A 72089-nucleotide genomic window follows, 5' to 3' on the forward strand; every position below is an offset into this window, starting at 1 on the left:
CTATTGCAAACAAAAACAAAATTTGAGTTATTGCTGAATAGCATCTGGAAAAATTTGTTTGATATCCTCCAATCTTTACCCTAGCACAGGGGTGTCAAACTGCCAGCCTGCGGGCCGGATGCATCATGCCAAAATCATGCCCACTCCAGCTCCGGCAAAGGGGAAAAAGTCACGATACGTTGCAACACATCATGTGACATTACAAGTTTGACACCCCTACTTTAACATGATGAAGTAATCACAAGAAGCTTAACCGCACTGCAGTAGTTAAGGAATCACTCCTGCAGTGTACAGCTTGTTTGTGACCTGCATTTATTGAGAGTAGTAGTGGTGGTGGTAAATCAATGAATGTTGAAGCAGATAGATAGTTTGAACACCACTGATAATGGGAGTTATTTTCCTGCAGCAGTGTTTCTCAACTTTGGCAATTTTTAGACGTATGGACTTCAACTCCTAGAATTCCTCATCCAGAATTCTAGAGGGTAAGAGGAACTTGGGAAGTCTGGCTTTAAGAGTTGCCTCGGTGAGAAGTTGGAAGTTTAAACCTAAGAAAATGTTTAGGTTTAATTTTATTTTATTTAGTGTATAGCAAGAAGTAAGACATGTTCTAAAACTAAAGAAACCAGGTGATGACCTCTTTTAACCTAATTAACATAATAAAGTTAATTCAATTCTTTGTTTAAATGTTAATAAAGAGCCTGTACTGGTCTCTATCTTTTACACTCCACATAGGCACATTATTTTTATCAGGGCTTTTTTTGTCATAGAACGCTGAGAACGGAGTTCCGGCACCTTTTTTGGATGGAACCTTGTAGGGTAGGCAAGGTGGGTTGTATGATGTGTGAGTTCCGGCACCTTTTTCTTTTACAAAAAAAAGCAGTGATTTTTATAGTTGTCCTTGCTTTCTATTTCTTCTTCTTTTCCCCCTCAAAATAAAAAAAGAGTACCATAACTCTAACCCATAACAGGTTTTGACATTTTCTTTTAAGAAAATATTCCTATTGGTACCAAAATGATAAAATACAAAATAAAACATAATAATGAACAGAATAAAAATAAAACACAGTGCAGGAATAAAGTAAAATTAAAATATGCATAAAAATTAAAAGGAATTCTGCCTGCTCCTGCCCACTTTGAGCTGGTGGAGGTTATTCCTCACCTATTTATATACTGCTAAACCTCTTGTTTCTGGGCGAAGTGTGCTTTGTAGGGCAACAATTTTTAAACCAAGGTACCCCCCAATGGGCTAAGGTGACCAAAATCCTGAACCTATGGGACTGAAATTTAGCAACTTTTATACAACATTTTATGATACAAAAATTAACATAGAGCATTTTATGACATCATACAAGTGTCATAAAACTTTTCTGAAGGTCGTCTATAGTATAGCTAGATGTGCCATATGCTGTATCAATTGAGGAGGAGCCAAAATAGTGACCCATTAGCAGCTTCTGAAATAAGCTCCTGATTTGCAACAGAGTCTTGACCTCAACGCTTCTGGCTTAACTCAACATCCCCTAAAGGCCACCCAAGAACTCAGAGCAGCCCCAGCAGCTGGTTACTGGAACCCATAAATTTAACAAGGCAGAAAAAAGATGAGGATTGACTCTTATTTTCCCACCGCTACATTAGAAGCTCTGCCATTACTGAAGACATTGAGGAATCTGGTAAGAAAATATCTCTGAAACCATGACCCAAACATCAACATGCAGGACTTTAACCATGCTCCACACTGGTATATGTCATATATGTGTATGTGTATGTGTATATATGTTTGGGTGTGTGTGTGTGTGTGTGTGTGTGTGCCTGTCTAGCTATCTTTAAAACTTTATTGAAAATTTTAAAAACAATACAGACATACAAAATAAAATAGAGCAAAAAAGGAAAAAAAGAAAAACTAAAAGAAAAAAAAAGACTAAAAGTATACAAAAGAGTAGCCGATGCTGTAATTAAGAGAGAGAAAAAGGTATAATTTCAGTCTTCTTTACAGCAGGTATAAATATAATCAAAAATTAGACCCCATTTCTAAAATTACATCTTGACTTTCTTTCTTTCCAACCTCAAATCATAATAATAAGTTTGCAGTTGCTGCCATCTTGATTTTTTCCCCCACTGCCCCTACAGATGCTATGAAAGATTTTTTTTGTCTATTTCACATTAAAAGTAATCAGGAAGACAATCAAAAATATCATTTGAATATACTCTGACTTTATTTAAATTCAGGACTGTTTACTTTTTAAATATACTTGGCCGTTACAGAACAGGAGGACCCTCAGGATGATCTTAGGATCCTTGCAGAGGCATTACCACTGTAATTATTGATCTCATTAACATTTCTATACTGCTTTTTCTCTTAGGGCTGCCCAGCATGATTTACAAGAAAACAATAAAACAAATCTCAAATTAATTCATCATAATAAAACTAAAAGTATTTTAAAACAGGAAGTGCACAACAATTGTTTTTCAAAACTACCAAGAAACAAACTGGCAGGCAATCTAAGAATTGGGACCTGGTGTACTTTTCATCCACAGATGCTTAGGATCAGAGGCATATCTCCCTTTTATATGAACAAATGCAGCATGGGGCCCCAGAAAAGAGTTTCCTAATTGGGACAGAGATGCCCAAAAGGTGGTTACGCAAAGCCACCAGTGGATCCCCTGCAGGCTTCTTCCCAGCTGATCTCCACGTAGGCTTGGAAGTGAATGGCTGAAGGGGGTCTTTCAAAGTCTTCTGCAAAGTGATAGTTCATGATCCCTTTAAAGTGTTCAGAGTGATTTATAATATCCAAATTACATCTGTTTGGAGGTCTAGATTTTTCAATCCATTACAAAAGTCTCAAAGAAAATTTCCCCCCCTCAGGCCACAGCATGAAGTCTAAGGCTACGTTCTCACAAATCACTGAGCAGAAGAAAAGATGAAGCAGTGGAAATCAAAGATGTTTTGTCTCCATCACCCAGCACTTTCCCCCCACCCCACCAGCATTCCATGGGTTTCTTTTTGCTCCTAATGTCATGTGCTAATCATAAGGGTTTTCAAAAGACTAATCCTTTTAATTAGGGTTTACTGACCCCCACGTATAAAACCTTAATTTATGGCCTCTTGGCAAACAACAAAGAGCTAAATTGCTTGCCTATTAACCACATTCAATCCTGGGAATCTTGGATTAAGCAAAGACCCCCGGAGGTTAAACGAATTGCAGTGAGAAGGAAAAATAGTTTCTTGGGTCAGTTCAAATGGGGATTGTTCATCAGCTGTAGACGGCTAATGACAATCTCTTCACCTATCTTGCATTCAGAACCACAGCACAGTTTTGCAGGCTCTGGAAACGAGATCTTGATGGCATTCCTACTGCCAGGTGAGAGGTTGCTTTGCCTGACACTTTTTGCATATCTGAGCCTTGTTGGGCTTCCGGAGACAAAGGCCCAATTTCCGCGGGTGTGCATGACTGTAGAAAAGCTGCAATCCAAGGAGTGCTGCCCAGCTTTGGGGTTGAATCCGAATAATGTGTGCGGTTCACAGCAAGGCAGGGGCACCTGTCAGGAGGTACAGGTAGACAGAAGGCCCTGGAGTGGGCCCTACACTCTCCATAATGTGGATGATCGGGAACAATGGCCCTTGAAGTTCTTCAACAGGACTTGCCAGTGTACAGGTGAGAAATAAAAGGGAAGTTCTCCAGCTGTTTTATGATTAAAGCTCTGATGCTAGCAGGGAAATTTAGAGTTGTAGTTCAGGTACCTCTAAAGTATTGCTAGGCTGGTCACTGTTCTCTGTGAAAAGATCCCTACAGAGAATCTTAATGTCCTCTTTACTTGATGCCACTTACCAGTTTTGAAGCTCGTGTAGGTAAAACTATATACTTTGAGCAATCTAAATACCTCTGATAAGCTTTACTAATTGGCTTGGGTATTATTTTTTTCTGACTGCCCACATTCTAAAAATGTTAGCAAAGCACATCAGGAAAATATTTTGCATTGTCTATTTAATAATGTGATCACTCCTTAGTAGGTATGTCCTTCATTGGATGTCAGCGTTTGAGAGATTTTCCCTTTTAGGCAATTTGGTGTCTATGAGAAGTGTATATTTTGCAAGGGGGGAGGACATTGCCTCAAGTGACACGTACGGGGGCATACTCCAAGGAGAATTGGTGACAAAAACAGAAAATAATTTCATTTACATTTAATTCGTTACATTTAATGTTAATGGGATTACTTTCTAGGTAGGTATTTTAACATTTCCCCTCTTTTGTCAGATTAAAAATTGCAATGCAGTTACATCATTTGAAGTCCCTGTGGGATATGCCCAAGTCTCTGGTGATCAATGTTTAATGCACAGGATAGTAAAAAAGTTTCAAATTGCAACCAGTTGCTTCAGAAAGTCCTACTCACCAAACAGCTAGAACAGTTTCCAGCAAATGTTCTTATTTTTTTATTTTTTTAATGTTTTATTGATTTTCCAATTTAAATTTAAGTATTTAAAAAGCAACGTGGCTGCTGAATTAATCAATATTTCAATGACATACAAGTATCTTTAGTACAAGTCTGAAATACCACATTAAATATTTCCTCTCTTTTCCCCTTAGCATTTACTGTCTCATGTTTAAACTAATACAATTCTTATATCAATTAAATAAAAATAACATTCTTACATTTATCAATAGTTTTTAGCTTATACATATCCTGGTTATTTTAACATTCAGTTTTTATAGACAATCAATGTCCTTATTAGTTTTTCCCAATTTTTAGTTTTGTATTAATATTTAAGTTTAACATTTAATATTTATAATTTCCAAGTGTTAAGTATTTGAATATATTCAATGTCTCACATCATCTAATTAATAATACAGTATAACATTCTTATTTTCTATTAATTTCCAAATGTCTTAAATTTAGTAACCAAAATTTCTTTTGTTTCAACATCAAATACTATCCTGGTTATTTTAACATTCAGTCTTTATAGACAATCAATGTCCTTATTAGTTTTTCCCAATTTTTAGTTTTGTATTAATATTTAAGTTTAACATTTAATATTTATAATTTCCAAGTTTTAAGTATTTGAATATATTCAATGTCTCACCGTCTTACATCATCTAATTAATAATACAGTATAACATTCTTATTTTCTATTAATTTCCAAATGTCTTAAATTTAGTAACCAAAATTTCTTTTGTTTCAACATCAAATACTTCCTCTCTTTTTCTCTTAATGCCTACTATCTCATATTTAAGCTAGTACAGTTCTTATTATATCAGCTAAGTAAAAACATGTTTATTAAATTTATCAATAGATTTTTAGCTTATATATATCTTAATTACTTTTACATTCAACATTTATAAACAAATCAATATTCAAATTTAACTTTTAATATCTATACTTCCAAATTTTAAATGACCAAAGTTTTCTTTATCTCAGTTCATAACAAATATGTAGTATTTGTAGTATTCAAAGTACACATCTTGTCTATTTGAGTATATTCTATTTTAATCCTCACTAATAAGTCAAAATCCCAATTTTCTTCAGCCTTATTGTAGCTTTCTTTCTTTGCCAACTTACCTTCCATATCCGTGCTTTTAAGTCATCAAATAGATCTCCCTCTGTTATTATATAGTTTGAGATAAAAGAGGCCATTGAGTTGCCATTTTTTGGGAAGGGCTAACAAATCATCTCTCTATTCTTCCATCTCAACATAGTTGTCCTGAAATGTTTATCTTCCCTTCGGTCTGTTCTTCTTCTTGATCTTCAGGTTTCTTCTGGTTTATATAGAGTGCCTTTTCCATTTTCAGTGTTGTCCCTTTTCTGGCTTTCCCATTAACTGTGTTTGTTGATCAGTTGAATCTTCTATCATAGTATTTAATTGTTCCACTTCTATTATATTCTGTGTAGTTGATTCTTTAGTTGTAATCAAAGTTTGGGTTTGTATATCTAGGTTGACATCTTGTTCTTTTCTGTAGCTTCTTATTTCATCAGAAGCTATAAGAATAGTTTCATAAATTGCTTTCAACATAAAGGGAATCTGTTTCTAATTTTCATCCATGTTCCCTTAGTGGTATGTTAAATTAAAAGCTTTACAATCAAAGAATGAAAATAGTTTTCTCACTAAGTATAGAACACAGCTGAGCTTCTCACAGCTGATATTTGCCAAGGTTGCAAAAGTCTTACCTATAGTGTGGGCTTCAAGCAAAGCCTCTTTTAGACAATAACAAGTTGTAATATCAGGTGGTGCTGGAGAAGACTCCTGCGAGTTCCTTGGACTGCAAGGCGATCAAACCGGTCAGTCCTAGAGGAGATCAACCCTGACTGCTCTTTAGAAGGCCAGATCCTGAAGCTAAAACTCAAATACTTTGGCCACCTAATGAGAAGGAAGGACTCACTGGAGAAGAGCCTAATGCTGGGAAAGATTGAGGGCAATAGAAGAAGGGGACGACAGAGAATGAGGTGGCTGGATGGAGTCACTGAAGCAGTAGGCGTGAGCCTAGATGGACTCTAGAAGATGGTAGAGGACAGGAAGGCCTGGAGGAACGTTGTCCATAGGATCGCGATGGGTCAGACACGACTTCACAACTAACAACACAACAACAACAATATCAGGTTTAGCCATAAGATGTTGCCCATACTGTTTAAGTTTTATTTTAAGTCCAAAATTTTTATAATCCTTTTTTCCAATTTTACTTCTTTTTTTGTAAGTAAAAACCCAAATCTTCAATAAGAATAAGAAATCTTTTAGTCCTCAAATTTTAGAAAGATAGAAATCCAGTTAGAATCAGGTTATTCTTTCAGCGTTTTAAACTCCCCTGGTTAGTCAGTCCCTGCTGTTTTTAGAGGGTGGGATAGAATTTCCCTTCCCCCTCTCCACAGGGGAAAAAATACTTTGGGTAGCTTATACAGGTGGAAAAAATATTTAGGACTGAAGAGAGGTTCAGATCTCACCCAGTCTCATCCGCGCTGCTTTATAGTGCTTCTACCTTGTTCTTCAACATTTCTCGTGTTTCTATTATTCCTATATTGATCCTGTGATTTCTTTGCTGTGTCCTGTATCCTATATCCTCCATATTACATTTTTATTTTGTTTCCCCCCACCTTTATTCTATGCTTTTCAACATTCTCTACCCTTTCTTCTTCCCTTTGGTCACGCCTAGACAAAGTTATTTCAGTGTCTAGATTGTCTCACTTAGCAGCTGATCTTGATGGTGTCCAGGTTTGGTGCGATGGCTTGGTCTGCTGCTACTTAGAGGGGTGGTGGTGGTGGTGATCCTTATTGCTCCTCTTGCAATTGAACTATCCAGTAATGGTTGGCAGTGCTCTAGGTGTCATTTCACCTTCCTGAATTGGGATGCCAACCTCTCTGATAGGCTGCAATGCCAATGTTTCAGACCTCCTTAAACTTGGTGTTATGTATTGGGCTTGTGGTGTTACACCACGTGCATTGCTGAAGGAGCTAATGGCTTTCCAGCAACCAGAAAGGCTGTCCCCGGTCCTGCAATTGGTCAGCCCCAGGCGGCAAGGGTAGGTTCAAACCTATTGGCTGCCACCTAGGGGCTAGGCTATATATTCTGGTTCCAGCCCAAGCTCCAGTATGGTTTCAGCAAGAATAAAAGAATGAGTTTTCCTGTACTCAGCTTCGTGTCATCATTCCTGCTCACCAGAGCCCACGACTTAACAGTGGCAACGAGGATGGGATCCTGCTTTGCCATTTAAAGGGCTGAAGTCAACGAGGGGTCGGCAGTACATGCTGGAGGAAAGAGGCATTCCCCCTCTCTCTAGGCTGGCTAGTAAGCCATGCTAGTGGCCGCGTGCTCAGAAGACGCATTCCCTGAGCATCGAAGCAAGATCCGAAGAACGCAGGAATCTAAGGAAGATGCCAAAGGTCGGCAAACTAAGAGAGTTTGATGTGAAGTATCCAGAAGAATGGCCGTCTTACCTCTCGCAAGTAGAGAACTACCTAAGAGCAAATCAAATTGCAGAGGAAGGCCTAAAGGCCGCCACATTGCTTTCCGTGTGTGGCCCAGCAACTTTCGACCTAGCAGAGAACCTTTTCGCGCCAACGGCCATCAAAGCAGTATCATATGCAGACCTTAAGAAGAAGCTGACCGTGCACTTCCAGCCCAAGATGTCAGAGATGGTGTGGCATTTCAAATTTGACCAAAGAGTGCAGTTACCCGGGGAGACAGCTTCGGAGTTTATGGCGGGCCTAAGGCAGGCCGCATGCCTTTGCAAGTTCTCAAATTTAGAAGAATGACTAAGAGACCAGCTCGTCTGTGGCCTTCGGGATAGAACCCTTCAGCAGAGACTGTTTGCTAGACCCAATCTCACATTCTCCAAGGCACAGGACGATGTCATGGCCAACGAAGCTGCTGGGGGTGCAGGGCAGACAGTGCAGCCCACCAAACCTTCAAAGGTTGAAGATTCTGTCCATCTTGAGGTCGCCAAATCCGTCAGAGAATCGTCAGAAGATGAAGAACCCAAAATCAACAAGCTCCAAAGGCAACCAAACGGGCAAAACCATGGTAACTACCAGCGAGAGAACGATTACAAGGCAGTTCTCTTACCTAGATGCATGGCGTGCGGAGGCAACCATCTTTGCACCAATTGCAGATTTCACTCGGCCACATGTAGAGATTGCAGAAGGACAGGCCACATCATGGTGGTTTGCAGAGCCTGCCAGAGAGACAGGCCACTCAAACACCAATCGGAGGGACCGACTAGGAGAGGTACTGGGGCCCAGTGTCCAGTTAGTGTGGGGTTCTTCAGAAGCCGGAGAAGTGTTTGCCGCACCGGGGCTTGACGCCCCCTCAAGCCTAAACTTAAGCTCTTGGTAGAGCTACAAGGAGTTCCATGTAAGATGGAGTTGGACTCCGGCTCTGCAGTATCGATCATTTTGCAAGACACATTTGACTTCGTGTGTAGGCGCGGTAACAATTGGGCTAAACTAAGACCCTCAGATATCATTTTAATGGATTTTCAGAATGCTCACATTAAAGTTAAGGGTGAGGCCACATTATTGGTAAAATCTAAAGGGTTTTGGGAGCACCTGGATGTAATAGTAGTACGAGGCCAAAGAACGAGTCTTATTGGACTTGATTGGTTTGATGCTTTAGGTATTCAGATTACTGACATTAACAGGACACAAACTACAGACTTCATGACTGTCTGCGAAGAATACGCAGATGTTTTTGATTCAACCCTGGGGACATACACTCGCCCGCCAATTTCTTTTAAGTTAGATCCTAACGTTGTTCCAATTAGGGTTAAACCTCGCAGGGTCCCCTTTGCCTTAAAGCACAAAATTGATTCCGAAATCGATAAGCTTGTAGAACAGGGTGTGTTACAGCCTGTTGATGGGGGGGGGAGTGGGAAACTGCTATTGTCACCCCACTGAAGTCCAACGGGGAAGTTCACATTTGCGCTGATTATAAATGCACATTAAATAAGGTGTTCAAACAACATGCTTACCTGGTTCCTGTAGTCAGGTTCAAACCTATTGGCTGCCCCCTGGGGGCTAGGCTATATATTGTGGCTGGTTGCAGCCCAAGCTCCAGTACGGTTCCAGCAAGAATAAAAGAATGAGTTTTCCTGTACTCAGCTTCGTGTCATCATTCCTGCTCACCAGAGCCCATGACTTGGCACGCCTCCTGAGAGTATTGGCTACTCTGGGTGGTTATTCACTTCACCAAGGTCATGGCTTTAATGCCAAGTGTTCTTCTAGGATGCCTCAATGCTAGAACTGCCCCTGCCACATTCCTCTCCCACTCACTGGCCATGTTTCTAGCTGCCTTTGTTGCCACAGTACTTCTAAGGTCTCTCTTGGTGTCTTATGGACCTTCTCAGAGCCATCAGTACTTTTTTCCTTTGCAGCCAGACCTTTCCTGAAAGCCCAGTGAGGGAAGGAATCAAGAACAAGACATTGAGATGTCTCATCTGCACTAAGTGTTGTTGTTAGTTGTGAAGTCATGTCCGACCCATCGCAACCCCGTGGACAATGTTCCTCCAGGACTTCCTGTCCTCTACCATTTTCTGGAGTCCATTTAAGCTCACGCCTATTGCTTCAGTGACTCCATCCAACCACCTTATTCTCTGACGTCCCCTTCTTCTATTGCCCTCAATCTTTCCCAGCATTAGGCTCTTCTCCAGTGAGTCCTTCCTGCTCATTAGGTGGCCAAAGTATTTGAGTTTCAACTTCAGGATCTGGCCTTCTAAAGAGCAGTCAGGGTTGATCTCCTCTAGGACTGACTGGTTTGAATGCCTTGCAGTCCAAGGGACTCGCAGCAGTCTTCTCCAGCACCATAGTTCAAAGGCCTCTATTGTTTGGTGCTCAGCCTTTTTATGGTCGAACTTTCACAGCCATATATTGCAACTGGGAAAACCATGGCCTTGACTATACACACTTTTATTGGCAGGGTGATGTTTAGTATGCTGTGTAAATTTGCCACACCTTTCCTCCCCATTTCTTGGCTGCAGTCCCCATCTGCGGTGATCTTGGAGCCCACTAAGTACAGAATCTTCAAAACTGGAAGAGGAATTTCCCAGGCTTATTTATAGTGAGCTCATTAGAGTACCGTATTTTTCGGCGTATAAGACGATTGGGCGTATAAGACGACCCCTGACTTTTGAGAAGATTTTCAAGATTTTTCATCTTATACGCCGGCAAATACTTACATGCCAGTTGCCAAGTGTCCGACACAAGCCCGATTCAGCCCTGTCTGATGCAAATGGTGCAAAGCCACGCGCTCTTCCAGGCCAGACTCTGTAAACAGCATGCCAGAAGCCGCAACCACCGTGGGAACTCTGAGTCCCCGCCTTTCGGCAGCCTGCACAACCAAGTGCGATCCGGCTTTGAGATAGCATTTGCAGACGGAGCAGCTGCTGCATCTGGAGCCAAGCCCCGCCCAGGAGACGGTTGGCCAGGTGGGCCCGGAAGATGCGCTAGAGAGCCAGGCTTGGGGCGGCCATGCCGAGGCCGGCTGGCAAGGGCCGCTGCATGGTCTGCGGGCAAGAGGGGAACCAAGTACCGCTGTTCCGCACTCCGTGACTGGGCAAGCAATTATTCCGGTCGGCGTGGGTCAGGCGGTGCCTCGGCAGGAGCAAAGGTGCTCCCTTCCTACTGTCGAGCAGCACGCCTCTCGGGACCGCCTGCCCCTCCTCTTTTCGGGGACCTGACAGCCAGCATTGGAAGCGCCAGCATGGCCAGTCTTACAGAAAGCAACGGCGGCAGCTGCAGTAGCCGCCCCAGGAGCTGACAAGAGTTTGCCCTCCATCACCCGTTCGCCATCGGCCACTTAACCACGGGTCGCCATCGCCTACCTCTATTCACCCAGCGATCCCGCCGTCCAGCAGAAAAGAGAAAAGATCAGAGAGGTGAATAGTATTTTCCGACGTATAAGACGACTGGGCGTATAAGACGACCCCCAACTTTTGAGAAGATTTTCATGGGTTAAAAAGTCGTCTTATACGCCGGAAAATACGGTAACACCTTTGATGCTTCTTTCCACCTTAATGAAGGTGTCATTTATGAGATAAGCTGTCAATGACTCACCCAATCTCTCCTTTTTTCTATTTCTTATTTTATTATTTTAAAAAGATACACAGAAGAGAATAAGGAAAGGAATTAGACAAAATAAAATTATGACTTGCTACATATGAATTATGAAAAGATATCCAATAAACGTGTCTTCCCCTTCACTTCTGTTTGTGTCCCTAACCATGAACTGCAGATTAGACACTGTACTTTACATTATACATTAAGGTTTGCTGCTGGCTTCTGTTTAAGTCCTAGAAATCATATTCCAAATGCCTAAATATTATGGATATCTACCATTAAATTTTGCCATTGCAACATATTCCCCAATTTTAGTCTGCTAATCTATTATTGTCAGCAAGACACACTCTTTTTTTTCTTTTCCAGCATTGTGTCAAATTTGCTCTTTTGTCTTTCTTTCTTTCTTTCTTTCTTTCTTTCTTTCTTTCTTTCTTTCTTTCTTTCTTTCTTTCTATCCATCTATATTTAAATTATGAAAATTTTCATTCATGCTTTCTGGAATTATATCTAATTAAAATATTTATGAATTTCAGTCCCATTTTCAATACGTTTTGGAATATTTTGATATATTTCTTTCTATTTTGAGGTTTTTTTTAAAAAAATATATATAACTACCTTAAGTGATATGTTTTGATAAGTCTTGACAGATTTATGTTTCATCTATAAAACATTTTATATCAATTTTTCCATAAATTATAACTGGAATAAATTTTATTAACTTTTTCTCATGATTCTTCCCATTGGTCCACTGCAAATGTTTTTTTAAAATTTTGCATTCAGGTTATCATGCAGTTTAATTTAGTCTTTCATTATCCACCATCTCTTGGTGATTTATGTCTGTTCCTTCTTCCATTCCTTTCCAAGAAGCCTCACAATCTCACACAAGGAGCAGCAAAGGAAGTGCAGAGGTATTTTCCTGGTCATGTGTCTTTCTTTCAACACAGGACATCCTTTTTCCCCCCCACTTAGGAGCATCATGTGTCCTCTTTCAAATATTGTTGGACTCCAATACCATCACTCATTGTGACCAATCTTGAAGGATTATGGGAATTGAAATCCAACACTATTTGGAGAACATATTTTGCATTCCCTTGTTTTACCCATCCATCTTATGGCCTAGCAGTCAAACATAGTGTCCCAGTAAGGGGACTCTTGTTGTATTTTGATTAAAGCTTGGAGTTGTAAATTATCAAAATCACAGCAGTAAGAATCTTGATATAATGTGCTACAGGTTACAGAAATCCCAAGAAGAGTTAACTTTTCTTTAACTGCAATCATGAGCAAACATGAACATAATAGTTTTATATGCTTACAACTCTAGTTGTTGCCATTAATTCCATGCTAAAGACTGTGTGTATATGGAAATCTTGAACTGCATTATTGCACATGGTGGACCTTATATTACTTAAGTCTTCCATTTTGTAAATCAGGGATAATTAAATCAGACCGTCTGACCTATTCTGGTTTTCTTCTGCTAATACGTCTTGTAAATGATTATTGTTTGAATGTATTGTAGTAAGTTGACTGGTTTAGAATAGAGGTCAGGGGTGCAATTACAAGCAATTACCAGTCATTATTGCTGTGAGACAGCTAATTCCATAATACATCTTTTCTGAATGCGGGAAGTTCTCATGCATGCAGGCTGTGAAGTACTAATGGGATTCTTCTTCCCAGGGCTATTTCTTTTTTCTGAAAGTAGATTTCTTGAAGGTTCTCATACAGTTAATAAGAAAAACAGTGGAAAGGCCACCAGTGTTATAGTATTTTACAAAACATCTCTATTACTCTTTACTGTATCTTTATGATCAATCTGCCAACATTGCTAATAGCAGAAAAACCAATAAGAATTGTATGTAAATAAGGTCAGACTATCCCATGCTGGGAATTCTGAGGTCTGGAGACCCAACCGTTCTAGATAATGAGAATATAAACCACATTTAAGATGCTCTTGTCCTTTGCTCCTGCTGGCTTGACTCTAAGAAAATCCTGCCTGGTCTCAGACACTGGCAACAGCTAGTAAAATACTTAATCTGGACTGTAGGCTCCCACATACTGTATTTCCTGGGACAACTCTCTTGTTTCTATCACCATCCCAACTTCTGGAAAGCAATGGCCAATCACTTTCCTTTCTGTGAGTAAATGCTATATACACACTTATACATGTGTTTGTGTGTGTTTACTTATACACACCTACCCACACAAGTTGTTAAATTTATAGTTGCAAAATTAAAGCATCAACATGCAAATATGTATTGTCTTCTTTTTTCCATCAAGAACTTCTATATTCTTTCCCTTACTAGCATTAAGGAAATAGTATAGTAGTTAAGGTTAAGGCTTACGTCTTTGCCTAGCACATAGAAGTTTGCTTCTGTAAAACCCAGTAGAAACATTTTGCCTATTTTTAAAGAAATACACATTTTTTGTGGATTACATAGTTTTCTCTCTTCTTTTTTTATATGTCCAGAATTTGATTGCTTTACTATTTTTAAATCACTGGGGTTACAAGAACTCAGTTCCTAAAGTGCCCAGGTTTACTTATAAACCTGGGGGGGGGGCTAACTATGTCCTCAACCTGTATTGTGTTTTTTGAAAGTGTTATCAGTCAGGTTCCAAAGACTTATTTTAACAACTACATTATAACATGAGCTTGGCTTGTTCCCACAGGGTACATCTAGGGGCATGTTTTGTAGGGGCATGTTGTAATCACATGTATTTGTTATTTATGTCATTTTCTTGGCATTTTTATTCATTCATATCCAGCAGTAATATGATGCTCTCTTTCTCTTTAGGATATTTTGCTGGCTATAACTGTGGCGAGTGCAAATTTGGATGGACAGGGTCCAATTGTGATGAAAAGAAGCCTCCAGTTATCCGGAAGAATATCCACTCTTTGACAAATGAAGAGCAAGAGCAGTTTTTAGATGCCCTCAATCTTGCTAAGACTATTATCCATCCTGACTATATGATTGCAACCCAGCATTGGTTGAGTCTACTTGGTCCCAGCAAAAATGACCCACAAGTTGCAAACTGCAGCATTTATAACTACTATGTGTGGCTTCATTATTATTCAGTCAGAGATACTCTATTAGGTTGGTGCTTTCCAGTTTGGTAGGAGATTAAGTAGTGAAAACAGTATTAATAATATGGATGCAATTTATTTGGTTCCCTATTACAGGGATGGTGAACCTTTTAGACACCGTGCCCAACCCCCCCACCTCCGCTCCACCCCCGCCTGCTCTGCCCACCTGCAGGACCACCTACTGCCTCCACGGCCCGCTGCAGATCACTCAGGTGCAGATCACTCAGATCACTGCAGTGCCATAGTGGCCACGCCCTCTGCCTGCACCCTGCAGCATCATCTGTGCACGACAGGGCATGAGGGCAGAGTCTTGTCCCTGCTGCTCAGCTGCCATGTCCTTGGCTGTGCTGCCTGGGGACAACTCTCCTCTGGGGGGGGGGCTGCTGGTGAGGGGGCCACAGGGGGAGGTGGGGCTGGGGTGACAGTGCACGTGCTCACAGAGAGGGCTCTGCATGCCACCTCTGGCACACATGCCATAGATTCACCACCACTGCCCTATTAAAGGGGGTTGATGACCCTTTAGATCAGCTTCCTCCAATATAGGGCTCCAGATTGTTCTTACTGGGAAGATGTAATTTCAACCTGAAAAACCAGACTGGGGAAACTTCTGCATGTTGGAATGCAATCCCATCACCCATAACTATTGGTCATGGTGTTTGAGGCTGATGGAGGCCAGTTGCATCTGACAGGCCAAAGGTTCCTATCTGTGCTATACATTGCATGGTTAACTTGTTCTCACCTTCTCCTGTTTTGGGAATAAAAGAAATAGCTTTTGCAGAATCCAACAGATCAGAACTTATGAGCTAGCCATAATTTAACAGCAACTTGATCCACAGAGAACAGAAGTTGAAGAAGAATTTCCCACATGCTGATTTTTTTCAAATTAAGCTGGAACTAAAGCCACAGAAGAAGGGGACAGGTTTAAAAAAATGACAAATATGAGTTGTCCCTTCTTTGACTGTGTGTTTTCTTGCACAACTGTGATCCCCCAAGTTGAATCCATGAACCAGATCTTCCAATCTCATTTCTTTAGTCCCTACCTTGGACTGAAATAACTTGGAGGCTTTCTAACCTGTGGCAGGCCCAGTTCATAACTAGTGAACAGAATGCAGTGTGTTTTACCAGTTGCTTCTACAAAGCGAGCTTTGTCCTCTTTAGAATATTCTTGCTGCAGTGAAGTTGTTGAGATGTGAGCATCTGGCTGCAGTGCATTTTTACAGTAGCCAGTACAGTATAAGTAATTTAAGGGTTATTTCTGGAGTACTGGAACTGTGCAGAGAACTGAGGAAAGAACTGTGGTAATTCCAAAAGAAGGGAAATCTATGGCTCCAGATTTCTCCAAAAGAGGATAATTGCTAAATTGTAGCCCTGTGCTTTGCTCCTCTTGGCCATTTCCTTCCTGGCCAGTTACATGTGCATAGGATAATCAATTTTCAGTTACATGAATATGTCAGGGATCCTTGTGCAAGTGAAGAAAAAAAAGTTGATGTGGCTGTTAAATAGCGGGTTCTTTGGTGCAGGAATGAAGACGCGAAGCTGAATACAGGATAACTCATTGTTTATTTTGTGCTGGAACTGTACTGGGGAAAAGGCTGCAACTAGCTGCAATATGTAATCTAGCCCCTAGGTGGCAGCCAATGGATTTGAATCAACCATTGCCACCTGGAGATAGCCAATTGCAGCACAGGAGACTTAAAGTCTGGGTTGCTGGAGAGCTGTTAGCTGCTGCAGCAACCCACGTGGTGTTTCACAAGAGCCCAGGACATAACACCCCTTCCCTCTTAGATCAGACTATGACAACACCAATTAGTCTCAACAATTGTCAAGACTCATTATTCAAATACACTAAAGTAAAGTGATAATAATAAAAAAAACAATGTAGGTTACAATGAGATTAAATGACGTCTCAATGATCAGGCTTCCATTTGCAGTAATAGTTACAACATAGCACTAGATTCTGTAGTCTAGTGGCAACAGGTTTTACAACAATATATAGCTCTTTATTTTACAACATAATCTGCAAGATATGAAGGAGGCTTGTGTGCCCTAGAGCAGACATGTCAAACATAAGGCCGAGGGGCCGGATCCGGCCCACAAAGTGGTTTCATGTGGCCCGCGAAGCCATCCTGGAAACAGTGAGGGAATGGCCCCCACTGCCTTGGTCCTGGCCCAGAGACCCTCCATCTGCCAGAGACCCTCAGATCTGTCCCACTCCTGCCCGGGCCCCCATTGGCACCCTTGATGCGAACGATGTAGAGCTGGCCATGCCCACCTAGTAGGCCATACGCACTCTAGCCACGCCCACCCAGTAGGCCACACCCACCCAAGCCATACCCACCCGGCCCCCTGAGGGCAACCACAATGCTGATGCAGCCCTCAATGAAATTGAGTTTGACACCTCTGGTCTAGAGGAACTCTCAGAGTTCCCATCACTTTGTGGTCTACCAGCTTACCCAGTGGGCTGGGTAGACTTGTGTCCCTTTGTGCTCCTGAGTCAAGGGGATTCAATGCACTCTGGCTGGCCTCTCCAGGTTGGCCCACCCCAGAGTCAGACTGATCGGCAGGGTAGGCACAGCGGTTGCTGAAGTTCTGTTGGCTTGCTTGTTCAGGGGTTCCATGTTGCACTCCAGAGCTCCCCAGTTCTCCCTCTGGTTCCACCTCAGTTAAGAAGGAAAAGTCCTGGTAGTCCATGTGAGGGCTGGCTTGGCCTTAGGTTTGAGGACCTTGGGAGGGACTTATGATGCAGTCATTGCTTAGTGACCATTCTGGAAACCATTTCCTGAGCTGATCAGTGTGTCGTCTGACAACTCGTCCTCCCTCCACCCTCACTTCCTAACATAGGGGTCCTGATGCCTTGGTGATTTCACCAGGAACCCACAGATTCCCATGACCATAGTTCCTGGCCCAAACCCAATTGCCCATGTGCAGCCCCCTCGGGGTTTTTGGTCGAGAGGCTTCTGCTGCCACTCTACCTGGATGCAAACTGTCCAGTTTAGTGGTCAAACGCCTCCCCCAACGTAGTTCTGCAGGACTTTTGCCAGTAGCAGTGCAGGGCATAGAATGCTGGCAGAGTAAAAAACTGCCAACCTGTGATGCCAGTCACCTGTAACAATGCGCTTGAGTGCTTCCTTCGTTGTCCTCACCATGCGTTCAGCTTGACCATTAGAAGATGGATTAAAAGGTGAAGACATTGCATGTCTGATATTAGCTCTAAGAAAGGCCTGAAATTCAGCAGCAGTGAATTGGGCCCCATTGTCTGAAACTAAGACATCTGGCAACCCATGTGTGGCAAAGAGTTTTCTCAGCACCTGGATGGTCCTAGCAGTAGTCATGTTAGGAACTGGAATTACTTCCAGCCATTTTGAGTGGCTATCCACTACTATCAGGAAGAGCTGCCCCTGAAAAGGCCAGCATAGTCTATGTGAACCTTAGACCAGGAACTGTGCATTTCCTCCCACCTATGAACTGGGGCCTGTGGCATTTCAGGCCTAGATTGCTGGCATGTATAACAACCATGGACTTGACCCTCAATGGCCTTATCAAGGCCAGGCCACCAGAGGTAGCTGCTAGCTAAAGCTTTCATTCTGACAATGCCTGGATGGCCTTCATGTAATGATTGTAAAACCCTGTCTCTTAGGGAAGTGGGAATTATGACTCTGTTCCCCCATAAAATGCACCCATTATGTGCAGATAGCTCATGCTTCCTGACAAAATAGCTTTGAAATTCAGAGCCTGGACTTTTTTCCAACCAGCCCATGTATACCCATGACAACACTCTACTAAGTATTTTATCTGTGGCAGTTTCAGCAGCAATGTCCCCTGCATGGAGGGGAAACTCAGGTATGTCCTGTATGGACAATATTCTAGCAGCAGGAGCCAGATCTGGATCCATTAGTGGCAGTGGTAGTCTGCTGAGGCCATCAGCATGGCCCATTTCCTTGCCCGGTTTGTGAATTATTATTTTTTTAAAAAATAAATCTTTATTTACATTTCTTGTTAAAAACACACCATACTCCAACAAAGACAAAACATTTACAATATACAGAAAATGAAGAAATCAAAAAATTGAAAACCATTTCAAAAAATTTCAAATTATATCTACTTCTAAACTAACAATTATATTCCACTCATTAAGTCTCTTATAACCATCCAACTCCAAAGCTTATTCATTAACAAAAACTATATCACTTCATTTTTGACCAACCTCCAAGCCACCCTAATTTCTTTAATCTTTTATCCATCCAAATATACCATTTATTCCATAATAGAAATGCTGGTGCCTCTTCTTTACCCTTCAACTTCTTGGTCAATGTGTCTGCTTCTGCACAATCAAGTATTCTCCTAATTATAACTTCATCCGGCGGGGTATAATTTGCCTTCCAAAATTGAGCATACCCCATCCTTGCCACCGTTAAGATATGTAAAACCAAATACCATATTTCCTTCTTAATATTCCTAGGCCTGGAGCCAAGCAGATATGTCTCTGGTTTAAGATCAACTAAGCACCCTGTGATTTCCTCTATCCATTTTTGGATCCTCGTCCAATATCTAACCACTTTCGGACATGTCCACCATAAGTGATAATATGTGCCAATCCCTTTACCACACTTCCAACAATCGGCCGACAATCCGGGGAACATTTTGGAAAGTCTAGCCGGAGGGAGATGCCATCTATAAAACATTTTGTATATGTTCTCCTTATATGACGTGGAAACCACCAGCCTCATATTAATCCACCAAATCTCTTCCCATTTCTCAAGTGGAAGTGCATAACCAAAATTCTTCCCCCAGGCAATCATCGCGTCTTTTACCACCTTCTCCCCTACTACCCTAGTTAGCAACAATTTATAGCACTTAGATATCATACCTTTCTCTGGACCCAGCAGAATCTTATCTAATTCCTGCAGATTCAGATAAATACCCCTTCCTTCCTTATCCTTCTTATAACTTGACTGGATCTGCAGGTAGGCCCACCACTCCAATTGAAACCCTTGCTGAGCCAGATCTTGTCGCGTTTTGAATTCTCCCCTGCTATCTAAAAGTTCTTTGTAAGTTGGTCTTCTTCCCTTCTTGAGTAGGGTCAGATGGGTCAAGGCTTCCAAGGTTGATAACCAACACAGAATTTGCACATAGTACTTGGCCTTTATCTTATCCCAATTCCAAATCAGTATATCCCTTATGTAATGGTGAGTGAACTGTTTGCTTGGAGGAGTACCTTCCCGCCAAAGAGCTACATGCCATCCCTGCAGCAAATCAAATCCTTTCAAACTCAACAATCGATTATTCCTTAAACTTATCCATTCCTTGCCCCAAACTAAGAGGGTAGCCTGATAGTAAAGTTCCCAATTTGGTAGGCCAAGGCCCCCTCTTTCCTTAATTTCTTGCATCATTTTTCCCCAATCCTGGGCCGTTTCCCCTGCCATACAAATCTAGAAACTACCCCCTCTAACTCTTTTAAAAATTTCATCGAAAGTTTAACCGGTGCTGTCTGGAAAAGAAAATTCCATTTCAGCAAAACATAAGATTTCACCGTGGCTACCCTTCCTAATAATGACAACTGTATCCTACCCCATTTTCCCAAGTCCATTTTTGTTTGTATCAGTAATTTAGAATAATTATCCTCCCTAATATTTGAACATCTTCCCGTCAACCAAATTCCTAAATATTTCACCTTCTTCATGATTTTAAACCCTGTAATGTCCTCTAACATCTGTTTACTTCTATTCGAAAGATTTTTTGTCAATATATTCATCTTATCTTTATTTACTTGTAGACCAGCCACGTTTCCAAATTCCTCAATCCTTTTTAGTAATTCCGTGCTGGATTCCAGAGGGTTTTCCAAAATGAAGACCATATCATCTGCAAACGCCTGCAGTTTATAAATTTGGTCTCTTATCTGAAGCCCAGTAATCTCCTCATCTTTCCTTATTATTCTCAACAGGGGTTCTAAGGTTAAAATAAATAAAAGTGGGGAGAGTGGACAACCCAGCCTATTCCCCTTACAGATATCAAATTTGTCAGTTAAATTCCCATTTATTAACAATCTCGCTTCCTGCTTAGTATAGATTGCTTTAATCATATTACGGAATTTAGCCCCAAACTCCATGTGTTCCAACTGACACATTAGGAAATCCCAATTAACCCTATCGAATGCTTTAAGAGCATCGATATATATTAAAGCTAATTGTTTATCTGGTCGGCTTTCATAATACTCCAGAACATTTAATATAATTCTGAGATTATCCTTTATTTGTCTAGTGGGAAGGAAGCCATTCTGGTCTGTATGTATGAATTGGTTTAAGTAAATTTTTAATCTATCAGCAATTATTGTCGCAAATATTTTATAATCTGAATTAAGAAGGGATATTGGCCTATAATTTTTAATATGCTTCGAAGGGAAATGATCCTTAGGAATCAAACTAATATTTGCCTCCAACCAAGTTTGCTGGACTATAGCCTCATCCAAAATTTCATTAAATAGATCTTTCATATGTTTTCCCAACGCTTCCACTAATACCTTATACAATTCTGCAGGAATTCCGTCAGTGCCTGGGGTTTTTTTCACATTTCTGTTGTCTTACCGCTTTTTCAATTTCTGCTATTGTTATCTCCTGATCTAAGGCCTCTTTCTCATTAGGAAGTAACTTAGGAAGGTCTGACTCCGTCAGGTATTGTTTAATCCTCTCCTCAGGAACCTTTTCTTCCTGATATAATTCTGTGAAAAACTCAGTCGCTATCTTTTCTTTCCCTTCTTTATCCCCTATCAATGCCCCCCTCTTTTTTTTTTTGAAGCACGAGTCCGAGATGGCGCTGCCTTGGGAGGGGAGGTGATAGATAGCCGAGCCTCATGTTGTTTTTCAGGCCTCCTACAGTGATATTCTGCCGTTTCCAGCCCTGGAGAGGCTGGGAGAAGCGAAAGGGGCATCTTTGGAGGCGAGGTGTGGTGCAATCACCTCGCTGGAAAAAGGAAAGCACTCCGAGGATCCAGAGGCTTGAAAGAGGGCCGTGGTTTGGCAGCCCCGAAGCCAATGACTCGGCAGTTTGAGAAGAAGCAGGGAAGTGAGAAAGGGTGGAAGAGAGTTTAAAGACTTTCTGAGCGAGCGCGCCGGCAGGGCGCTAAGCAAAAGTGAAAGGAGTGGCAGCCAGTTATTGGGGATGATTTTGGCAACAAATACTTTTCTTTTTTTCTTTTCTTTTTTTGTTTTGTTACCCCTTTTGTCCTCTGCTGCCATGAATGCTGATTAGAGGCTTAAATGGACTTGTCTACGAATATGACATGATTGGTGGAAGCTTCCTTTTCCCTGAAAAAGTTAGTGTACTGATTTGCGGACTTATAGAAATCCTGCTTTAAGCTGACGGATATTGATGTGACTCTTTCTTTCTTTTTTTTCTACCTAAAGAGCAGAAGTGAAAATAATTCACAGAATGGGTTTAGATAAGTTCTGGAAGAAGACTTATTAAAGTAATATTTGCTTCAATTCACATCATTGGCATTTTAGCTTCTAATAAAAGTCCATTACAACATCTTTCAATGGTTCACTTAATATCTCTTGTAAGTTCTTATATAACTCCGCCGGAAGTCCATCTGGACCAGGAGTTTTCCCATTTTTTGTCTCTTTATGGCCTCTGTTATTTCCATCATTGTAACACCTTCATCTAACATATTTTTAAAAGTCTCTGAAATTTTTGGAAGATTACTTTCTTCCAAGTATTGTACAGTTTTCTCTCTTGAAGTCTCCTCTTCATCGTACAGTTCCTTATAGAATTCTTTAAGTATCTTTTTTATTTCTTCATTTTTATATTGTAAATAACCTTTCCCATCAAGTAAATTATATATCATCTTTTTTTCTTTCTGTTTTTTAAGTTTGTAAGCTAGCCATCTTTCCGGCTTATTGGCATTTTCAAAAAAAAATTGTTCCACTCTTTTTATCTGTTCTGTCAGTTTTTCTGAGTCTAACAAATTTAATTTGTGTTTTATTATGTCCATTTCTCTTTTTAAAGTCTTTTTTTTGTGGATTTCTTTGCAGTTCTAACTTTCCAAATTCTTCCTTTAATGATACATATTGCTGTTTTCTCTGTTTGTGTTTTCTTGCCATATATGTTATTGCTATACCTCTGAAATACGCTTTAGCTGTATCCCATAGATTTTGTACAGTAGTATCTTCTTTTCTATTTTCTTTGAAGAAGAATTCCATTTCTTTTTTTGTTAACTCTATAAATTCTTTTTCCTTTAATATGCAACGATTTAAAGTCCTTCTTGGCCCTTTTTGTATTCCTTTCCAGGTCATTTTCAAGGGGTTGTGATCTGCCCATATGCCTGTTTCTATTTCAATGTCCTGAACATTCATTCTCAAATCAGCAGTCATCCAAATCATATCAATCCTTGACCAGGATTTCTGGATATTTGAATAAAAAGTATATTGCAATTTTTGTGGATTCACTTCCCTCCAAACATCTTGAATTCCTATTTCCTCCGCCATGTCAAAAAATGTCTTGGGTAATCTTCCTCTTCCATTTTTCCCTGTTTTGTTACTTTTATAATTAATTTTTCCATCTATTATTGCATTGAAATCTCCTAGTAAGCAAACATTTTGGTACTCCATTTCTATTATTTTTCTATGTAAGTTTTTGTAAAAATTTTCTTGATTATTATTCAGTGCATAAATTGCCACTAATAATATTTGCTTTTGATGCAAATAAATTTCTACCATTAAAATTCTTCCTTCTTCATCTGAATATAACATTTTTGAATCTATTGTCTCTTTAATATATATAAAGCGACTCCTCTTTTTTTCTGTTGTGTTGATGCATAATAAAGTTTCCCAATTTTTGAATATTCCAATAATTTATGATGCTGTACTTTTATGTGTGTTTCTTGCAAACAAATTATATCCAAATTCAATTTCCATAATTTCCTAAAAATCTCATTTCTTTTAATTGGAGAATTCAGTCCATTTATGTTTACTGAGAAGATTCCATTTTCTGTATCCATTTCTATTTATTTATATTTCGGTCTAGTAGATCTAGTAGTCCCTTGTTCTCTAGCAAGCCCTTCATCCTCACCTTTTTGATCATCTTCCTCTTTCTGTTCTTCTGTTTGTGCAGTTGCTCCTTGTGTCCTCTCTTCTGCTTGTTTCTGCTCCTTACTCTCCCCTTGACTTAATTTTACTCCTTTATCTAGAATTGACCTACTCCTCGCTTCAAAGTCTTCTGCTTTCCAAATTGAACCCAGTCTATACCTTGTATTGTTCCAGTTTATTAAGATACCTTCCGGCATCAACCATCTAAAATTTATGCCATTGGCAATCAATTTCGTGGTCAAAAAATGGTACTGTCTTCGTGTATCTCTAACTCTCTTAGGTATCTGCTTTAAAACCACAATCTCTTTATTTTTACATTGTATTGGTTCATCTCTAACTTTCTGTACTACTTCATCTCTTGTTATCTTCTTTGTAAATCATACATGTACTTCTCTTGGCAGTTTATTTCTTCTTGCATAGTTTGAATTGAAGTGAAAAATATCATCTAACTCAAGTTGAATTCCTCCTCGATCCGCTTTCAAAATCTCCTCCAAGATATCAATAATCACCTCCGCTATGTTTTCTTCTCTATCTTCAGGAACGTTTTGAAATCTTAAATAATGTTCTGCTTTTTCCATCTCTAAACTCTTAATAGCATTCTCTAATTTTTCATTTTCTTGTAGTAGCATTTCTATTTTTTATCATTCTCATCTGTTTTTTTTTCAATTTTGTGTATTTTCTGTTGATTTTTTATTATCATTTGATTCTGACTTTCAAATTTTCCGTTTATGTCCAAAATTTCTTTATTTAATTTCTCCAGTTTACTTTGTGTAGATTTATGATTTTCACGCATTTCTAAATGATTCCTTTCCAAAGTCTCTTGATTCTTTAACATAAGATCTTGAAGAAATTTTAATGAAATCTGTGTTTCACTTTGAGCAGAACTTACTTTTTCCTTATGCAACATTGCTTCAATAGATCCCTGTGTTGTAGGACTGGATTGTCCTACTGAGGGTGCAGAAGAAGTTTTCTTCATGAGTCCAGTAATATCCGATGAAGTTATTTTACAGCTTACAATCTAGAGCCAAAGCAACATCTGTTTAAATTTAGCCAAAGTCAAAAAAAGTAGGTTTAAATCTTAGTCTCACAACAAGGCAGTCTTATCATTGCAGGTGTCTTTTGTCAAAGCTAACTTCAATCAACAACAAACAGTATATCAGAAATTCCATTCTTCTTTCACCACTAGATGTCCTCCTTGGCTTATTTATCAATGTCCAATATTTTTAACAAAGAGACTCTCCCCCTGTTATAATTACTTGCCACTTGTAAATCTTCTGGGGGGTCTTTACTTTCCAGCCCTTTCCAATCAGGGGCTCAACATTTATAATCCTCAAAGAAAAGAAAAGAGAAAATCTTGCTCACCCAGCTTCAGCACAAAGTTGAATTTCTGCTGATTTATGGTCCTTTTTGCTTCCTGTTGGAGATGGCTATGGCTGGTAGATTTAAACAGCCTTTTCCTTCGTTCTTCCAGAGGGTCTTACAGTTTGCTCTGATCGTGTGCCCCCTGATCTGAGCTCCTGAAGTATCCCTCCTCCTTCATTGCCCCTCCAGGGCAAACCTCTGACCCTTTAAGGGTCACTAGACGAAGAAAAACCAAGCTGGAAAGCCGAACACCAGCTTTTCCCAGTTGTCCCAACGGCTGCCAAACAGGAAGTCCTATTTTGATGATGTTCTTATTGCTGGGGAATCCCCAGAAGTATTGGCCAGGAGGCTCAGGGCTGTTTTGCAGAGGCTTCGCGAAACAGGCCTCAAATTAAAGAAAAACAAGTGTAGTATTGGGGTCTCATCAACAGAATTCTTGGGGTTCCACATTGACGCTGATTCAAAAGTGAAGGCCATTAAAATGTCTCCTAGGCCCAAATCAAAAGGAGAGCTGCAAGCATTCTTGGGTCTCTTAAACTTTTATCACACATTCCTACCTCATAAGGCAGCAATAGCAGAGCCCCTCCACAGGCTGCTTGACAAAAAAGCCCCTTGGAAATGGACTAACTTACATGAAAAAAGTTTCCAGGATTTGAAAGCTCTTCTATCAGAAAAGTCCACTGTAACTCATTACATAGAGTCTAAACCTGTATGTCTTGCGTGTGATGTATCTCCCTATGGGGTGGGGCCAGTCTTAAGCCACACAGAGAAAAATGGGAAACAGGTTCCTACTGCATTTTACTCTAGGATATTGTCATCTGCTGAGCACAACTATGCACAGATTGATAAAGAGGCCGTGGCCATAGTTGCTGGAGTTAAAAAATTTCATGATTATTTATATGGCAGGGATTTCATGGTCTACACTGACCACAAACCTCTGTTGGGACTGTTCACAACAGACAAACAAACCCCCACATACTATCTCCAAGAATGTTGAGATGGTCTATTTTTTTTGTCTGCATACAATTTTAAGTTAATTCATAAACCAGGAAAGGAAATGGGCCATGCTGATGGCCTCAGCAGACTACCACTGCCACTAATGGATCCTGATTCAGCTCCTGCTGCTAGAATACTGTCCATACAGGATATACCTGAGTTTCTCCTCCATGCAGGGGATATTGCTGCTGAAACTGCCACAGATAAAATTCTGAGTAGAGTGTTGTCTTGGGTATACACGGGCTGGTTGGAAAAAAGTCCAGGCTCTGAATTTCAAAGTTATTTTGTCAGGAGGCATGAGCTGTCTGCACATAAAGGCTGCATTTTATGGGGGAACAGAGTCATAATTACCACTTCCCTAAGGGACAGGGTTTTACACTCCTTACATGAAGACCACCCGGGCATTGTCAGAATGAAAGCTTTAGCTAGAAGCTACCTCTGGTAGCCTGACATTGATAAGGCTATAGAGGATCAAGTCCATGGTTGTTATACATGCCAGCAATCTAGGCCTGAAATGCCTCAGGCCCCAGTTCATAGGTGGGAGGAAATGCATACTCCCTGGTCTAGGATTCACATAGACTACGCTGGGCCTTTGCAGGGGCAACGTTTCCTGATAGTAGTGGATTGCCACTCAAAATGGCTGGAAGTAATTCCAGTTGTTAACATGACTACTTCTAGGACCATCCTGGTGCTGAGAAAACTCTTTGCAACACATGGGTTGCCTGATGTTTTGGTTTCTGATAATGGGGCCCAATTCACTGCTGCTGAATTTCAGGCTTTTCTTAGAGCTAACCTCATCAGACATGCAACGTCTGCACCGTTTCATCCCTCTTCGAATGGACAAGCCGAATGCATGGTGAGGACAACAAAGGAGGCACTCAGGCACATTGTCACAGGTGACTGGTATCACAGATTGGCATTTTTTACTCTGCCAGCATTCTATGCCCTGCACTACTACAGGTAAAAGTCCTGCTGAACTACGTTGGGGGAGAGGTTTGATTACTAAACTGGACAGGTTTCATCCAGATAGAGTGGCAACAGAAGCCTCTGGACCAAAACCCCCGAGGGGGCTACACATGGGTGATTGGGTTTGGGCCAGGAACTATGGTCACGGGAATTTATGGGTTCTTGGTCAATCACATGGGTGATTGGGTTTGGGCCAGGAACTATGGTCACGGGAATTTATGGGTTCTTGGTCAAATAACCAAGGCATCCGGACCCCTATCTTATGAAGTGGGGTTGGAGGGAGGGCGACTGGTCAGAAGACACATCGACCAACTCAGGAAAAGTTTTCCAGAACGGTCACTAAGTGAGGACTTCAGCATAAGTCCCTCCCAATGTCCTCAAACTGGCAGCCAAGACAGCCCTCACTGGAACCACCAGGGTTTTCCCTTCTCAGCAGAGGTGGAATCTGAGGATGAACTGGGAAGCACGGAAGTGCAACATGGAACCCCTGACCAAGCGAGCCAGCCGAACCTCAGCAACCACTGTGCCTACTCTGCAGAACAGACTGACTCTGGGGTGGGCCAACCTGGTGAGGCCAGCCAGAGCGTTTCAATTCCCCTTGACCCTGGAGCACAAGTGGGTCTACCCAGCCTGCTGGGTAAGTTGGTGGACCACAAAGTGATGGGAATCCAAGGCGTTCCTCAAGGCTATACAAGCCTCCTGCGTATCTCACAGATTACATTGTGAAATAAAGAATGTATTGTGTTGTGAAACTTGTAACACTAACTACAGAAACTTGTGCATTGTGAAACTGCCTTTAGTGCAATGTAAGCCCACGACTTAACACCCAGCATTTTTTTGGGTGAAATTTTAACTCACTAATGAGAAGGAAGGACTCACTGGAGAAGAGCCTAATGCTGGGAAAGATTGAGGGCAATAGAAGAAGGGGATGGCAGAGAATGAGGTGGCTGGATGAAGTCACTGAAGAAGTAGGTGTGAGCTTAAAAAGGGACTCCAGAAGATGGTAGAGGAGAGGAAGGCCTGGAGGAACGTTGTCCATAGGGTCGCAATGAGTCGGACACGACTTCGCAGCTAACAACAACAAGATTACTTTTAATTTGTGAAAAATGACAGCTGCTGTGGAAAGTGTACAGGCAGGCGGGCTTTGGGGATTGCAGGTTGTACATCTACATTATGCAGATTTACAAGACAAAGAAAAACTCAGCACAAAAATTAGAAGGAGAAAGAGCAGAAGAAGGAATGGTAGAGAGGAGCAGAAGTGTATACATTTAATCTGTCTTTGCAAATCTAACCTATTGTTCAGAGTGTCTTTTTAACTGTAATTCTTGTTTCTCTCTTTTTACAGGACCAGGCCGTCCTTTTACAGCAATAGATTTCTCCCATCAAGGCCCTGCTTTTGTTACCTGGCATAGGTATCATTTACTACTCTTAGAAAGAGATCTGCAGGTTAGTTGTCATCACTGTCTTCATCATGTATCCGAAAGAAGCTACTCGGGCATCTCCTGCCCTTCATAATGCTCCAGGAAGGGAAAGATTCTTAGTACAGGAAATGAAAAATATGGTTCACTGCCATCTAGTAGCAGAGCCAAGGTCAAGCAAAGTGGAGGCAGAAAAATGATAAGTTGGTGGGATCAAAATGGAACATCATTATTATGGTAACTGACCAGAAAACTATAGTTATGTGAGCTATATACTACTAAACTGTCATGTCTGCAACCATTAACGGGGCAAATGGTGCATCATAGGGCAAAACCTTTTCAAACAAGGTCTCTCACATGGGCTACTTTACAGAATGTTGGGACCCATTACTCCGGAGGGAAGGAAATTTCGGGAAATTGTGGCCGTTTCAGCATTGCTGTCCTGCTGCTCTTTCAGCACCACCGTTATACTGCCACGATCATGTGATCCTGGATTTCAGTGTTGTCCCTGGGAGGGAGGAAAGAAGGAAGGAAGGAAGGAAGGAAGGAAGGAAGGAAGGAAGGAAGGAAGGAAGGAAGGAAGTATGGAACAAGAAAGAAGAGAAGGAAAGAAGGGAGGGGAAAAAGAGAGGTAGAAGGAGGAAGTAGAAAGAGGAAAAAGAGAGGAAGGAAGGAAGGAAGGAAGGAAGGAAGGAAGGAAGGAAGGAAGGAAGGAAGGAAGGAAGGAAGATTTTGTGGGTCACAATATAAATCAGCATATATTAATTTTAAATCACTAATACTATTCTACGGCTTACAAGAATGAATACTGGTATTTACGGGGTTAGGGTTAGGGTTGCTATCCTATCTGAGATAAATGAAGAAGTGTACATTTTCCTTCTAGATAGCTATTTTTTTAAACAGCTGTGTATTTTATAGCTTTTTAAAAAATTGTTCATTCCATGTTTGGATAGATATACATGAACCAATAAAATATGTAATAGTCTGTCTTCTTATTCCCAAACCATGTTGTTGTTAGCTGCAAAGTTGTGTCCAACCCATCGTGACCTCCAGGCCTTCCTGTCCTCTACCATCTTCTGGAGTCCATTTAAGCTCACGCCTACTGCTTCAGTGACTCCATCCAGCCACCTCATTCTCTGTCGTTCACTTCTTCTGTTGCCCTCAATCTTTCCCAGCATTAGGCTCTTCTCCAGTGAGTCCTTCCTTCTCATTAGGTGGCCAAAGTATTTGAGTTTCAACTTCAGGATCTGGCCTTCTAAAGAGCAGTCAGGGTTGATCTCCTCTAGGACTGACCGGTTTGATCGCCTTGCAGTCCAAGGGACTTGCAGGAGTCTTCTCCAGCACCAGCATTCAAAGGCCTCAATTCCTTGGCGCTCAGCCTTTTTTATGGTCCAACTTTCACTGCCATATATTGCAACTGGGAAGACCATAGCCTTGACTATACACACTTTTGTTGACAGGGTGATGTCTCTGCTTTTTAGTGTGCTGTCTAGATTTGTCATGGCTTTCCTCCCCAGGAGCAAGCGTCTTTTAATTTCTTGGCTACAGTGCCCATCTGCAGTGATCTTGGAGCCCAGGAAAATAAAATCTGTCACTACCTCCATTTTTCAAACTTCTTGGTGCACATATGTTTGAAATAGTCTGTTACTAACTGTAAAAACATGTATACATTTTCCCAAGGCTGACTGTCTCTTACCATCCTTTTCCTAATAAAGAAGTGTAAAGCTAAGAAAAATAAATATCCTGGGAATGCATAATGTCTCCAGATATTCTAGACAGACTATTAGAATTCCTCTTGTAGCTTGCAGGTAAAAGAACAATGTATTAGCACTAAGAAGAATCTAATTGTGTTGTCATAGTCATCTTTCAAATACTAGTACTCTGAGTAAACCTATATTGAAATGCATCTGTGCTGCTTATTTTGTTGTTGTTGCAATATTGATTGGATGATGGGGTTCATTAATGAGAGCAGACCAGAAAACAGGGAATATAAACTTATTTTAAAGCACTTTCTGCCTTTCTGCTTAACTATTCCACTGCTGTTGAGTAGCTAGTCAGGATAAGCTTGCATGAATCCTGCATTTAAAAAAAATAGGCACGTGTCAGTTGGAGAATGAAATGGTATGGATCTTATTAATGGAATATATAATTTTCATGGACAAAGAGATATTGCAAGAGATATTGCAAAGGTATGAAAATTTGTTAATGATGTAAGTATCATTGCCAAAGACCAATATAAAGATGTAATTTATTTAATTCTTTTCTCCATATCTTCTCCACATCTATGTTCGTTAGCGACTGATTGGCAATGAGTCCTTTGCATTGCCATTCTGGAATTTTGCTACAGGCAAAAATGAATGTGATGTGTGCACGGATCAACTTTTTGGAGCATCAAGGCCAGATGAGCCAAATCTAATAAGTCGTAATTCAAGATTCTCAGAATGGGAGATAGTTTGCAATAGGTAACGAACATTTTGAGACTGCTTAAACATTGATGTTCAACATGTCCATACTAATTTTCCACTGCCAGTATGGTTAATTATCTGTCTTTCAATTATTAAATCAATACAGAAATTGTATTCAAATAAATATGTATATTACAAATCCCTCAATATTTTTAAACACTGAATGAGTTCTATAATAATTTTCCATTTTACTAAGCAATTCTAAGCCTTAGGGTACTTCGGTGAAGGTAGCCTCGGTGAAGTAACACAAGGAAGGAGACAATATCTAAGGCAACTTCCAATTCTGTGACTGACAAAATTATGATTATGTAACAAAAGCCTTATTTGACACATCCTTGGTTCAGGCACAACTTTAGCTGGTGCCACCACTGAGGTAGCCAAGAACATCTTTCTTGATGCTTATGTTTGAATCAAAGTAACTCCTGTACCTGTGAGGGTGCCTCTGCACCACAAATAAGCTTCATGGGTTTCTTAGAAGAGATCAGTAGGTTGATCTCAGGTAAATTAGGATGGGATGAAAAGGAAAAAAAAGTTTAATAAATTAGCCTTATTTAAGGTTATGTCTCCCATGACATAGGGACACGGTGGCTCAATGGGTTAGGACGCTGAGCTTGTCGATCAGAAGGTCGGCAGTTTGGCAGGTCGAATCCCGAGTGCCGCGTAGCAGAGTGAGTGCCTGTTACTCGTGCCAGCTTCTGCCGACCTAGCAGTTCGAAAGCACGTAAAAATGCAAGTAGAAAAATAGGGACCACTATGGGGGGAAGGTAACAGCGTTCCGTGCGCCTCTGGCATCTAGTCATGCTGGCCACATGACCATGGAGACGTCCTTGGACAAGCGCTGGCTTTTCGGCTTTGAAACGGAGGTGAGAGTCGGAAACGACTAGCACACACGTGCGGGGGAACCTTTACCTTTACCTCCCATGACAGCCACTTTGTGAATGGGCAAAAGAACTCCCTACAAGATATTTTCCAAATATTGTATAAGCCTCCCAAAAGTTTAAAACCATTAAACCACATTGTGTGAATAAACTCCATGGTCATGTCTCCTCTAATGCTCCCCTGTTCCTCTAATGCACAGTTGTTTCCCCTAAATTTTGAGAAGGAGAGCCCTTTCTTCCCTGTGGGTTGCTTTTGCTCGGGGCCTCTAAGCTATTGATGCCAAAACTTTAACAGGATTAAAGTTAACATTGTTAAGGCCCAAACACCTCGTGTTCACTTAATACCAATTATCTGATTTCTTCCCACACCACTTTAGCCATTTTAAGAAGTAACATTACGTTTTGTTTTATCTCAGAATTTCTAAAACTGATATTTTAAAGAAGTTCTTCTTAAAGAATGGTCCAAGGACCCACCCTGGTCCTTCACTGGGGTTCGCAAAATCAGATTGATTTGTCAAATATTGAAGCTATTTGCAAAAATGTAAAACAATGTCACCCTTATCATTATTTTTATTTGTTAAAAAAGATCAGATATTTTCATAAACATATTTTATTTCAATATCTAATCAGTTTAATACTGTTATTTTTATGTGATTCAATAAGTAAACATACTACAAATATGCAATTTTAATGTTTTAATACAGTAAATATTAATAAATATAACACCCACAAAGTATCTTTTGGAGTTCTGCATAATTTTTAAAAGTGAGAAGAGGTCCTACAAGTAAATAGTTTCAGAAGTTGTGTTCTATACAATAGTATCTAGTTTTACCTAAGGTGGCTGCTATCCTGTAACAATCTTAGTTGTAAACCTGACCTTGGATGTGTTTTGTATTTTGGCTTTCATCAGCCTCAACCAGCACACTAGAGCGGTTAGCCGTGCTTATTGAAGATGATGGTAATTTTAATCAAGTAAATGGAAAGTGCCAAATTGATGTAGAGTGATTATTACCAAACATCGTAGAGTATAGATTATCAAAATTCTGCTAACTTTTTAAAAAATCATTGTGATATTAATTGTTCAGGTAACTAATTAAAGATGTAATTCTTTTCTGCTGTATAAGTCAATGAAGCAAAATTGGTCAGATATTACTAACCAGTTCTAACTAACAGATCTAACTATTGCTATCTGTCTTATTTTGAACCTAAGTTTGAATGACTATAACCGTCTGGTCACACTGTGCAATGGAAGCAACGAGGGGCCTCTACAGAGGCACCCTTTTAGCAAAGCTGGTGATAAGCTGCCAACCTTGGAGGACATTCAGAGGTGTCTCTCTCTTCAGGACTTTGATAGCCCTCCTTTCTTTTGGAATTCTAGATTCAGTTTCAGGTGAGTGCTTTGCATTTCAGAAGGGGTTTTGCTGCTTGGCAATGACTTTTACTTCAAGCCGGAGACAGCTAGAAATGACATGCCGCGTTACTTGCCTTTGCCACAGGAACGCATTGGAAGGTTTTGCCGAACCAGATGGTAACCTTGAGCCGCCAATCATGAGTCTCCATAACTTGATTCACTCTGTTTTGAATGGAACAGGTGCTTTCCCCCATTCCGCAGCGAATGATCCCATCTTTGTGGTACATTCTTCTGCTTTTGATTTCCATAAACTTTTACAATTAAATATGACTACATAAGAACTTTTCCCCTCAAGCCCAGCAGAAAATGGATTTATGCACAAAAAGGAAGTAATGTTTTCTACTGATTAGTATATCTGATCTTTATTGACTACCGTGCTTTTAGCTTGGAATAGCACTAAGTGGGGAGCTGCAAATATGGTGAAATATGTTAAGAGGTCAGCTGCAATAGTGTGATAGACTTTTAATTTATTAATGAGTATTGCATGAGCAATACAAATAAAAAAACAGCTGCTATCTTGACATTATTTTACTGTACTCTGTGAATTCCTTTGAGCATACATCAACTTCTTTGAGCATACATCAAAATACAAAATTTACATATTCTATTACGTATCAACATATGGAGATTTAATTTAAATAGACCGTATATATGTTTTGGGTTTTATTTAAATTTATTTGGAAAACAAATCAGGCATTTAATTTATCTTGCAAATCACTCAAAATAAATTATTCAGTTAATTTTCACTTTTTTACACCATATTGTTCTTGTGACTGTTGTTGCTTTTGCTACTATTATATTTCATATATTCTCCGTTGAGGTTTGAAGCACTCAGAAGTTTATAATTAAATCAAGTTATCAGTTACTCCAAATTAGTTGCAGTCAGTTACAATTAGTTTGCAATGGTAGAGAGAAGGTACAAGAAAGAAAAATTAAAAGATCCAGTAGTATTTTTTTCCATCACTTATTTCATGGATTTTGGTGGATTAAAAGCGAGTTTCAAACATTTGAGACACCCCTAATCCCCATATTTGATAGATTAGGAGCTAAGAGTGGATTATATAGGGGATGATATTTGAAATGGTTTTCCAAATCTTCCTCCAGATTTAATCAGTGTTACGAATATTCCAGTTTTTTGCAATGCACAGAATTCCTTACAATGTGATAGTAAAATCTGGTTTGTTATTTTAAAATGGAACATTTATTATGGTGTTCTGAAATCAAGAGTATCCATTAGTTGTCATATTATTAAAAGCAGCCAAAAAGAAACTAATATTTTGCAAAGATAGTATATGGACACATTGTAACCCGCTGTGATTTCAGTACTTCAGTACAGTCCTTTGGATTCTGTGAGCTAAAGACGTAGGACAGTTGTGTCAGTGTGTGGTGAGAAAAAATCAGAAGGGGTCTGGTAGATTTTTTTCCAACCAACAAATATTATTAAAAAGCATGAAGCTGCAGCATATGGAAAATCACACTTTTTAATACAATCTGTTTGTCAGTCAGAAACATGCTTCCAGACTCCTTTTGATTTTCCGTGAGCTCCCTCTGCTGGTTAAATTAAAGTTTGATCCCTGCAGCTATTAGTACAAGTAATCAAAAGAGGAAGGACTTGAACATTCACTCTTAGTAAATTTCAGTAATAGTGCCAAGATTCCTTCTCAGCACGTTTGAAATAGTGGTTTGGTGTCTGAAGCATCCTCTGAGACCAGGATGTAATAAAGAATCTTAACCATCATGAAGAAAAAGCCAATAATATTTGCTTCAAATAGAGAAATTTGTTCTGTACTAATCTCTCTATATGTAGAAAGATTACAAAGAACCTGAGGACAAAACAGCAACAGAAATAGCAATAGAAACCTCTGTTTGTAAACATTTAGACCTTTTTCTTGAATTCTGAATTCCAAACATCTGGGATCTTACCTTGATACTACAGGAAGACCGTGTTTTAAAGACATTTGTGTGACTGCTGACCCTGCATTAAATTTATCAAAAACTCATGGATAGGTTTTTCACACATACTGTAGATTTATTCTTTTGCCAAAAAGTTCCTGAAGTCTGTTAGTTTGTACGAATTTGTTCTTACGTAGAACAAAGCTTACAGCAGGGGGTGAATGATACTGGCTGAGATGCTTTTTCTGAGTTCTACCCCAACACTGATGTTTTAGTTCTGTAGTACACTTCCAGATACTAGGAGAGCAATTTCCTACCAATTTGTAGCAGGAACCTAAAAGGAAATGGATGCGTGAAGCTACAGTTTTTGTTCTGCATCATCTTTCATTCTTCAGGACAGATGTAGCTTTTGAGTATGACCGACGAGGAGGACACATGGTGAATGTAGATAGCCTGAAAGTGGAGATGGGTAGTAGTATCTTTTTGTTATATTTGCATGGCCATATGAGGAATTTAAGATGAATGTCAATTGGAATTATAGGTCCTTCATTCCTTCACTGATGCTATTTTTGATGAGTGGATGAAAAGATTCAACCCATCGGAGAGTGCCTGGCCCCAGGAGCTGGCACCCATTGGTCACAACCAGATGTTTAACATGGTGCCCTTCTTCCCTCCTATCACCAATAAGGAAATATTTCTAACTGCTGAGCAACTTGGCTATAGCTATGACATTGATCTGGCAGGTAATAGCATCTACTTCTATTTGAATTACAGAATTCTTTCTGTCTGAATCACACAACAGCCAGGCACCAAGTATTTTAGTTGATGCAGGATCTTTGTAGTTGATGCCACGGGATTAATATGCAGATTTTAAAGGTCCAGCTATTTTCACAGCAACAAATCAACATGAGCCAAATCCACATGAGGAAGCTTTAAATCCAGGAGACAATCGGAACCCTTCTGACCCTGTTTTTTATATTCCCTACATTAAATCTATAATGGCTGTGCTTTTCCCCATTTCAGTACATCTGGGTTACCTCTCCACTTCAATACATCTCTTTCATTGGATTTTAAATGCAAACATATATTTCTATTTTTAAGAGCTATAGTGGTGGACCTAATGTTTTTATGCTGTTTTTTAAAAAATCTTTGAAGAGAGATGCTAACCTACAATGTTGTTATACCTCACAACGTTTCTCTACTTTTTCAGAATCTGCTGAAGAATCCCAGGCTTGGGCTGTGATGGTAGGATCCAGTATTGTGGGGGCTCTCATAGTTTTAGCTCTGCTGGTCCTTCTGCTTATCTTCTTGCAACACAAGAGACACTGGAAAGACTTTGAGCCACTAATGAATGCACAGTTCAATGTAAAACAGTATATGAATGAGCCATAGCAATGAAGCATTTCTTGGCAATCTCTCTCCCCATTCCCCATTAGACATCCAGTATGTTTATTTACAGCAGTTTTTCTGAACCTTGGTGACTTTAAGATGCATGGACTTCAACTCCCAGAATTCCCTAGTGAGCATGCTGGCTGAGGAATTCTGAGAGTTGAAGTCCACACATCTTAAAGCTGCCAAGGTTAAGAAACATTAATTTAGAGCACACTTGTTTCAACATTATAAAATTAGGTGCTTAGCTGGATAGGAAGGAATCATCTAAGCACATAAGAATCTTTGAGAAAGGCATTTATTCATCATTATATTCTTTTAGAGAAATTATCTCAGCACAAGTTTCCAAAACAGTGCTTTTTTTGAAAAAAAAAAAAAAGGTGTCGGAACTCCGTTCTGGGTGTTCTATGACAAAAAAAGCCCTGCCAAAGACATACATTTGAGAAGGGTGGTCATGTACGAGAGCAATTCAGAAATAAACCTCTGTTTGGTTATCAGTGACAGACACTTGCAAATACAGAACTTTTATTATACACATTAGAAAACTATAACATTACATTACTTTTCGATGTAATCGGCTTTCAAATTCAGGCACTTGACAAAATGTCTTACAAGGTTTGAAATTCCTTCTTATTGTGTAGTGGGTTCTAGAACGCAGGAAAGATGCCAGGCCGATGAGTACAGCATAGGGGTTCTTTATTCGTGGTAGAAACTGTACTGGGGAAATAGGGGTTACCTGTACCTTTATATACCTGGCCAGGTACGCTCTCAGCCAATCAGTTTAAACCTTAGTTTCCAGCTGAAAACTAACCGGCCACAGCAGTTTCGATACAGTGACACCTGGTGGTATTGGCTATGCCGCGGCTTGCTGTATCTCTTAAACCCCCATACATAACACCCCTCCCCACTTTAAGAACAAACAATGGTTTCAATAGAGTGAACAGCAAATAACTACAATACTGTAACAATAGGCTTAACAATGACATGTCGTAATACCATGCCCTTCTGCCTCCCCTCATGTCCGCACATATTTGGCAAGATAGGCGAGTGGTCTATGAGTCCTAGATTACCGTCTTAGGGGTTCCCCCTGTCCTGGACAGCAGAGTCAGTGGCTGATTCCTGGCTGGCCGTTTCTGGTTGACCCACCCCAGAATCTGACCCTGTGGCCGGGTTGTCTTGATGTTCCTGGGCCGGCTGTTGCCTGGGCCAGGCAGGTCTCTCTGGCAACAGTAGCGGGTCTGTGAGGTCCTTCTCGGGCTCGGGTCCAGCTGTTTGTTGGTAGGGTTGATAGTGATGATTTGTGGACAATGGAGGGAGGTCCTCCGGTTGGTTGTTCTGGGACCTTTCAGGAACTTGTTTCCTGACTTGGTCTATGTGTCGTCTTATCTGTCGGCCCCCCTCCAACCCTACAATGTAGGGTAAGGGCCAGTTCTGTCAACCACCACCCCAGGGATCCACGCATGTCCCAGACCATAGTTCCTGGCCCAAATGTGTAGCTCCCTAGGGGGTTTGGGTTGCTCAGTTTCTGCAGCCACTTTGTCAGGGTGGAGCCTGTCCAATTTGGTGATGAGGCGCCTGCCCCAATGAAGTTCCGCTGGGCTCTTGCCCATGGCTGTGCATGGTGTGGTGTGTTGTGCTAACAGGAATTGTGCCAACCTGTGATGCCAGTCACCGCTGATGATGCACCTCAACGCGTCCTTGGTCGTTCGCACCATGCGCTCTGCTTGTCCATTGGTCGACGGGTGGAAGGGCGCAGCTGTGACGTGCCTAATCAAGTTGGCTTTCGTGAATGCCTGGAAATCAGCAGAGGTGAATTGAGGCCTGTTATCCGAGACCAACATGTCAGGGAGGCCGTGAGTGGCAAAGAGCCCCCTGACTGTCTACCACCACTAGGAATAGCTGTCCTTGGAAAGGACCAGCGTAATCAATGTGGACCCTGGACCAGAGGGTGTGTGTTGCCTCCCATTTGTGGACAGGCACATGGGGCAGCTCCGGCCTGGACCTTTGGCAGGCGTAGCAACTGTGTACCAGTTCCTCTATTGTCTTGTCTAGACCTGGCCACCACAGGTAACTCCTAGCTAATACCTTCATCCTAACTATGCCTGGGTGCCCTTCGTGTAACGACTGTATGACTCTGTCCCTCAGTGTCTCCAGAATGATGACCCTACTACCCCACAACAGGCATCCCTTGTGCGCAGACAATTCATGCCTTCTTGTGAAGTAAGCCTGGAATTCCAGGCCTGGACTCTTCTCTTGCCACCCCGTGACTACCCAAGAATGAACCCTGCTCAGGATTCTGTCTGATATTGTCTCAGCAGCTATGTCCTTTGCATGTAGGGGGCATTTGGGTAGGTCCTGGATGGCCAGTATTTGGGCTGCCAGTGCTGGATCGGGTTCTGAGTTTGCTAGGGGTAACCTACTTAACCCATCTGTGTGGCCCATTTCTTTGCCGGGTTTGTGAACCAGTTTATAGGTGTATGCAGATAGGAATATGGACCACCTGAGGATCCTAGGGGATAGAATTTGGGGGGTTTGTTTGTCTGTAGTGAACAACCCCAATAGAGGCTTATGATCAGTGAATATGGTGAACTCCCTGCCATAGAGGTAGTCATGGAATTTTTTGACCCCAGCCACTATTGCCAGGGCTTCCTTGTCAATTTGGGCATAATTCCTTTCTGCCCCTGACAATGTTCTGGAGTAGTATGCGATGGGCACCTGTTCCCCATTCCCTTCGAGGTGACTCAGCACTGTGCCCACTCCATAGGGGGAGGCATCACAAGTGATGCAGATGGGCTTTGACTTAATGAAGTGTGTGACTGTAGATTTGCTGGACAGCAATTCTTTTAAATTTTGAAAACTTTTTTTGTGGACCTTGGTCAAGTTCCATGCAGCCTTTTTGTCTAGGAGCCTGTGCAAAGGCTCGGCTATTGCTGCCTTGTGGGGGAGGAAAGAGTGGTAGAAGTTTAGGAGCCCAAGGAAGGCTTGCAGTTCTGCCTTGTTCTTGGGGGTGGGGGCCATTTTGATTGCCCTCACCTTGGATTCTGCAGGTTGAATCCCTTTGGCATCAATTTTAAACCCTAAAAATTCTGTGGCTTTAACGCCTATGCAGAACTTATCTCTTTTTAATTTAAGACCTGAAGAGCGAAACCTACCTAAAACTGCCTGCAATCTCTCAGCCAACACCTCTTCAGTGTCCCCTGCGATGAAGACATCATCAAAGTAAGGGCATACCACTGGAATGCCCTTTAAAGTCCGCTTCATTACCTCCTGGAATATTCCTGGAGCTACACTGACACTGAACTGCAAACGGTTAACTCTGAAGGCTCCTCTGTGCGTGACTATTGTTTGGGCATCTGCCGTTTCCCTGGTAACCGGCAGTTGCTGGTACACCTGCACGAGATCCAGCTTTGCAAAGACGGCGCCGCCTTGGAGGGAAGCCAGAACGTGGCTGACCGTTGGAACCAGGTAAGCATGCTGATTAAGGGGCTGATTTATCGTGCACTTATAATCAGCACAGATTCTCACTTCCCCGTTGGATTTGAGGGGGGTAACTATGGGAGTTTCCCATTCTCCCCCTTCTCTCCTGCCTGGGAATGAAGCCACCCTGTAACAGCATCGTGAACCATTCACTGTGTTTTGTTCTCCTCAGAAAGGAGTTTTGGTACCCAATGAGCACAGAACCTGCGGTATCCCAAATTTTCTGTCACTACCTCGTACAAAACAGTCCAAGAAATTTGGGGAAAGTGTAAAAAAAGTGCGGATATCGGGAACTGACGGACTTCACTGAACTTTTTGTCAATTTCCTGCATGAGTTCATCGCTGACTACAGATGGGTGGCCACTTCTTGCCTCGTCATACATGTCAGTTCATCCATCTTTAAACATGCGACACCGTTGATGTACGACACCTTCACTCATCACATTTGGTCCATAAACATTACACAGTTTGCGATGAATGGCAGTTGCCGAAAGTCTTTTTGCACACAGAAATCGTATTACTGCACGCACTTCACGTTTGGCGGGATTTTCTACAGCAGCATTCATTTTCAGTAGATCTAGAGGACAAGTCAACAGCAACACAACCCTCTCCTTCCACTCCTCACTGCCTACTGAACTACTGCGCACAGCGCCATATAACGGGCATCACTATCCCGCCTATTTCTCACACATGCTCAAACAGAGGTTTATTTCCGAATTGCCCTTGTATATTTAAGGAGTAAATAAAGATATGAGGTCACAAAGAGGGACATAAGACTGTTTGTACACCCAAGCTCTAAGGATAATGTTTTACATTGCCATCATCTTAAGATCACTAGCTAATCACAGAGCTGCTCAAATCTGACTGCATACCTGCTTAGCTTTTCTGTTATTTTATCATGTATTTACTGCACTGTATTATAAAGAACACACCTATAACCACTTCTCTGAGAAAAAGCATTAGCATTGCTCCCTTAACTATATTCTCTTGAGTCTATGCATTCATTCATTTTAGAAGCTAATTCCAGGAATAAATCCCAGGACAAGCAACCAAAGAATGAGTGCAGAGAAGAGCAACAAAGATGATTGGGGGGCGGGGGTTGGGGAAGGAGGCTAAAACATGAAGAATGGTTGCAGAACTTGGTTATATCTGGTCTAATAAAGAGAAGGACTACATGATAGCAGTCTTTCAATATTTGAGGGACTCTCCCAAAGAAGAGGGGGGGCAACCTATTCTTCAAGGCACCTCAGGGCCTGACAAGAAATAACAGGTGGAAACCTGTCAAAGAGAGATCCAACCTAGAACTAAGGAGAAATTTCCTGACAATGAGGATAATCAGTGAACAGGTTGTCTTCAGAGGTTGTGGGTGCTCCATCACTAGAGGTGTTTCAGAAGAGATTGGATAGCCATTTGTCTGGAATGGAATAAGGTCTCCACTTGAGCAGGAGGTTGGACTAGAAGACCTCTAAGGTCTCTTCCAACTCTGTTATTCTGTTCTGTTCTACTCAATGTCTAAGCAAAAACAGAAAATGTGTGTTTTACTTGTATTGATCTAGAAATAAATTCTGTGGTGCTCGACAAGACTGTGTAATGTTCTTCAGTCACCAGCCTAAGCCAGAGATCCATGTCTCTGTGAAGCTGATGGATGTTGATGCACAAATCCATTAAAAGCTACTCCTATTATCCACCTTGATATATCAATAACCAACTGAAGGTTCTAAGAGAAGCTGGATTTAGCTGCCAATTCAAAGTTACAGCATGTCAGAAGGCTAAAAAATTCTAGGCAAAGGAGAATGCAAGCCTATTTAGCTGGCCTAACTTAAAGAAACTGCAAAAGCATCTTTTGCTGTTTATTTTCAGTGACAGGTGGAATGGAAATTCTGAATTGTTCCCCCACCCCCATAAAAATCAGTCAGAAACTGTGATTTGTTCTTGGCTTCTGATCTGTCTAAAACTAGGAATCCCAGTTTGCACATGCCTGGAAAGTTTGGAAGCAGACCCTCCAAAATTACTATAGTATTATATGTTACATCTGAGAAGAAAATTAATTAATTACAATATTTAAATATTAATAGACCAATTTCATGGGAAGTAATCATATTAATACTAATGAATGAATTTTTATTTAAATTTAAATTGCCTTTAATTCTACTTCAGTGACTTCATTTTTGTCTTGTCACTTTCTCATCTAAGGCACTCACTTTTAGAAAAATGGCTCCAGGCATTTCTTTCAAAAGCCAAATGCAGCCCTCTGTGTTGCCTGAAAGAGCTTGGTCCCACTTGGGGATATAAAAAGTCAAGTCACTGTGAAACTCCAGGCACCACTAGTGTGATGCTGGGAGGAATTCTAGATCAGGGTTTCTTAGTTTCAGCAAATTCAAGATGTGTGAACTTCAACTCCCAGCATACATCTAAAAATTGCTGAGATTGAGAAACACTGTTCTACATTGTATGCTATGACTGAACAAGTGCAGGCAGGTACATCCTTCTCTGACCTTAAAAACATGAAATTGTCCTATGTTTTACATGTTTGTCTTCTCCACTTGTGTGAGGAAGGCACCTTCTATTTTTTGTCTTACTGTATGATTTGGAACCCCATCATCTATGATTGTTGTTGTTAGTTGTGAAGTCGTGTCCGACCCATTGCAACCCCATGGACAATGTTCCTCCAGGCCTTCCTGTCTTCTACCATTTAAGCTCACGCCTACTGCTTCAGTGACTCCATCCAGCCACCTCATTCTCTGTCGTCCCCTTCTTCTCTTGCCCTCAATCTTTCCCAGCATTAGGCTCTTCTCCAGTGAGTCCTTCCTTCTCATTAAGTGGCCAAAGTATTTGAGTTTCAACTTCAGGATCTGGCTTTCTAAAGAGCAATCATATAGTCATCTATGATAGGTTAGATTAAAGGTTGAGAAGCAGCTGCATTCTCTCTCATTTCATAACATCAGCAGTCTTGGAGGGGCCCGTTGAATCAATGAATTTCCTGCTCAGGGGCAGGATGGTGGAACCTTGCTACAATGTTTAGACTTGCAGTGCAATCCATGGCACTTGGGGTGATCTGTTGTCTTCACTCCACTTTCCAGCCCTTGGTATTTCTCCAGGAAAAGTAACTGGCCAGCTGCGTTGCTGAAGTTTTTTTCTCCCTGAAACTGGGTAGTCATTGACAGCAGGCAGGCAGGAGGGGTATGTGGCAGAAGATAGTAAAGCTCCAACTCTGGCAAGATTTAATGCTCTTCCAATATCTCTTCTTGAGTGGAAATTTCAGGATATTCCATCTGGAAAAAAAAAGACTGTCCAGTTGGCAGATCCAGAAAAAGAAACTCCTAGGACATTATTTTACCAAGAGTATAAACTTTACTGAATATGCTATACTGGCACAGACGAAGTGAAACCAGCTCTGGGTTTCCCACGCAAAAGCTCTGGGTTTCCCCCTTTCCCTATGGGCCACCCACGGTCCATTATGTCCACCAACCACTTCTGTTCATTTTGTTATGGGAACTAGCCAGCCACGCTAGGACACACTGCTCGATGTGTCCTTGGGTTTGAGCACTGTCTCACGGGAACCGGTGATGCTCAGATGCAATTCCCCCCATCTTTGCATTCCATCCCACCTTCTCCCTTTTCTTTGTCAACCTGCGAAGTGGAATACAGGTGAAAGTGTGAGTCAGTCTTGACAGAAGGAGTTATTGAAACTTCAGGCCTTGTTGCCCTTATTACAAGGATGCCTGGTTACAACTCCCTGTCTAAGCCACCCAAATTCATGTTATTTGCAGATATTATTGTCCAACAGATGTGATGATCTACTCCTGAATGTAGCTTAGCTTTTCTCTATTATTGCTAAAATGTCTTGTGTTGGGTTTTATAATCAGAAGGTGTTTTCTTCATTTTGAATTTTTAAATGATAATAAAGTTTTACCATTCAAACCAATATTTTAGAGGGGAAAAACAACAAAATAACAACCTTTGTTTCCTATCAGATTTCCAGGGGGAAACTGAGCATTAGCATCTTTTCTACTTCTTTCTTGATTTCAGCCTAAACAAATGATAAGCCAGGCATGAGTGCATTTCTTTAAAACTGTAGATTAATGAAGAGAAGTTAAAGTCTATACAGATTCCTATCTTCATGCTGAAATATAATATTGGGCTGCAAATTAACTTCCTTCTTTCCTTCTTCTCTCACACCCTTCCTTCCGACTTTTTAAAATGTGCATCCTATTTTGAACCTTCTGCAATTCCTGACTGTGCTTATTTTTACTTTTAAACCACTCAGGAAATCTTCCTGAGTATCTAAAATAGTGCCAAAGACGTTTTGGGGATGTCTCATTAATATGATGCCAAGCAGCAAGTTCTCAGAACAAACAATTCTATACATGGCACTAGACTTTGAAGGGTTTTTTGTTTTTGATAAAAATGGCAGCACGCTGTGTATCCTCTAGTAGTTCTGCTTTAATTTAATGTATTCCATGATTTGTAACACTTGGTTTCACCTCCTTACACTCTTCATCAAAATATGCTTGTGCAGGCTGATTAACAAATTAGATTATACATTCTAAGAGAGCTTGTTGTTAATTTAATTGAAACCTAATTGTGACTTCATTAACACCTTCTAATTCCCTGCCCCATTAATACTTCAGGTTATTCAAGATATCAAGCAACTAACACCCCCCCCCAAAAAAAAAAACACCAAAGCATGCATTTGAAAGTAATTCCATTTGGTTCTACACAACTTGCATCTGTTTCAGAGGCTAGCTGTCCTCTTCTTCTACGCTGGCCCTTTGGAATAGGCAACCATCCAAGATACAGATGTCTCCCATCCTGATAATGTTCTGAAAGGTGATATTTTCCCAGACCTCAGGAGAGGGTGGTGGTGGAGATCCTTGTAAGACTTTGGTATTGTTTTGTATGGATTTTTCCTGGACACCTAGCATTTTTTCTTTGTTTTATGGTTCTGATTTATTATTATGTAAAGCACTCAAGAATCAGAGTTGAATTTCTATGTAATTTATGTAATCAAGGAAGGATAGATGCTGGATGAAGATAGGTAGTTATTCAAGGAATGGACCATTTCTGGGATATCTTCGTCGCAAATCAATTGGGATTTATAAGTGGATAGTAGTCTGCTATTGTCATCATCTGTACAAGGTATGAGGAACAGAGTTGGCATTCTGATGGATAAAAGTGAGATTCAGATTATAACTCTTTGTTAGGCTAAAGGTACAGATATTTACATGGAAATAAGTCCCATTAGACCTGATTTAGCAGAGCTTGCAGAATTCTTACCAACAAAAAATAGTTATTTAATACTCCCCCCCACGCACACCATCTAAAAACTTTGCAGTTTACAATGTTATGGCCACCATTCAGAGTACATGTCTTTCGAAAACATGTCTTTATCCTCGCACTGTGTAGTACAAGTGCTGCTTTACAAATACTCCCAAATGATGGCCTTCTAGGTTTCAGATAACATAACTTCACATAAAGCACTATCCATGATGAGTCATGATTGGGAAGATCCAAGGTCTAGAACAGGGGTCCTCAACCTTGGCAACTTTAAGACTTGTGGACTTCAACTCCCAGAATTCCTCAGCCAGATGTGCTGGCTGAGGAATTCTGGGAATTGAAGTCCACAAGTCTTAAAGTTGCCAAGATTGAATACCCCTGGTCTAGAATATCTTCAGCCATGATAACCACTGGATAATTTTGATTCTGCCACACAGGATTGTTTTTGTAGTGATAAAATGAATGTGAATCTCCATGTAAGCTGGCCTGAGCTCTTGGAGAAAGGAATGTATATCAATCAATCAATCAATCAATCAATCAAATACAAATAATAAATATCTATATCAGCCACTTTATGTTCCCTGGGGCTCAGTCCCAGTTTGTGAATCTGCACCTTTCCTGAGTCCTTTGCAAACAGAGAAGAGTATTGATGGTGCATGAACAGAATATGTGAACAGAATATATATGAACAGAAAAGAAACGCAGGTTGGTTTGGTCTTTTAGAAATAAAGCTGTAAAACATGCAAGGCTACTTCTTTTACTCATATCATCCTATAGCAGAGTGACTCATAAAGAAAGATTTATAGCAAAGGATTGTCTTTATTATAGTTAGCTTTCGGCAATTTGTTTGCACTCAAGTCTTATGACAGTGATGTATGATTCATCCAGTAGGTATCATAATGACTTCTTAAGTGAAAATGAAAGATCTATTGCTTATTAGGTGAACCATAAAAAGGAAAAAAAGTACTAATTCTCTGAACAATTTTGTACTCTTTGAATGAAACTCATAGCCGAGGCAAAGAGAGCTATGCAAGCAATCCCATATAGTAACTAAACAATATCTTGCTTATGTGTATCTCTACTGACCAACTATGGTTGGGAATGCAGGGAAGTGAGGTTCTTTAGTGCCTAATCATCTGGGAGCAATTCTTCTGTGGTACACATGGCCAACTTGTCACAGGCTATGGTCTACATTTATTTTCTGGAAGTGTGAATGTGAATAGTAACTACATGGACAATCGACACCAAAGCTGAGAACCCTGTTGTCAACTCTATAATGAACCTGGCTGAAGCCATCTTGCTCGTTCTAGGTTGCCACAAGAAAGGGAGGGGGTGTGGAGTATTTTTGCTAGTCTAAACAATAATGGGTCCCATGGGAACCAAGGCCATTCTACAAGTTAGTTTAAAGGGTTGAGTGTTTTGCTAGAAAGCCTGCCAAATTATTCTATTGGGGAATGTAGCTGATTGCATAGCACTTGGGTGGCTCATCATACACCACATTTAACATTTAAGAACATGTGGATAATTGACGTGGCAATACCAGGAAATAATAGAATGTAAGATAAAGAATTAAAGGCAATCACAAAGTATCAAATTCTGAAAATCAAGATTAAAAGATTATGCCAAAAACTGTTCATGGTGGTCCCAGTAGTTATCGGCATGCTGGGTGCCATATCAAAACATCTTGGATAGTACTTAGAAAATCTTACAAAATAATTGTCAAAATTCCTGTCAGTTACAAAAGGTAAACACAAACTCAGATAAACAACAACACATGACATATCACACCATGTCATCATTTTACAAAAAGAAAGCCAAAATGGAAAACTAAGTACTAAGTACACCCTTACTACTTCCATACAATAGGTACTGTATGAAGAGGCTAAGAGGCAGCCAGGTGCTGCTAATCAAGTGCCCTTGATCAATTGATCATTAGGTACTGTGACTACCTCTATAAAAGCCAAAGTTTTAGGATTTTGCCAGTCTCCAGCATAGAAGTGAGTGTTAACATAATGCCAACAAGAAAAGACATCAGTGATGATAGAGAAGCAACTATTTATTTATTTATTATTGGGATTTATATGCCGCCCTATCTCCCGAAGGACTCAGGGCGGCTAACAACAATAAAATACAATGATACAAAAGTTAAAAAGAATTAAATTAACAGCCCCAATAGAATAAATTAAAATTGAAGTTAAAAATTAAAAAAACATTTTAAAATCCCTTTCGTCAGTCCAGGTCAGCCTGATGGAAAAGAAGTGTTTTAAGGCTGCGGTGAAAGGACCAGAGATCCGGGGCCATCCGGAGCTCAAGGGGAAGTTGGTTCCATAGGGCTGGCACTCCCACAGAGAAGGCCTCCCCCCTGGGGGTCGCCAGCCAACATTGTCTAGCCAACGGCACCCTGAGGAGGTCCTCTCTGTGTGAGCGTACTGGGCAATGGGAGATCATTCCCAGCAGCAGACGGTCCTGCAAATATCCCAGGCCTAAGCCATGTAGGGCTTTAAAGGTAAGTACCAGCACCTTAAATCTCACCCGGAGGACAACCGGTAACCAATGCAGCTCACGCAGGAGGGGTGTAATATGGGAGTATCGGGATGCTCCCATCACTACCAGCGCGGCCGCATTCTGCACCAGCTGAAGCCTCCGGGTGGTCTTTAAGGGCAGCCCCATGTAGAGAGCATTGCAGTAATCTATATGGGAGGTAACGAGTGCGTGAGTGACCGTACGTAGGGCAACTCGGTCCAGATAGGGGCGCAACTGGCATACCAGGTGAACCTGGGCAAATGCCCCCCTGGCCACGACTCCAATATGATCTTCAAAACTGAGTCGTGAATCCAGAAGGATGCCTAAATTGCGTGCCCTATCAACAGGAGGTAACACCTCTCCTCCCATAACCAAAGATGGAACCTCTTGGACTAAACGAGATGCCAGTACGTAAAGCCACTCAGTCTTGGCCGGGTTGAGCCAGAGCCTGTTCTTCCCCATCCAAATCCGTACCGCTTCCAGGCAACGGGACATCACGTTGAGGGCATCACTGGGTTGGTTCGGGGTGGAGATGAAAAGCTGGGTATCATCAGCATATTGATGATACCTCACCCCGAAACCACGGATGATCTCACCCAGCGGCTTCATATAGATGTTGAACAGGAGGGGCGAGAGTACTGACCCCTGAGGCACCCCACAACTAAGGGGCCTAGGGGCTGACCTCTGCCCCCCTGCCAACACCGTCTGCGAATGGCCCGAGAGGTAGGAGAAGAACCACCATAAACGGTGCCTCCCACTCCCAACCCCTCAAGACATCGCAGCAAGATACCATGATCAATGGTATCAAAAGCCACTGAAAGATCTAATAGGACCAGGACAGAGGAATAACCCCTATCTCGGGCCTGCCAGAGATCATCCACCAGCGCGACCAATGCCGTCTCCGAGCTGTACTATTGCTGCCCATCAATCTGGGAAGGGTTATAAGGTCATTTCCAAACAATTTAAAGCCCATCATTTGACTGTTAGGAAGATTATTCACAAGTGGAAAACATTCCAGACAGTTGCCAATCTTCCCTGGAGTGGACGTCCCAAGCACATTTATTTGTGCTTTAAGAGGACACGAGGCTGGCTCCAGGCGGTTATATCTGCTTCTTTGAGCGAGGGTTATTTCCCCACCATCTTGAAGGAGGCGGTGGTGAGACCTCTCCTCAAGAAGCCTGCCTTGGACCCAGCTGTATTGAACAACTTTCGTCCAGTCTCCAACCTTCGCTTTCTTGCGAAGGTTGTTGAGAGTGTGGTGGCGCATCAGCTCCCTCTGGTCCTGGATGAAGCGGATTATCTGGACCCTTACCAATCGGGTTTCAGGCCCGGGCACAGCACGGAGACGGCATTGGTCGCTCTGGTGAATGATCTCTGGAGGGCTCGGGATAGGGGATATTCCTCTGTCCTAGTCCTATTAGACCTCTCGGCGGCTTTCGATACCATCGACCATGGTATCCTGCTGCGGCGTCTCAGGGGACTGGGAGTGGGAGGCACGGTTTTTCAGTGGTTCTCCTCCTATCTCCTGGGATGCTCGCAGTCGGTGTTGGAAGGGGGGCAGAGGTCGACCCCTAGGACTCTCGCTTGTGGAGTTCCTCAGGGGTCGGTCCTCTCGCCTCTCCTGTTCAACATCTATATGAAACCGCTGGGTGAGATCATTCGTGGTTTTGGAGTTGGGTATCATCAATATGCTGATGATACCCAACTTTTTATTTCGACCCCAAACCACCCCAGTGATGCCCTCGCTGTGATGTCCCGTTGCCTGGAGGCGGTTCGGGTCTGGATGGGGAGGAACAGACTTCAACTCAACCCTGACAAGACTGAGTGGCTGTACATTCCGGCATCCCGGGACACCTGGGATGTTCCATCTCTTTCTATGGGGGGTGAGTTTTTACCCCCTGTGGATAGGGCTCGAAACTTGGGAGTCCTCCTAGATTCACGACTCACTTTGAAGGATCATATAGTGGCCGTGACTAGGGGGGCTTTTGCCCAGGTTCGCCTGGTGCGCCAGTTGCGGCCCTATCTGGACCGGGAGGCCTTATGTACGGTCACTCATGCGCTCGTGACCTCTCGCCTAGACTACTGTAATGGGGCTTCCCTTGAAGACTACTCGGAGGCTCCAACTGGTACAGAATGCAGCCGCGAGAGTTGTCTTGGGAGTTTCCCGGTACTCCCATGTTACACCTTTGCTCCGTGAGCTGCATTGGTTACCAGTTGTCTTCCGGGTGAGGTTCAAGGTTTTGGTTATGATCTTTAAGTCCCTACATGGCATGGGTCCGCGATACCTCGAGGACCACCTGCTGCCGGCGTCGACTCCCCTCCGCCCTGTGCGTGCCCACAGAGAGGGCCTCCTCAGGGTGCCTCCGGTCAAGGAATGTCGACTGGTGGCCCCCAGGGGGAGGGCCTTCTCTGTGGGTGCTCCGGCATTATGGAACCAACTGCCAGTTGAGCTCCGGACGGCATCGGACCTCCGATCCTTCCGTCGCGGGTTGAAGACCCATTTATTTGAACTAGCTGGTCTGGCCTGATGGGGGTATATGGGTTTTTATAGGCTTGTTATTATTTTATCATTCTTGTTTTAATTGGGCATTGGTTTAATTTTCTTTTAATTTTTGCATTGTTATTTATATATGCCCTGTGAACCGCCCTGAGTCCCTTAGGGAGAAGGGCGGTATAGAAATCTCAATAAATTAAATTAAATTAAATTAAATTAAATTAAATTAAATTAAATTGTAAGCCGCCCTGAGTCTTCGGAGAAGGGCGGGATATAAATGGGATTAAAAAAAAAATCATCCCAAGGTCAGATGGTGCAATGTTCAGAGAAATTGAAAAAAATTCAAGAGTTACATCTCATATTCTACAGGCCTCAATTAGCATCTTAAACGTTGAAGTTCATGACAGTAAAATTAGAAAAAGACTGAGCAAGTGTGGTTTATTTGGTAGGGTTGCCAGGAGAAAGCCTCTTCTCTGTAAAAGAACATGGCAGCATGGTTAGGTTTGCAAAGCAAATCACAAAACTTCTGGAACATGGTCCTTTGGCTAGACAAGACCAAAGTGAAGATGCTTGGTCATAGGCACAGTGCCACATTTGGTAAACACCAAACATAGCATATTAGCACAAACATACCAACTGTCAAGCATAGTGGTGGAGGGGTGATGATTTAGGTTTGTTTTGCAACCATATGATTGGTCACTTTGCAGTAATTGAGTTGACCATGAACTCTTCTGTATACTAAATTATTCTAGAGTCAAATGTGAAGCCATCTGTCTGACAATTAAAGCTCATTGGGTCATGCAACAGAATAATGATCCCAAGCACACCAGCAAATCTACAACAGAATGGCTGAAAAACAAAAAAACCAAGGTGTTGCAATGGGCCCAGTCAAAGTGAAATGCTGGGGGGTGGGGAACCTCAACAGAGTTGTGCATAAATAAATGCTCAAAAAACTCAATGAACTGAAGTGATGTTGTAAAGAAGAGTGGGACAAAATTCCCCCACAACAATGTGACGAGAGACTGATAAAGTCTTACAGAAAATGATTACTTCAAGTTAAAAGATGGTTCTACAAGCTATTGAATCATAAGGTGTGCTTAGTTTTTCATACATGGCTTCTCTGTTTTGGCTTTCTTTTTGTAAAACAAATGATGATATGGTGCAATATGTCATGTGTTATTCATCTGAGGTTGTATCTACTTACTTTTAAGAATTGCTAAGGACCAGATGATTTTTACTATGTCCTGAGGTATAAAACTATACAAGTGAAACTCGAAAAATTAGAATATCGTGCAAAAGTTCATTTATTTCAGCAATGCAACTTAAAAGGGGAAACTAATATATGAGATAGACCCATTACTTGCAAAGCAAGATAGTTCAAGCCCTGATTTGTCATAATTGTGATGATTATGGCTTACAGCTCATGAAAACCCCAAATCCACAATCTCAGAAAATTAGAATATTGTGAAAAGGTGCAATATTCTAGGCTCAAAGTGTCCCACTCTAATCAGCTAATTAAGCCATAACACCTGCAAAGGGTTCCTGAGCCTTTAAATGGTCTCTCAGTCTGGTTCAGTAGGAATCACAATCATGGGGAAGACTGCTGACCTGACAGTTGTGCAGAAAACCATCATTGACACTCTCCATAAGGAGGGAAAGCCTCAAAAGGTAATTGCAAAAGAAGTTGGATGTTCCCAAAGTGCTGTATCAAAGCACATTAATAGAAAGTTATGTGGAAGGGAAAAGTGTGGAAGAAAAAGGTGCACAAGCAGCAGGGATGGCCGCAGCCTGGAGAGGATTGTCAGGAAAAGGCCATTCAAAAGTGTTGGGGACTTTCACAAGGAGCGGACTGAGGCTGGAGTCAGTGCATCAAGAGCCACCACACACAGACTGATCCTGGACATGGGCTTCAAATGTATTCCTCTTGTCAAGCCGCTCCTGAACAACAAACAACGTCAGAAGCGTCTTACCTGGGCTAAAGAAAAACAGAGCTGGTCTGTTGCTCAGTGGTCCAAAGTCCTCTTTTCTGATGAGAGCAACTTTTGCATCTCATTTGGAAACCAAGGACCCAGAGTCTGGAGGAAGAATGGAGAGACACACACTGCAAGATGCTTGAAGTCCAGTGTGAAGTTTCCACAGTCTGTGTTGATTTGGGGAGCCATGTCATCTGCTGGTGTTGGTCCACTGTGCTTCATTAAGTCCAGGGTCAATGCAGCCATCTACCAGGAGATTTTGGAGCACTTCATGCTTCCTTCCACAGACGAGCTTTATGGTGATTCTGACTTCATTTTCCAGCAGGACTTGGCACCTGCCCACACTGCCAAAAGCACCAAAACCTGGTTCAATGACCATGGGATTACTGTGCTTGATTGGCCAGCAAACGTGCCTGACCTGAACCCCATAGAGAATCTATGGGGCATTGCCAAGAGAAAGATGAGAGACATGAGACCAAACAATGCAGAAGAGCTGAAGGCCGCTATTGAAGCATCCTGGTCTTCCATAACACCTCAGCAGTGCCACAGGCTGATAGCTTCCATGCCACGCCGCATTGAGGCAGTAATTGCTGCAAAAGGGGCCCAAACCAAGTACTGAGTACATATGCATGCTTATACTTTTCAGAGGTCCGATATTGTTCTATGTACAGTCCTTGTTTTATTGATTGCATGTAATATTCTAATTTTCTGAGATTGTGGATTTGGGGTTTTCATGAGCTGTAAGCCATAATCATCACAATTATGACAAATCACGGCTTGAACTATCTTGCTTTGCATGTAATGAGTCTATCTCATATATTAGTTTCCCCTTTACAAGAATGAGCTTAACGTCCCAGATAATCACAATGAGGTGGTCACTGACCTCGAGCCAGACATCCTAGAATGTGAAGTGAAGTGGGCCTTAGAAAAGCTGAGCAACAACAAAGCTAGTGGAGGTGACAGTATTCCAGCTGAGCTATTCAAAATCTTAACAGACAGTGCAGTAAAAGTGCTACACTCAATTTGCCAGCAAATTTGGAAAACTCAACAGTGGCCACAGGATTGGAAAAGATCAGTTTACATTCCAATTCCAAAGAAAGGCAGTGCCAAAGAATGTTCAAACTATCGCACCATTGCACTCATTTCTCATGCTAGTAAAGTCATGCTTAAAATCCTACAAGCTAGACTTCAGCAGTATGTGGATCGAGAACTACCAGAAGTACAGGCAGGATTTCGAAGAGGCAGAGGAACTAGAGATCAAATTGCTAACATACGCTGGATCATGGAGAAAGCTAGGGAGTTCCAGAAAAACATCTACTTCTGCTTCATTGACTATGCTAAAGCCTTTGATTGTGTGGATCATAACAAACTGTGGCAAGTTCTTAAAGAGATGGGAGTACCAGACCATCTTATTTGTCTCTTGAGAAACCCATAGGGTTAGGGTTAGGGTTAGGGTTAGGGTTAGGGTTAGGGTTAGGGTTAGGGTTAGGGTTAGGGTTAGGGTCAAGAAGCAACAGTGAGAACTGGACACGGAACCACTGATTGGTTCAAAATTGGGAAAGGAGTCCGGCAAGGCTGTATACTGTCGCCCTGCCTATTTAACTTATATGCAGAGCACATCATGAGAAAGGCAGGGCTAGATGAATCAAAAGTTGGAATTAAGATTGCTGGAAGAAATATCAACAACCTAAGATACGCAGATGATACCACTCTAATGGCAGAAAGTGAAGAAGAAGTAAAGAGCCTCTTGTTGCGGGTGAAGAAGGAGAGTGCAAAACTTGGGTTGAAACTTAACATTAAGAAAACCAAGATCATGGCATCTGGCCCTCTCAATTCCTGGCAAATAGATGGGGAAGAAATGGAGGTAGTGACAGATTTTGTTTTCCTGGGCTCCAAGATCACTGCAGATGGGGACTGTAGCCAAGAAATTAAAAGACGCTTGCTCCTGGGAAGGAAAGCCATGGCAAATCTAGACAGCACACTAAAAAGCAGAGACATCACCCTGTCAACAAAAGTGCGTATAGTCAAGGCTATGGTCTTCCCAGTTGCAATGTATGGCAGTGAAAGTTGGACCATAAGAAAGGCTGAGCGCCAAAGAATTGAGGCCTTTGAACTATGGTGCTGGAGAAGACTCCTGCGAGTCCCTTGGACTGCAAGGCGATCAAACCTGTCAGTCCTAGAGGAGATCAATCCTGACTGCTCTTTAGAAGGCCAGATCCTGCAGCTAAAACTCAAATACTTTGGCCACCTAATGAGAAGGAAGGACTCACTGGAGAAGAGCCTAATGCTGGGAAAGATCGAGGGCAATAGAAGAAGGGGACGACAGAGAATGAGGTGGCTGGATGGAGTCACTGAAGCAGTAGGCGTGAGCTTAAATGGACTCCAGAAGATGGTAGAGGACAGGAAGGCCTGGAGGAATGTTGTCCATAGGGTCGCGATGAGTCGGACACGACTTCGCAGCTAACAACAACAACAACTGAAATAAATGAACTTTTGCACGATATTCTAATTTTTCGAGTTTCACCTGTAAAAAATTATCCTTAGAGCTTAGGTGTACAGACAGTCTTATGTCCCTCTTTGTGACCTCATATCTTTATTTACTCTTTAAATATACAAGGGCAATTCAGAAATAAACCTCTGAGCATGTGCGAGAAATAGGCGGGATAGTGATGCCCGTTATATGGCGCTGTGCGCAGTAGTTCAGTAGGCAGTGAGGAGTGGAAGGAGAAGGTTGTGTTGCTGTTGACTTGTCCTCTAGATCTACTGAAAATGAATGCTGCTGTAGAAAATCCCGCCAAACGTGAAGTGCGTGCAGTAATACGATTTCTGTGTGCAAAAAGACTTTCGGCAGCTGCCATTCATCGCAAACTGTGTAATGTTTATGGACCAAATGTGATGAGTGAAGGTGTCGTACATCAACGGTGTCGCATGTTTAAAGATGGATGAACTGACATGTATGACGAGGCAAGAAGTGGCCACACATCTGTAGTCAGCGATGAACTCGTGCAGGAAATTGACAAAAAGTTCAGTGAAGTCCGTCAGTTCTTGATATCCGCACTTTCTTTACACTTTCCCCAAATTTCTTGGACTGTTTTGTACGAGGTAGTGACAGAAAATTTGGGATACCACAAGTTCTGTGCTCATTGGGTACCAAAACTCCTTTCTGAGGAGAACAAAACACAGTGAATGGTTCACGATGCTGTTACAGGGTGGCTTCATTCCCAGGCAGGAGATTTTTTTGCAGAAGTGTTATGTATGGGGGTTTAAGAGATACAGCAAGCCGCAGCATAGCCGATACCACCAGGTGTCACTGTACCGAAACTCCTTTGGCCGGTTAGTTTTCGGCGGGAAACTAAGGTTTAAACTGATTGGCTGAGAGCATACCTGGCCAGGTATATAAAGGTACAGGTAACCCCTATTTCCCCAGTACAGTTTCTACCACCTATAAAGAACCCCTATGCTGTACTCATCGGCCTGGCGTCTTTCCTGCATTCCAGAACCCACTACACAATAAGAAGGAATTTCAAACCTTGTAAGACATTTTGACAGGTGCCTCAATTTGAAAGCCAATTACATCAAAAAGTAATGTAATGTTGTAGTTTTCTAATGTGTATAATAAAAGTTCTGTATCTGCAAGTGTCTGTCACTGATAACCAAACAGAGGTTTATTTCTGAATTGCCCTCGTACATGGCCACCCTTCTCAAAAAACCCAAAAAACTCTTCTGTTGAACCCAGAGACTTTTCATAACTGCTAAATGATGGTCCTGATGGAGCCTGTAGCTTGTGAAAGGGACTAGCAGAGAGCTGAAAACATCTAGTTGATACTAATGTGAGAAGCTACTGAGGTTTGGGGAATTAAAATGATCATTTGGCTGAAAATATAAGAAGAGAGTACCTTATGCCCCAGAAAACTGATCCCTGAGTTCCAATATCTTCCTGATTAAAAAAAGAAGAATCTAAGAATCTTTTTATTTAGGCCACAGGGGGTGAATATCACATTTTTCTTATGGAAGAAGCAGCATAAATGTTCATGGAACATTTGAACATTTGTTTGTTGTTACTTCTTTAAAATGATAAGGGAACTTGAAGATTTACTTTAACACCTGCTACTATCTTACCACACCCATGCTACCTGTGCAAGTCTTCAAATCTGCTACACTGACCAGAGCAAACTTTCTTAAGGCGCATTCACTGGAAACCAATTTAAGTGTTGTTTGTTGTACTGGACCATCAAGAAGGGTCTTTGTTTTTTGCATTGTGACCCAGCAATATCTAAGTATTTCTGAAATACAAATATTATAAGCCAAGTAAAGAAAAGCACATCAAATGATATAGAATACATGAGTTTAAGAAGCACCAAGTTTTTACATTTTTATTTCCTAATTCTGAAATTCAACACACTTGGTAGATTTAATAGCTCTTTCACATTCCAAGGCAATGTGACATATGAGAAAAAGACAATTTAACCTCTGGGGGGGTATTTGACAGCCTTGTGCACATCTTACACAAGGCAGTCATGGTACCTACTGTGAAGAAGTAAACAGAGAAATATGAGGGGACAAATTCATTCCTGATTTTAGCTCACATGGTAATTCACACAGTCAAGACAATTAAATGGAGACATGCTTTCTGAGTGCGGTGTTATTTAACAACACGTCAGCATCAGCTCTGGTTTGGGAGATGGAACCATGATCCTGGCTTAGCCCTCGGCATCTTCTTTGGGCTGATCTTACTCTTGCTCAGAAACAAATATTCCTTTTGAGAAGCTCAGGCTGTGCCTGCTACTCTCAAGTTAAGTCAGCCATAGAAAACCAGGCATACAATGAGGTCAGAGGTTTTGTTCAAATTTGGGCCAAATCTTTGTTAATGGAGAGACACAACATCCATTTCAGCATAGCTGGACCCCAACTAATACGCATCAGTGACACGTGAGGACAGAATGGTACTCAAGAGTACAAAGAGTAACCGTATAACTGAATAACCACATACAGCTGTGGATCAATCCAAACAGCAGCACTTCCTCATACACCTTCCAGGTGTCCAACTTTAATGTTAAAACAATATAAAAACAGCTGTTCAAGCAGCTGTTTTTCAGACATGATTAATATGCCTGCTGGGAATCAGAAGAGCTACATTTTAGGACAATAGCTCTAGGAAGGTTCATGTATATATATATATATATATTAAAAATTAGGTAACGTCAGAAAACAAAAAGTATTGCAAGAAATCTTGGAATGTGGAAACTTAATTTGTTCCTTAATCTTGAGAAAAGTGAATGTGGTTAATTAATCAGAGGAGACATCTGATCAGAAAACCTCAGTAAATCATCTGTACAAATGTGAATAGAGGGTGCTACAATGGGCAGATTAGTGGATGGCAGTCTTAACACTTTTTCCCCACATGTTTCTGATTGTTTCATCATAATTGACTTTTAGCATCTTTTAGATCAATGTTTCATAATTTTAAAATCTGTTGACTTCAACTCCTAGACTTTCACAGTCAGCAGAATTCAAGGCAGCTGTGTGATTGACATTTTCTTGCCTAACACAAGGTCAGTTCACCAATATCTGAGTCTTTGCAAGTGGCTGCTGCTGTCTGAAATCAGAAACTTTGTGTGGCTGGTCCTGATTAGAACTCAGATGGGAGACCACATGGCCACAGGATTCACAGGGCAATCAACAAGGACAGCAAAGAAGAGGACAACAGCAAACTATTTCTGTCTTCTTTCCTAGAAAACTTTGTGATGTCCTGCAGTCTAGCTTGACTAGAAGGTACAGAGCTTTGAAGAGCTGAAAGTCATGGACCGATAGGAAGGTTTTTGTTCTCTTGCATGGCAGGCTGGTCAGAAATCAGCTTTGGATCTACTAATTATTCCTTAGGAGGTTTACAAGAGACTGGTTTCTAATTCCCAAATGTTTAGAATGTAGCAATTACATCGCTCCTCACCTCCGTTATAGATTATATTGCCCAAAGGGAGAGAAGCCTAGCTTGGAATTTTGAGTGGAAAGGAAATGAGACCAGTACAATTCCAATTATTTAAACAAATTCCTACTTCAGTTTCCTTGAAATCAAAGTGAATGTCTAAGTGGTTTGACTTATGGATCTTATGAGCACGCCTGAAGTATGATCATCAGGATCACATAAGAGTAGATTACAATTTCACATTGGATCATGTTATCCAAATGCAACCTGCAGATATTTAAAGTCTTTTGCAACTTTAAAGGAAAGCACATGAGTACAATCATCATTACCAAATCAAGCTTTTTCTGCATATTCTCATGTTATCCCACAGATTTACACAAAGTTTAAATTGAAGTTAGCTCTGGAAGGGGCTTCAATGGGCAGTTTGTCAAAAAAAAAATCAAGATAGTGCTTGCAACTGTGTGGTCAAAGTCCCTTTTTTACATGCATTGTACATGTGATATCACAAAAAAGCACACTTGACTCTTTGGACACCTTCCCTGTCCATGTGGGACTTAGTCAAACCTTCAAAGGTTAGATGGGACTTTCAGAGACTCTCCAAAATTACTTTGGATTGATACCCTAACAGGACCAAAGGTGGTAATTATCAAATATATGGAGAATACAGGTAATCCTAGTTTAGCGACCACAGCTGAAGCTGGCAATTAAGTGAAACACTCACTAAATGAAACTGCAATTGCACTTATGATCTTATTTCAGCTTCCTTTGCTTTTCAGACCTGCAAAGATGATAAATGGGAGGATTAGTTGAAACATTATTTTTTCATCAGAGTAACAGCAGTTGCTGTACAAGGCAGATGCTAAGTGAGGACTACCTGTATTTGAATTGTATTTAATTAACTTATTTTAATGAAAATGTGATTAAAAAGATTTTTCCCCCACCGGGCTCTGTAGGTGTCCACTGTGTATGCCGTTCCATGACATCATGCTATTCAAAGACCAAATGCAAATTGCAGATCTGGAAAAAAAAATGATTGCGTATTCCTGCTATAAAGAAATGGGCAGAAAGTCTCCTGTTTGACTTTTGCACTTGTCAATAGTGAAAGGATGACATTTACCCAAGTAACACATACACACAGAAAGCTGGTTGACAAAACATTTTTCCCCTACAAAGATGTGTCAACCCTGAGCTTGTAATTAAGAAGTTAAAATCTGTGATTTTTATATATATATTTATATTTATATTCATATATATAAAAATAGATGGCCATACTAAGACTAAAAAAGTGAAAGAAATTCGGAGTGTCAGTACTATATATATTATATATGTATATAGAGAGATATTTGTGTGAGTGCGTGCACTTGTAGGAGTGTCAATAGTATAGCAATAGGATTCCCTGTTGATACAATAAACAATATGAAGAAAGTTGTTTCTATGAAAAGATAAGATATTGATCCAATTACTATTATTGGCCTCTTTTAAATTGGCCATTTGGGTATGCCAGACAGCACAGGTTAAGAAAATTCTGTTCGAAGTCAAAAGTGAAAGCAAGTAAGAAAGATTACTGTATATCATAAGAGATTTGTTGTGTGTGTGTGTGTGTGTGTGGGAGGAATGGAAGGTCTGTCCAACATTTTAAATTAAATTCAAGAATTGTTAAAAAAAAATCCTGCAGATGGGTGGTGATAGGGGATAAAGAGATCTGCAGAGGTTTGCTAAAAATGCCAAGATTGGGGTCCAGCCATGTGATTGAAGCCCCACCCCTTTTTATGTGCAATCCATGAATACGGTAGGTCTCTAAAAAAAGGAGGGGCTTCGATTACATGATCATGGTTGCCATTTTGACTTTTTTGACATCATCCTGCAGATGCCCCCATCGGGCACTCCTGTGTCCATGTTGTAACATGGGTCAAACCAATTGCAACAAAAGCCTTAGATGGCAAACAGAAAAGGGACAGGAAGGTGCTACTCTTGTTCTCAGAAAATGTCCTATTTTTGCTTGAAACCTGTACGCCAATTCTTCCATTTATAGTTAAGAATAAACATAGTTACAAAAACAAAAAAAAAACAAAAAAAAAACCAATCCCAAACCCACCAGACTCCAAGATATTCTCTCAGTGACTAACGTCATTTTGGTGATTTGAAGTGAAATACAGAAGTGTCCTACATAAGAGGGCTTGGCTTTCCTGTGTGTGCATTTGTGCGTGCTTATTACTCGGCCTTGGAATAGCTTTATTTTCAACATGTTTCTTCTTCCCATTCTCCTTTTTTTTCTAATGGGAAAAAAAAGAAATAAAAATAAAAGCCCATGTCGGGTCCCCTTAATCTCTCCTGCCCTTTCTTACTGAAGCATAAAAGCAAACAATATTCTGAAAAGTCTTCTAGAATAAAAGTGTGAGAGAAGAGATCGCTGAGAAGCAGACATTTTGTTCCACAGATGGAAACCAGAAGAGCTTCTTCTAGGCCACGGCACTCTTTGTGAAAGTGCCGAGCCGGGCAGGGTGCAGGGCTGCTTCTTTCTGGTAGAAAACCATAAAGATTGGTGGTGTGGTCCATTGTCTGAGGGCATCAGAAAAGGAGGAAACTGGCTGTTCTGTTCTTTTTCAATAGCTAAAAGGCAGTCAGGGCTGACTGGAGCCGGGATTATCTGCAGTGTCTTTGCAGGAGAAAGATCGTAAGAAGGAGGAGGCCCGTGAGGACGGATGGGCTGGGCTGGCTGGCTGAAGAGTCCACTTCCCTCCTGTCTGAGTCAATGAGAGGAGTTTCTGTGGTGACGAATTCAAACTCTGTTGGACAAATGTCATCTGTACAGCCACTTCCACTACCGGATCCACTGGTCTCCTCACCTGTAGGACCAGGCAGAGAAAGAGAGAAATCAGGGAAGAGCTTTAGAGACCAACTCAGTTTAGTTTCAAGCTGTACATGGGGAGAGGAGTAGCTCCAGATGGCTTTCATTGTCTGAGAACTACTGCCTGATGGGTCTGAATGCACCACTTGGAGGACCATTAGCTTCCAGGAGGGCTGGTTCAGAACTCTTTTCCATGACCTCATAGCAGGTCCCACATTAACCATAAGGCAGGGGGTGTTACATGTAGAAGAAGAATCTGCCGGGGTCACAGTGAATCCCTCAAAGTTACTCTCAAAGAGGCCACAAATTGAAGCAAACATAAGGACCGAATTACTTACTTTGAATTTTTGAAAAATACATAGCTGCCTTTTAAGAGACCTCATTGGGAAAACTGTCAATAAAGTTGCTCTGCTGGCACAAATTATTAAATTACCCCACTGAGTGACAGCCAAGAGTTCGGGCCCAAAGAAATAACAGAATTGAAATAGCAAACAGAAAATCTCTTAGCAAATTGCGATCTGAATATTTCCACAAATATAGTAAGAGGTATAGTAGTGTTTTTACAGGGTGTTCTTAACCAAATTTATTGAAAAATATTTTTTTCCCTCCAGGGGAACTTACTTATCTATTAATATTTCATTTAAAACAAAAAAATATTTTGTTTTTGCACATAGGAGGGTTACATATTAAAAAAACTGTGTCTAGTTGTTCTGATGTCCAAGTATCAATAACAATAACACAGCATCCCTCCTAGATAATAAAATAATGTGGACATCTCACAAGGAACAGCTCTGCCCGGGTGACACTTAATGTGTAAGGATTTATTGACCTTGGGCATGGCACACCTTTTTTTCCCTCCAAGACATGGCAGAGCAGCTACTTCTGAGGTAGATATTGTACAAAAATAAAAATGCAATGTGTCCACATATGAGAAAAGAAAGGGAACCGCTACTATTTTTTAAAAAATCCATCTAATACTTGGTACTTATGTACAAGTCAATTCCTATCCACAATATTTCCTAAACAGAATAAAGATAAACTAACTTTAGTTATTTTTTTCTACTGCTGCTGAATTTAACCATCCCTAACATATTTAAAATGTAGTTAACTATTCTTTATTTGGTGAGAAGAAAGCTCTTCATTTTTTACCCCATTAATTTTACATAAATGTCTACAGGTTCCATTTTAAACCTTTTTGGTAAATCAATATACATCTTCGTACATACCATGCAACTATTAAAGTATTAAACTATTAAAGAACTTTAAATGTGGATGTGTGTGTGTGTGTGTACCCAATAAATCAATCAATAAACACAGACACTTCTGTGCTTGTGTATAAAATGAAAAAATAGCACAGTTCCAAAAATATTCTCTCAATGGGAGCTCCAGCAGTTTTAAAAGCCAGCTTTTCAAGAGTTTATTAAAGGTTCATTCTAATACAGAAATTTTCAACAAATCTTTTATGTTAGCACAAGACAACTGAGAGTTGTGCATTCATCTTTTGCTCTATGGCCTACATCAGAGGTCTTCAAACTTGGCCATTTTGTGACTTGTGGACTTCAACTCCCAGAATTCCTCAGTCAGGCATGCTGGCTGAGGAATTCTGGGAGTTGAAATCCACAAGTCATAAAAGGGCCAAGTGTGAAAACCCCTGGCCTACATATACAGAGTTTTCAGAAGCAAACAAAGGACTATCCCAACCCCTTGCTTCTCCTGGATTGTGCTGTCCCAGTCAAAGATTGCTGGAGCCCCAGACGTGCCATTAGCTTTGGGGTGGTAGGTGAGGTAGACAGGACAGCTCTGCTTTAAATGTTTCCATGCTTCTGGTTACACACAAGTATCTTAAAATGCTTCCAAGGTTCAGGTGAATATGCTTATTTTTCCCTTGAACTTCTTCCTTCTAAATGGATTAGAATCTTTGCAAGCAGGAAGGTCCACAGGGCTTAGATATGCAGTGATATCCTTCACTGTCATTTCTCCAGGCAGGGAAATCGAGAGGGTTTCACTCCATCTCTCAAATATCCCGAATAACCGTACAGAGGTACTTGGGAGCTACACTGTGTGAAATGCTTTGTCTCAAGTGACAGGAAAAACAATAAAATGAAAGTTAGGTGGAATTATCAAAATGTATTATATTATATTATATATTAACAGCTCAAGAGAATAGTAGTTAGCACAGAGAAGAAAAAAAAATCCTGCTAAGTTCAACCTGGGGATTGGGTCATTGATTTAGAGCTGCAAGCAGATTTACCAGCTCTGTTTAGATCAGGGGTCTCCTATCTGTGGGCCGCAGCCTGGCCACTGGGCTGTGGGAATGGCTGGCAAGTGTGTGCACATGTGTGCACCCCCCTCACACTAGTGCCACTGCGCAGGTACTAGAGGCCCCATTTGCACATGAGCGCTAATGCTGCCACTGTGTGTGCACCTGTTTGCGCATGCACACATGCACACACGTGCACATACACACACATACACACATTTCCTCCTCTCCCTTTGCCTCCGGGCTGCCAAGCTAGAAAGGTTGGGAAGTTTGATTTAGATATATGTTCCTAAGCCACTCTGCACACGTCATCCAACCAGCCAGATATTTTACTTTCAGAACAATTCCAAAATGCAGAAGGACCTTATCTTTGGCCAGATTCAATGCTTTCCCAATAGCTGTGATTGAAAAGAGATACCAAAAGATCCCCTTTGAATAGAGTCCATGCAGTGGAGGAATAATTGAAACAACGGAACATGTTATTTTGGGCTGTCCTCTTTATGCAGATGTTCATCAGGAATTATGATCTCCATTCTTTATTAAACATCCTGATTTTGCTTCTTTTACTTCTTTGACCACATCTAAGTACTGTGCTACAATGTCAGTAAAGTATGCCGTAGTACTTCTAATCCTTTTTAGATATTTTAGAACTATTTTTTTTATCCTAAATAATTGTAATTTCCTTAAAACAAGGAAATTTGCTGGTCAGTGACCAAATGAAAATAAAAATTGATTGATTAAACCAGGAATATTCTGCTCATCAAAGAGGTGTTATGATCTGTGAGCCACCTCTAACCAATTGAGAAAATGCAAGGAGGAAAGGATTTTTTATTTCAAAGCAGTTTGCTGTGCTTACACACATGTGCATTTTGATGAATTTGATAAAAGGTAGTATACATATAAAAAGGGATGTGGTGGCTCAGTGGGTTAGGACGCTGAGCTTGTTGATCAGAAGATCGGCAGTTTGGCGGGTTGAATCCCGAGTGCCACATAGCAGAGTGAGCGCCTGTTACTCGTCCCAGCTTCTGCCAACCTAGCTGTTCGAAAGCACATAAAAAATGCAAGTAGAAAAATAGGGACCACTATGGTGGGAAGGTAACAGTGTTCCGTGCACCTTTGGCGTCTAGTCATGCCGACCACATGACCATGGAGACGTCCTTGGACAAGTGCTGGCTCTTCGGCTTTGAAACAGAGATGAGCACCGGCCCCATTTGATTCACATGTATAAGGCTGCTCTTTATAAGTTAAACAAAAAGCAACAGTTTCAAGACCATATAGTCTTCAAAACACCTTTTTCAGCTCTCAGCTTCCTCTCTGTGGCTGCTGAAAAATTAACAATGTGTTTCCTCTTCATTCAGAAGTGGGAAACAAATTCAATAGTATTGTACGCCCTGAAGTTGGCTGTATCCTGAATGGAATAACATGGAAAAAACCTGGTTCCCACCTCCAATTATGATATGACCTTACTTAGTCTGCTCAAATGCCTATCCACAGAGATGTCTAACCACCAAAAGTAATTACAGCAATGGATCGAGGAAGAAGACAGCCATTAACTTCAATGCAGATTGCTACTAGTGTTAGAAGTCAGAAAGAAAGGCTGCAGCAGAGAAGTTTGCCTACATAATGTCTTACTTGTGTCCTGAAAGTTCACATCATTTCCATTGTATGCATTTTTTAGTTTGTTGGTCATTACTCTTAGAGCCATGATTTGTTGTCTTATGTAGGTATCAGGCCGGGTGATGTCCACATCAACCTCAGGATTGTTTATCTGATTGGTGAGTCCATCATTCATGATCTCAGGTAGATACCTGTACAACAGAATGGAGAATTAAGACACATCATTGTAATGATTATACTTCCATGACATTATTCATTGAGACAAGGACATTCATCCATGACAATACATTCATCTTTTGTGATAAATATGCTTATAGGATCATTCACTCATTCTATGGTGTCTTATGTTTCGTGGAGGGGTGTCTTCCTAGAATGGATGCAAACAAGTAGTTCCCTTTTCAAATGAATGAATGAATGAATGAATGTATTTTCTGAGTTACCATGGCTCAAAATTTGAACATTCCTAAATGGCCTGATCTACCAGGGAGATGGATGAGAGAGAATATTTTCATGTAATACCTGTTTATGTTTTAAAGAAATGATTTACAGTTATTTATACTGGGGTGCAATGTATACTGAATTAACACTGTTAACTTTGCATAAAAGAGACCCATAATTCCATGCGAAAAATCAGCATGACTTACTGCTGTGCTCTTCTTTACGTCCTTCTGTTGGAATAACCAGGAATTAAAAGCTCTAGGTTTTACTCAGAGTACGTAAATGAAACTTTGGTCCCACTGAAATAAATGAACCTTGAGTATTTATCTGAGAGCTACTGATTTCAGTAAGAATTAAGTAAATAAATTTGGAAAGTAATTCTCTAGTCAATGGAACAACATCTGATGTAAAGGACAAATCAGAAAATAACATCCTCTTTTTTCTGAATCCATTCCTATGACCAGTTCCTAATAAAATATCCAAAAATCCAAATGAAGCATGATAGTGATTTGGCACAATATATGCCATGAGGGACTGTGAAAAGAAGTATATCTCCCAATGGAAAGATTACATTAACACTCTTGCATTAATAAGAGAATATTGTTAGTTAACCAGGAAACTCTTCCTAAAATCACTTTTGATGAACTCTCAGCTAATCTATGAAAAGACTGGAGTTCGTTATGGATTTGCAACTCCACAGGTGTGTTGGGCTGTTGAGTGTATTTAGGGTGCAGGATGTATGCAGACTGTTAGAAAGCTAACAGATTTATCAAGACCATTTGATTTGCACACCTTACACTGGGGTCTATGACAACTGAATGTGGCCAACTCACCGTGGCCAACTTGCCACAGCCAATTCACCATAGCTAATTTGCCATGGCCAACTCATCACAGCCAAGTTGCCGCAGGACAAGAGATACACTAATATCAAAGAAACAGTGGGACAGAATCATTAAAGGATGCAAAAGGAGGGACAGAATGAAATGTGAATGACAATTTTTTAAAAAATATTTTAAATAATTAAATCAAACTGTTAAATTGTCCCACAGGGAGTAGTCCCAGGGCACGTTGGCTGCAGTGAATTGTCCTGCAGTGAGTTGGCCGTGGTGAGTTGCCATGAAAAGTTGTCCCATTCCACTTAAAAAGTGCTCCAGAATGAACTGAAAATGCAGTGATGGGCCTGAAAAAATTGTCAGAAATTTAGAAATGATGAGCATAACAGAGCACAATCCAAGACCAAGACTTTCTGGGACTACAATTGATGATGTTTTTATAGCAAAAGTAAAAAAAAAAAACTAATGATCCATAGATCCATACTGTTAACCGTGTTCTTCAAAAATGCATATAGGTTTTTTTAATAGATATTTTATTAAGTTTTTATAATTACAAATCTTTAGTGCTTAATAAACTGTATTGTCTGGGTTCACATATTTAACATTAATAGCAATACAACTTCAATTTCTACTCTCTACTCCATTTTCCAGCCATTTATAGAAATTATCCCATGTTTGGAAATATTCTGTGTCTTCTTTTCCTTTCATTTTCAGTGTAAGCCTATCCATTTCTGCACAATCTAAAATTTTCCTGATTATATCTTCTTCCAATGGTGCTTCTTTGTTTTTCCAATCCTTGCTGCTGTTAATACATGTAATATTAAGTATATAAGTTTTTTTATCATAGTTCTCTGTAATTATACCTAAAAGAAATAATTCTGGCTTAAAATCTACATGTTTTCTTAACCTTTTCTGTAACCACATGTGTATTTTTGACCAAAATTTGTTTGCTTTAGGGCATGTCCACCAAAGGTGATAGTATGTGCCTGATTTTTGCCTACATTTCCAAAAATTACTAGACATGTTTTTAAACATTTTTGCTAATCTTGCTGGTGGTAAACGCCATCTATAAAACATTTTATATAGGTTTTATTTATAATTAGCTGCCCTCATTATTTTATAGTTTCTTTCCCACAGGTTTTGCCATTTTTCTAATTCTACATTGTGTCCAAAAATCTTTGCCCAAGTTATCATTTTTTCTTTAACTTGTTCATCTTCCATCTTGAGGTTTAACACAAATTTATAGAGTTTCTTGATCAGTTTTTCATCTGATGACAATAGTATCTGGTTAAACACTGTTTGATCTTTATAGAAAACATATGTTTTATCATCTTTTTTGTATCTCATTTGCATTTGCAAGTGTGGCCACCATGATAGCTCAATACCCTGTTCTTCCAGTTCTTGTTGAGTTTATAATTTCCCAACAGTATTCAAAATGTCTTTGTATGTCACAAGTTTCTAATAGTTGATTAAATTTGGGTGCACAAATGCTTCCATTGTCGAGATCAGTCCTGGTATTTTCATATACATTTTCATTTTTATCTTTTCCCATGTCAAAAGCAAGGCATTTCTTATATAATGATTTTGAAAGTATTTATGAATTTTATTCTTCCCGTACTATAGAAAGGCATGCCATCCAAGTTGTAGGTCATGCCCTTCTAGGTACGGTAGTCTTTTATGTCTAAGGGTTATCCATTCCTTTATTTAATAGTATAGAACCCAGTTTGGTAGCCCAAATCCACCATTTTCTTTTGCTTCTTGTAGCAATTTCAGTCTTATTCTGGCTTTTTTCCCTTGCCAGATAAATTTTAAAATCAATGCATTTAACTCATCGAAAATTGTTTTCTCTAATGCATATAGGTTTTTAGAAGGGAAAAAAAGCAGTGAGAAACTTCATCTTCTTTTGCTATCTTTTTTTAACAACCCTCTCCTTTTTGTCTGACTTGGGTTAAAGTAACAATTTTGGCAAGCCTTCTCAGCATAAGCCTACAGTAATCTTTTCATTTTACTCTTCATTCACACATACATATGCATACAGAGGAATTTAACCCAACATGTTTTTTTAAATATGTAAGTTATAAGTTGTAAGGGGATGTAAGCCACCTAGAGGCACTTGATAATGAGATAGGTGGCATATACATTTAATAAATAAAATATGCAAGGTTTTTTTTACAAATCATTTACTCATAATGTTATAAATTTATTGTGGTTTTTGGCATGGGTTTTTACACTGATGCTGTCTAGAGAACAGAACAGAACAGAATAAAATAAAATAGATTATTTATTGGCCAAGTGTGATTGGACACACAAGGAATTTGTCTCCAAGAATCTGGAATTTCTGGCATTTCCATGTATTTTTTTCAAAGTATTCCAATTACAATGGAGAGAGAGACGTTTTTATTAGTTCTGGAGAAAGAATGCCAGTGTTCCTTATATTCATTTGACAGAGAGTAACGAAGCAGAGCAAAACCTTCTACACCCTGCATGGGAGTTTCACTTGTAAATATTATTTTTAATGGGCTTTTTTCTCACTTACTTAGCTTTGGTGTGTCCATTCCAACAGTCCTCTTCATTAGACATGCCACCAGTCACTGTTTCTTCCTTGCAGATGGTGTAGGGTAATGTAGACCAGAACTTTTTGGAAAGCTTTAGCTTTTCTTTAATGTCAATTACCTAATCGCAAGACAAAGGGAAGGTATTTGGTTAAAACACAGTAGAGCCTGTTTCTGAAAAGTATTCTTGTGGCAGTAACAAAGAAAGAACTCAATAAATATGGCGTATCTGATCCTTGTCAGGATCAAGTTACAGGATAAAGGCCTGTGGCCCTGCAGGACAGGATCCTTGAATGACATATCCCAGTGTCTCTGCTGCAACAACCCAGGATATGCTAGGCTGGCTGATGGAGCCTACAGTGACAATCATATGCTTTGAAATGTAGGAATGTTAGCAAACTGATCCAAACAGATGTTGCCTTTAGGGACATGCGGCTGGTTAGGAGTTTGGAGAAGGAATAACTATGTCTTCACTGGTCCTTTCTGGGTTGACTGGTGAAACAGTGACTTTCACAGCATGTGGAAAACCAGATAACCAGTGGGGGAATAAGAAAGAGTTAGTAAGATAACCTTTATTGTCATTTTTTACTGTAGGCACCCTACCTGCTCTCAAAAGTGTACACATATATACAGTACTTTTTTTGTAAAAGAAAAAGGTGCCGGAACTCACACATGTCATACAACCCGCCTTGCCTACCCTACAAAGTTCCATCCAAAAAAGGTGCCGGAACTCCGTTCTGAGCATTCTATGAGAAAAAAAGCCCTGCATATATAACATACATACAGTATAAACATGCTATATACAACATATGCATATACCTACACCCTTACACATAAGTAACATATAAATATTAATCACTGTCCATCTTGAATACATAGCGGAAAGAGGAAGCTTGAAAGTTCACAAGGTTAATAATGTATGGAACAAAACTGTGACTGAATCTGGATGTTCTGCTTTGGATACCACAAAGCCTCCTCCCAGAAGGTAACAAGGAAAACAGGTTGTGAAGAGGTTGTGTAGTATCCCAGACAATCTTGCAGACCCTGCTCAAGCAAAGCTTATATGCTATGTCCTAGAATAGATCAGGGGTAGGCAACCTTGGCTCTTTTATGACTCGTGGACTTCAACTCCCAGAATTCCTGAGCCAGCGGCTCAGGAATTCTGGGAGTTAAGATCCACGAGTCATAAAAGAGCCAAGATGGCCTAGCCCTGTCCTAGATGGAAGGTACTGAACTGCCAATAATCTTTTCTGCCATCCTCACCACTCTCTGCACCACCTTTCTGTCTGAAGCAGTAATGCTTCCAAACCAGACTGTGATGCTGTATGACAGGATGCTCTCGATTGTCCCTCTACAGAAAGTGGTAAGGACAGGGGAAGGAAGATGTATTTTTCTCATGCGATGCAGAAAATGCAGGCGCTGCTGTGCCTGCTTCACCAGGGTCTAACTGTTGAATGACCAAGCCAGCTTACTCGTTAGCTGATAACATCTCTGCAGGTGAGGAAGAAGATGTTTGCTAAATTTGTTTTAAAAAGTAGACCAGCAAGAGGACAGCGCTTGATGGAGTGATACAGGGGCAGCAGCAATAGAAGGAGAGGTGGTTAGGGTTGTAGGAGGGGCTGGAGGATCCTAAATGCATTAGAGACTTATCTAATCATTCCTAGGCGAAAGCTGCCAGCCTGGGGATTCCTGTGTAATTATTCTACACCTCTACAAGTACTTTAGGATGCATCTCTCTATATGTAGAACACCACCATCTTTCTTGAACTTGGGTTCTTTTAGGAAGATTTCTTTCTGTTTCTTTTAAGAAACATTATCTCTCTGCATCTTCAATAGCTGAATGTCCCAATCTTTATCAATAAGTTCAGGTATAAGATAAATATCTACAACACTTGTGAAATGCATGGTATCCCTCTCAGGCTGGGTGGGGGCACCATTGGCCACCAAAACTGTACATCTCCCTACATATACTCTATCTCAAAATAAGCAGCAACTTCTGAACAGTGCCTATGACTTCACATTGTCATCTCTACGAGGCAGCATTTTTGCTCTTATTCTTTCCAGAAATGGATTTAAGTTACCATTGTGAAGTTACCACACCCACACCTACTCTAATGACTCTAGAATCAAGCAATTAGAAGGGCCTCAGTATCTTTTTAATGCATATCTTTTAATGCATATCACTGCTGATTCTCATCTATCTTTTCACTTGTGAGACACAATAAGACACCAATAGAAATCATGGAAGATCAAGATCTTTGCACAGACCTCCCAGGTATATTTACTGGGTCTATCTGCATTAAATTCACTGATTAATGCAGTAATTCTTAAGTTGCCTTACTTATTATTACTGATGTTTCTGTAATACCTAATGAGAAGCAGTTTGGTCTAGTGATTAATGCATCAGACTAGAAAAATCAGGTGAGAATTCTATTCCTGACGTAGGTATGAAAGCCAGCTGGCTAACTATGGGTCTGTCACTTTCTCCCAGCCCAACCCACCTCATGGGGTTCTTGTTGTGGGTAAAATAGGGGGATGAAGGAGGATTATAGTATGTATGTTCGCTGCCTTAAGTTACTTATAAAGTAATAAAGGTGAGATGAAAAGCTAATAAATAAATATATAGAACATCATTAGTAGACAATCACTTAAATATGAGCCAGCAGTGTGCTGCAGCTGCCAAAAAAGCCAACACAGTGCTAGGATGCATTAACAGAGGGAAAGAATCAAGATCACGTGAAGTACTAATACCACTTTACAATGCCTTGGTAAGGCCACACCTGGAATACTGCATCCAGTTTTGGTCACCACAATGTAAAAAAGATGTCGAGACTCTAGAAAGGGTAGAAGAGCAACAAAGATGATTGGGGGACTGGAGGCTAAAACATATAGGGAACGGTTGCTGGAATTGGGTATGTGTAGTTTAATGAAGAGAAGGGTGAGGGGTGACATGATAGCAGTGTTCCAATATCTCAGGGGCTGCCACAAAGAAGAGGGAGTCAAGCTATTCTCCAAAGCACCTGAAAGCAGGACAAGAAGCAATGGATGGAAACTAGTCAAGGAGAGAAGCAACCTAGAACTAAGGAGAAACTTCCTGACAGTTAAAACAATTAACCAGTGGAACAACCTGCCTCCAGAAGTGGTGAATGCTCCAACACTGGAGGTTTTTAAGAAGAGACTAGACAGCCATTTGCCTGAAATGGTATAGGATTTCCTGCCTGAGCAGGGGGTTGGACTAGATGACCTCCAAGGTCCCTTCCAACTTTATTATTATTATTATTATTATTATTATTATTATTATTATTATTATTATTATTATTATTATTATTATTATTATTATTATTATTATTATTATTATGCATTTCTGGGACTGCTGGATAATGGTCTGCACGTAAAGCCCATCATGA

At 40.8% G+C, this 72089-nt stretch overlaps 2 protein-coding genes across 2 annotated transcripts in view; one reads left to right on the forward strand and one right to left on the reverse strand.

Annotated features, from left to right (window-relative positions):
• Nucleotides 1-3265: 3265 nt before the first annotated feature.
• On the forward strand, nucleotides 3266-36470 carry DCT (dopachrome tautomerase; the record flags this gene model as incomplete). The annotated part of the gene is made up of 8 exons (XM_083361301.1): nucleotides 3266-3650; nucleotides 14320-14619; nucleotides 28359-28459; nucleotides 30727-30893; nucleotides 32985-33164; nucleotides 33271-33406; nucleotides 35620-35821; nucleotides 36289-36470. 8 exons carry the CDS (start codon nucleotides 3266-3268, stop codon nucleotides 36468-36470), a joined length of 1653 nt encoding a protein of 550 aa, XP_083217427.1.
• A 24307-nt stretch (nucleotides 36471-60777) lies between these two features.
• The window catches only part of GPC6 (glypican 6), a gene marked incomplete at its 3' end in the record, with an annotated part of 881925 nt that continues 870613 nt past the window's right edge, over nucleotides 60778-72089 (reverse strand). The window contains exons 8-10 of the mRNA XM_083361302.1: nucleotides 68667-68803; nucleotides 64875-65050; nucleotides 60778-60980 (exon numbers count right to left, since the gene is read on the reverse strand). Of these exons, the coding sequence (XP_083217428.1) occupies nucleotides 60778-60980; nucleotides 64875-65050; nucleotides 68667-68803 (516 nt within the window). The remainder of the gene's footprint in view (nucleotides 60981-64874; nucleotides 65051-68666; nucleotides 68804-72089) is intronic.

The sequence above is a fragment of the Vipera ursinii genome, assembly GCF_947247035.1.
Source record: "Vipera ursinii genome assembly, chromosome: 4".
NCBI lineage: Eukaryota > Metazoa > Chordata > Lepidosauria > Squamata > Viperidae > Vipera > Vipera ursinii.